This window comes from Vipera ursinii (assembly GCF_947247035.1).
Source record: "Vipera ursinii genome assembly, chromosome: 1".
Taxonomy (NCBI): Eukaryota; Metazoa; Chordata; class Lepidosauria; order Squamata; family Viperidae; genus Vipera; species Vipera ursinii.
Genome location: NC_139512.1, coordinates 52466061 through 52538149, shown reverse-complemented (window position 1 = coordinate 52538149; position 72089 = coordinate 52466061). Strand labels below are relative to the sequence as shown.

General features: G+C 40.1%; 2 protein-coding genes across 4 annotated transcripts in view; one reads left to right on the top strand and one right to left on the bottom strand.

The window, feature by feature from the left end:
• ABCD4 (ATP binding cassette subfamily D member 4) overlaps positions 1-2423 on the bottom strand; it is a 38099-nt gene extending 35676 nt beyond the window's left edge. For all 3 annotated transcript variants that reach the window (XR_014490831.1, XM_083349465.1, XM_083349466.1), the window contains exon 1: positions 2046-2423. Coding sequence is in view for 2 of the 3 variants with exons in the window: in XM_083349465.1 (XP_083205591.1) it covers positions 2046-2080 (35 nt within the window). In the remaining variant the exon portion in view is untranslated. The remainder of the gene's footprint in view (positions 1-2045) is intronic.
• A 30408-nt stretch (positions 2424-32831) lies between these two features.
• On the top strand, positions 32832-52546 carry VRTN (vertebrae development associated; the record flags this gene model as incomplete). Its single annotated transcript, XM_083350851.1, has 2 exons — positions 32832-33067; positions 50521-52546. The coding sequence occupies exons 1-2, from the start codon at positions 32937-32939 to the stop codon at positions 52544-52546; spliced, it is 2157 nt and encodes a 718-aa protein (XP_083206977.1). The 5' UTR covers positions 32832-32936.
• Between the last annotated feature and the right edge of the window lie 19543 nt (positions 52547-72089).

The window sequence follows — 72089 nt, the reverse complement described above, 5'->3', positions numbered from 1 at the left end:
CCTGAAAAAGAACACCACCAACAACTGCTTGTAGAAGAATAACACCAATTTCCACCTGGCAGTGGACTTCCAAATCCACTTCATGTTGATTATTACTTATGAAGGTCTTGATGGCTTGGCCCCTTGTTGTGTTTGAGACTTTCTGCTCCAGGCAGAATCTCCTTTTGCAATTCGTTTTGGACAGAACGGGGCACTCTGTGGATCTCTCCACCTCCCTTACTTAATTTTGGAATATGAAGTGGAAACTGGAAACAGGCATTCTCAGTCACAGCTCTTGGCTTCTGCAATAGCCTGCCTCTCTGCAGGTCAGGCTGACCCTTTCCTATAATCTTTCTGGAACAACAGCTCATGAATGAAGGCTGGTTGTCCAGGCATGAGACGATGTTCCTAATCTGTATTATATTAATTATAGATCACCTATATCAATGATTTTCAAACTTGGCAACTTCTAAGATTCAATTTTCAGAATTCCCCACTTAGCATGCTGGCTGGGGAATTCTGGGAGCTGGAAGTCTGCACATCTTAGAATCACAGGGCTAGAAGGGACCTTGGAGGTCTCCTAGTCCAACCCCCTGCCTCTAGACCCCTCATTATCTTTGTTGCTCTTCTCTGCACTCTTTTGAGAGTCTCAAGGTGCTTTTTGTACATGGCAACCAGAACTGGATACATTATTCCAAGTGTGGCCTCACTAATACATTATAGAGCTGTATTATTACTTTTCATGATCTTGATGCTATTCTTCTGTTGATGCAGCCTAGGACTGCATTGGCAATAATAATAATAATAATAATAATAATAATAATAATAATAATAATAATAATAATAATAATAATAATAATAATAATTTAATTTGTATACCGCCCTTCTCCCGAAGGACTCAGGGCGGTGAACAGGGCGAAATATAATAAAAAGCAAAATACAAAAATTAAAAAGTAATTAAACCATTATGCCCGTAATAATTAATACATATTAAAATTAAAACTAATTATAAAAAACCCAACCCCATCCCATCAGACCAGGCCAGTTTGTTCAAAAAAGAAGGTTTTGAGATCGCGCCGGAAGGAGCAAAGGTCGGGGGCCATCCTGAGCTCAACCGGTAAGCGGTTCCAAAGGTCTGGCGCGCCCACAGAGAACGCTCTGTGACAGCTGCAGCACACTGTTGGCTCCTACTTAAGTGATAGCCCACCATGACACTAAGATTCCTCTCACAGTTACTACAGTTAAGCCATATACTGCCTATCCTATATCTGCACATTTGGTTTTTCCTGCCTAGGTGCAGGACCTGGTTTTTCTCACCACAGAACTGCATCTTGTTAGATAGGACCCAATGCTCGAGTCTTTCAAGATCCTTCTGAATCTTGAGTCTGTGTTCCAAAGTGCTGATTTGCAAATTTGATGGGTTCACCTTCTATCTCCTCATATAGATCATTTATGAAGATGTTGAAGAGAACTGACCCAAGACAAAACTTTGAGGTATCCCACTGCTTACTTTCCCTCCATGTAGATGCAGTTCTGTTGAGAACTGCATGCTGAGTGCAAGCGGTCATACCAACTGCGAATTCATCTGATGGTAATGCTGTCTATCCCACATTGTTTTATCTTACCAAGAAGTAGGCTGTGATCTACTTTTTCAAATGCCTTGGTTTAGTCCAAGTAAACTATATCAATAGCACTTCCCTGATCCACCAATTTAGTCACTTTATCAAAGAAGGCAACTTAAAAGTTGCCAAGTTTGAAAAACACTGAATTATATGAATAGGCAGTTTGTAACAACTTATATATACCTATCACGACATTCAATTTTGAAGTATGTAGTGTTATATGAAACTCAGAAAAAAGAGTACAGTGTTTCTTAAGGCTAACCCTAACCCTACTATTTTCTTTGCTTTTTCTTAACCGTAGTGCCTAGTATTGAAATCCAGCATTGCTTCTTACCCACCCTGCTCGGCCCTGGAAGCCTGACAATAGCCGTCTCCGTTCATAAGGAGTTCCTACACACTGGCTCCCTTTTCCGTACTCGATTGCGGACTATTTAAAGCACTTACCGGATAGTTTTCCTAGTTGTTTTCCCTGGAGCCATGAATGAACTGCCCTTCCTTGAAAAAAGAAAAAGAAAAAAAAAAGCTTCCCAGAGTCCACTCGGGATCGCGCTAGTGGCTCTTGATTCTAGTCCCACCCCAAACAGGGATTTTGATGAATATTCATTATTTCTTTAGAGTATTCATTAGCGAGTCAGAAATAGCGACTATAGAGGGTCCATCATTGAGAAAATGAGTTGTGAGCACGCGGCTACTAACAGCTACAGAAAAAGGCGGCGGCGATGGCCAAGTATCCGAATCCGCGTCATTTTAGTGGGAATAACCAGAGAAACTACAGCATTCTACCGATGCAACTCTCATTTTCTATCTGTATCGCTAAAAGCAACAATTTACGACCGTCTTCATGGATTTAATATATACTTCCGGTCCCGGATTACAGTTGCGAGTTCTCCGAGAGTTGGAGTGGCGGAAATGCTTCAGTTAGCAGTGCTTGAATGGAGAAACACAGTGCTTGAGTGAAGTGTAGCCCACAAAAACCTATGTAAACACAAATATTTCTCTTTTTCTTTTCTTTACTGCAACAGATTAGTACAGTTACTTCCTCCGAAAATTCGCGTCAGGAAAAACTAGAACCGAGTTTTCAAAATAAATGCTCATTAATGAACAAAGAAAGAAAGAAACCATCGTTGCTTTAATTTCGTGATTTTCTTCTCCTTTTCCGCACGATTATGACCAAATGTTCCCAAATCATCCTTAATCCCACTAACCGAAATCAACGAAGAAGCAGATTTTTTGCAGCGGTGTCTTTTTGTTTGTTGTTGTTTGATAAAGGCCAAACTACTATTGATTTTTTTTTACATAAGTTAGAAATTATACAGTTAGAAAAGATATAAATAGCAAACTTTTAGTGTTCTTTCACCTAGTCCAGGGGTAGGCAACCTCGGCTCTTTTATGACTCACGGACTTCAACTCCCAGAATTCATGAGCCAGCCAAGCTGGCTCAGGAATTCTGGGAGTTGAAGTCCATGGTCTCATGTATTTGTACCTCTCTTGCCCCTCATATGGAAGATGTTTTTCATCCTAAAGGGAACCGGAAATTAGACTCCTGCAAGTCATACATACATAGGTCTCTTTTGAGAGGGAAGGAAGATAGAGCTCCTTCTACCGGACTAATTGTGTAAGGACAGTGTAAAATACAAAATCCAAGATCCAACCTTTTTCATTTATTTTGTAGACGTTTAATGGTGTCATGTTTTCTTACATAAGAACTTAATAACCCTGTTGAATAAGATTAAACCCCTGTTCTATGGCTCTTAGTGGCCAGCTAGATTCTTGGACGGGAGGGCAATGCTAACTACTTCCATAGATATAATCAGTGCTTTGTTTGTAAAAGAAAAAGATGCTGGAACTCACACATGTCATACAACCCGCCTTGCCTACGCTACAAGGTTCCATCCAAAAAAGGTGCCGGAACTCCATTCTGAGCGTTCTATAACAAAAAAAGCCCTGGATATAATAACACAATAGATTCAGATGAGTGGAAATTAGCCTAGCTTTAACTTATACCTATGTGAACCCTCCAGTTTGAGGGTCTGGTGGCTTATTAGCTTATTAATTAGAAGCTTTTGTAATTTATGAATTAACTTTAGCCAAAGTTATGAGCTATGCCGTGCAGGGCCACCCAAGACGGACAGGTCATAGCAGAGAGTTCTGATAAAATGTGATCCACTGGAGAAGGAAATGGCAACCCACTCCAGTATCTTTGCCATGAAAACCCCATGGACAGTGCCAAAAGGCAAAAGATCATGGCATCTGGCCCTCTCAATTCCTGGCAAATAGATGGGGAAGAAATGGAGGTAGTGACAGATTTTATTTTCCTGGGCTCCAAGATCACCGCAGATGGGGACTGCAGCCAAGAAATTAAAAGACGCTTGCTCCTGGGGAGGAAAGCTATGGCAAATAGCAACAAAAGTGTGTATAGTCAAGGCTGTGGTTTTCCCAGTTGCAATGTATGGCAGTGAAAGCTGGACCATATGAAAAGCTGAGCGCCAAAGAATTGAGGCCTTTGAACTTTGGTGCTGGAGAAGACTCCTGCGAGTCCCTTGGACTGCAAGGTGATCAAACCGGTCAGTCCCAGAGGAGATCAAACGTGACTGCTCTTTAGAAGGCCAGATCCTGAAGTTGAAACTCAAATACTTTGGCCACCTAATGAGAAGGAAGGACTCACTGGAGAAGAGCCTAATGCTGGGAAAGATTGAGGGCAATAGAAGAAGAGGACGACAGAGAATGAGGTGGCTGGATGGAGTCATTGAAGCAGTAGGCGTGAGCTTAAATGGACTCCAGAACATGGTAGAGGACAGGAAGGCCTGGAGGAACATTGTCCATGGGATCGCAATGGGTCGGATACAACTTCGCAACTAACAACAACAATAAGTTGTGCCTTTACCTGATGGAAGTGATACTTCTTTAAGGAGGGGAGAGGGGGAGGGCACATTGCTAAGCACATTGATTTGTGCTTCTTAGATTGTAAGCTGCCCTGAGTCTTCAGAGAAGGGCGGGATATAAATGGGATTAAAAAAAAAAGCTAGAATGCTTGACTACAAACACTCCACAGGCAGACTACAAACATTTCTTATATAGCCTAGCTAACAGGTTGTGGCTTTGATGCTTGGCTAGGATATCTTGAACTGCCAAGGAAGGTGACATGATATTTAGCTTAAGCAGTAGTTAGGGGTGTCTGGACAAGGGTCTTAGAGGTAAGCAAAGTTTATCATTAACATAGAGCTAATCAATTTATATGATGAAGCAATATTAAATAATGAAGTATTATGGATGGCTTTGTTTTGTGTGCATGTGTAACTATTGTGTAACTTTGTAATTAATCAGCAATTCTCTTCTTTCCTGTAATAAATTGTATAAAAATGATGGTGTCTGATTTCAGTGCTCTACTGGGATATGAAAGCCAGAGGCATCCTCTTCTGTACAGAAATAAAAGTTTTGTCTTTCATTGATCCTGCGTAGACATTGGCTTCCTCAGACTGGGTTCCTGTACTTAGCCAGCTTTCTGGCCAACAATATCAGCTGCTGTTTACGTTATTTAAATCAGTAACTCTAGAGCAGGGGTGTCAAACTCGCCGCATCACATGACGTGTTGCGACATATCATGACTTTTTTCCTCTTGCTGGAGCTGGGGTGAATGCGGCTTCCATGTGATGCATCCGGCCAGCTGGCCAGCAGTTTGACACCCCTGCTCTAGAGGTAGTACTCTAGCCATCAAGACCACAATACAGCCTGAAATAGTTTATCCTTGCTCATATTAGATAAGGATCATTTCACAAGGAGAATAATAGTACCATTAAAGAAAAATGTGCATAGTTGATGTCTGCTTTATTTTCTCTATATAACGTGGAGTATTTTGAAGAGAAAAGGATTATAACAAACCACTACTTACGTATCATTTTACTTTAGTGTCTAGGCCTCCAGCCTTCTCTGCCCCACTACCTCTTCTAGTGTTTAGAAGTAAATTCTCCAAGTGGCTCCAGTGTAACAGCACTAGTGTTTTGTCAAAACAAAAACATGCTCTCTTATATTCTCTGAGAATTGGGTTTTGTATTTAATAGTTATTAGCACATTATGAGTCCATGGCATACTGATAAACACCTACTAAAAGTATTCAGTTGAAAGTAAATTCCTAGCAATACTGTATGCAGGATTGAGTGATTTCCTCACCTCTTGGCACGTTTTCCTCCCTGAGGCTCTGCTGCTCTCACCCTGTCCATACTTCTTTTGACACAACTATGCCAATGAACACTTCTGTTCTTTTCTAATGCAGAGCTGCATACTTTGGGCTACATGCTGTATTGGATCACACAAACAATGAAGGACTTTTCCTGCTGGGGGAAGCTGACATATCTCTATTTATTCCAGCAAACAATCTAAGAATAAAATTGTTAAATACTGTCCATGTATTTAGGCTCTGAAGCTGCATTAGCACATCTGGAACAAGAGGTGTGAAAAGTTGTACTTCAGAATTACAAAAAGTGCAGCCTACCAGCATCATTTGTATGATAACCAGAGTGAAACATTTTTTGTTTGTTTTTGGCTTGTTTTAAATTTTGTTTTGAGTTCTGGAGGCAATTGAGCTTCTTAAAATTCCTGAAACTGTCTAAAACTGAGTTCTGTCTCAGACACTTTTAAAGTATGCCTGTCAAAATAACAAAAAAACCCTTCAGCACACCCAAAGAAATGTAAGTTGCTCATGCCTGTTCTAGTAAATAATACTTAGCACACGTTTAACAAACTAGACTTATTTGTCTTGATCTGAATTGCAAATAATTCTAAAACAGTGAGGCTAGACCAAAAACCTAACCATTGTAGCTCTACAAAATTCCTCTAGTCGTTAAATTTTACTTCAAATTTGCTTATGTTTTTTTAGCTGCGGTTCCCTATTTTAAGTTGTGAGAGATGAGACTATCATCAAAAGATTAGTGCTTAATTATTTTTCAACAATTTTCCTAAAATGGATTTATATAATTAACACATTTATTTATTTATAACACTTCATGCCACCCACAAAAACATTAAGAATAATTTATTTTCTTCACTCGTATCTTAAGAAAAAACTCAATGCTGGGTAGGGCCCCTCCTACACTGGGACAGTCCCCTAAGACCCCAAGATGTTGTGAATTTTGGGAAGCTGAGCTTGGCTTCTGTTTCTGCTCCAAAAGAAATGCCACATTCACCTTTGTTGTGTCTCTTTTGAAGCAACGGGCAGGATGTCTCCTATTCTTGGAACACCTGCCTCCTCCCGGATCCTATCTCTCCTGCCACATAGCAGTGGACTGCAATGCTTCACCATCACATTTTCTAATGCCCTTCACAGTTGCACCCAAGCGTGACTTTGCCGTTTCTCCCACAGAAAGGCCTGTGATGGGTTATGTTTTTCTTTCTTCACTAGAAAAGAAATCATAGTTAGAGAAGAATGAGTGCAAGGCAGTTACTAATTTTGAAACGTGAAATATTTTAAAGGAGAACAATTGTCTTCCATACAGTAACAGTAACTAATTTTCCTAGGACAGCTACTTGAACAATCAGCAAAGAACCAGTTTGGTATAGTGATTAAGACAGACATGTCAAACACAAGGCCCGGGGGCCAGATCCGGCCCATGAAGTGGTTTCATGTGGCCCGCGAAGCCCTCCTGGAAACAGTGAGGGAACGGCCCCCACTGCCTTGGCCCTGGCCCAGAGATCCTCCTTCTGCCAGAGACTCTCAGATCTGTCCCACTCCTGCCCAGGCCCCCATAGGTACCCTTTTTTAAAAATCCCATTTATATCCCGCCCTTCTCCAAAGACTCAGGGCGGCTTACAATCTAAAGCACAATGTGCTTAGCAATAGCCTTCATTCTATGTATATGCCTGCTTATTAGGGCTTTTGGCCCTTGATGCGAACAATGTAGAGCTGGCCATGCCCACCCAGTAGGCCATATGCACTCTAGCCACGCCCATCCAGTAGGCCATGCCCACCCTGGCCATACCCACCCGGCCCCTTGAGGGCAACTGCAATGCTGATGCGGCTCTCAATGAAATTGAGTTTGACACCCCTGGATTAAGGCATCAAGCTAAAAACCAGGAGACTATGAGTTCTAATTCTACTTTGGACATGAAAGCCAGTTGGGTGACACTGGGCCAATCAGTTTCTCTCAGCCCAACTCACTTTGTAGATTTGTGGGGGGAAAATAGGAGGAGGAAGGAGTATGAGGTATGATTACTGCTTTGAGTTACATATAAAAATAGTAAAGATGGGAATAAAAATAAAATCCCAACATAACTAGCTGGCTGGAATTCTGTGTGCTGGGAACAAAACACAATATGAAGTCCTCTCCTTGTGGATAATAGAAAGCAAGAATTTATAGGAATCACATACACTAGACATTAGACTTTTCACATAGATAACATTTCCTTTGCTTCTGCTGCTGCTTACCTGTGCAGGCAGTAAATCTTTTTTTCTCACATGTATAGCCATTTCATCACATCTGATCTCTCTTCTGACCTTGCTCCTTCCATATGCTGTTACTCTACATGTCATCATTTAAGGAACAAATGAATGAACATCCACTTTGGCTTTGGACTATTTCCAGTAATATGACTTTTAATTAGGCAAGTACTGAGGCAAGTAATATTGATGTAATAATTTGTGAGAGCATCCAAAGACAACTATTATCTTTTGCTGCCCATTATCTTGGTAATAAAGCTAAGTGACCCTTAGAAGGTAAAACCAAAGAGCAATTATGGGCTTTTCAGGCTGATGGGAGCATGCCTTCTGTCTTCTTGGTCCCTGGATAGTCTTGTCTGCCACCACTCTGCTATGATCTTGCTAAAAAGCTGGACCCAGTGCCAGAGGTCTCTTGCATTTGTGTTTCATTTAAAGAACAGAATGGTTTCCTGTCACAAGTCCGTGTCTACCTGTATAACAGTAGGATAAAAGGATGGGAACCATTTTACAACCCTCTGCTGATGGATAGTGGCCGATAAATTTAAATAGTGGTCTATCAGAATTGAAGAATAGTGCTAGACTACTCAGCTTGCATACTGTAATCACTTTAATTTACTTGGAGAGCTCAAACTTGAAATCGTACTGTATGGGAATTATGGGACCAAAAATGTCCATCCCTCCCCACTGGAAGGAGGAGGAATTGAAGAATAGTGCTAGACTACTCAGCTGGCAGAGCACATCATGAGAAAGGCAGGGCTAGATGAATCAAAAGTTGGAATTAAGATTGCCGGAAGAAACATCAACAACCTAAGATATGCAGATGATACCACTCTAATGGCAGAAAGTGAAAAGGAACTAAAGAGCCTCTTGTTGCGAGTGAAGAAGGAGAATGCAAAGGTTGGGTTGAAACTAAACATTAAGAAAACCAAGATCATGGCATCTGGCCCTCTCAATTCCTGGCAAATAGATGGGGAAGAAATGGAGGTAGTGACAGATTTTATTTTCCTGGGCTCCAAGATCACTGCAGATGGGGACTGTAGCCAAGAAATTAAAAGACGCTTGCTCCTGGGGAGGAAAGCAATGGCAAATCTAGACAGCACACTAAAAAGCAGAGACATCACCCTGTCAACAAAAGTGCGTATAGTCAAGGCTATGGTCTTCCCAGTTGCAATGTATGGCAGTGAAAGTTGGACCATAAGAAAGGCTGAGCGCCAAAGAATTGAAGCCTTTGAACTCTGGTGCTGGAGAAGACTCCTGCGAGTCCTGCAAGGCGATCAAACCGGTCCGTCCTAGAGGAGATAAACCCTGACTGCTCTTTAGAAGGCCAGATCCTGAAGCTAAAACTCAAATACTTTGGCCACCTAATGAGAAGGAAGGACTCACTGGAGAAGAGCCTAATGCTGGGAAAGATCGAGGGCAATAGAAGAAGGGGACGAGAGAGAATGAGGTGGCTGGATGGAGTCACTGAAGCAGTAGGCGTGAGCTTAAATGGACTCCAGAAGATGGTAGAGGACAGGAAGGCCTGGAGGAACGTTGTCCCTAGGGTCGCGATGGGTTGGACATGACTTCGCAACTAACAACAACAACTCAGCTGGCATACTGTAATCACTTTAATTTACTCGGAAAGCTCAAACTTGAAATTGTACTGTAACTGGAATTATGGGACCAAGAATGTCCATCCTGTTGTGATTCAGGGTCAGCCTGTGGGTTCGGGAGTTGGGTCGGACGACTCAGAGGAGGAGGAGGGGGGTGTTGAAGAGCTTGCTGAGGGGATTGGACAGCTTGATGAGAGCCCCCAGCAAGGCCCCTCTCATCTGGTCACGATGCAGACCCAGCTGTGTGAGCCTGACAGCGTGGATGAAGATGACCCACAGCTGGCCCTGTTCAAGGACGCCCGACGCAGGAGGCAGTCAGTCAGGAGTAAACAGAGGGAGGCAATGGGGCACCTCAGAAGGAGGCACAGAGAGGCCACGCCCTGAATTGTATTTAAGGGGAATGTGTGGGAGGGCTAGTTTGCTGAAGGCAACCGCTTGGATTGTTCCTGCTTCTTAGCTCGTGTTTTATGGTTGGTGTCTTGTCTTGCTCTTGTTTTATGTGAATAAATTTGGCAGGCTTTATTCCAGCCTCTTGCCGTTTGTAAAGGGGTCGTCCCTGCTTTTGCTGCAGGGCCGGTAGCAGGCTGGTACAGAACACATCCCTCCCCACTGGGTACTCTCTCTAGAAGAGAGCACCAAGGAAGTGGGAAGTTGGCATTTGTTGTCTATATCCTGAAAAGAAAGGAAGGAAAGATAAATCCTAATAAATGTGCTGCTTTGTGTTTTTGATCTCTGTCTCTGTGTATGTTGTTTGGTTTTATTTAGTCTGGATTATGATAGAGTGGGATATAGGAAAAAGCACATGAGAAAGAGCTGACAGTTGAGGGGCCGAATCCTTCAGCCAGACCTCTACTATTCTGCTGCTGTGATTAGTGCATCTTTTTCCCACTGGCTGGTGACCTACTAAGAGAGATGGAAAACTCAACTAATAGCTTTGCCTATTGTTGTGTATGTAAATAGTTATTAGAATTGGGATTTAGCTGATTGCAGATTAGCAGGGTTTGAGCGGGAAATCCTGGTGCAATCATTGGTTGCAATAACCTAGGAGCGGGAAAATAAGCTCCATCGATTGGTTACACTTCAAACACTTCCCCTATATAAGGTTGCAACATTTGACAGTTGACAGTTGACTTGTGTATTCAATAAACTCATTCCTTGTTTAACCACTCTGAGTCCTCGTCTATCAGAACCAAACAATTGGCGACGAAGGTGGGATAGACAGAAGACCAGAGAATTGGCCGAATCGTCGCGCAAAGGCGGCAAATTCGAATACGCGTCAAAGTCAACCGAGCGGCCGCGGCAGAATAAAAAAATTCTCCGAATGGCGCAGATTGGGTCATTGAAGGAATTCGACCCAAACTTCCCCGAAGATTGGGAAGAATACGTCGGACAGGTCGAGGGGTTCCTGCTAGTGAACGGAATCACAGACGACCGGAAAAAAGCGGCAGCATTACTGACGATTTGCGGCACACCGGTCTATCGAGTCGCTGTCGGTCTGTGTCAACCGCAACCGGTCTCAAGCGTGCCGTATGCCGATCTCCTAGCCAAACTAAAGGTCCACTTTACACCTAGGAGATCCGAACTATTCTGGAGGCGCATCTTCGAGAAAAGAAACCAGAGGCCGGGAGAATCCATACAAAAATTTGTCGCTGCCGTCAGGGAAGCCGCAGTACGATGTAAATATGATAATCTTGAAATAAGAATTCGCGACCGTGTAGTACTGGGCTTAAGAGACGAGCAGCTACAAAACAGAATAATATCCAAACCCACTGGCACTCTGCAGGAGGTGATCGACGAACTTTTAACGTACGAATCAACCGGGTATCGCGACCCCCCCCGCGGTAGCATGGCAACATCGTCCGAGATCAACCAAGAAGGCTATGTGGACTGTGGGGAGGCGGACCAACAGTGGGAAGAAGATATCGCTGAAGTCTCCAGGCGGTTCGGGAAATTGGCGCCAAGACAACCCAGAAGTGAAGGGCCCGAACCCGGCCGCCGTCAACAACCCGCAAATTCGCAAAGACAAGCGACGGCGACACAACGCCCCTGGCGCGACACCACAACCAGACCGCGCGACATGGACAACCAGAACCGGTGTGGCAGCTGCGGAGGCAACCATCCCCGCGCCTCTTGCCGATTTCGTACCGCGAAGTGCAGGGCATGTGGCAAGACCGGCCACATCCAGGCCATCTGTAGGAGCCGTGTTCGCGACAACCGCCTCCACGAAGTCGATGTGTGGGCCGAGGGTAAGGTAACCCCTAGTTTAAGTGGCAAGGAGACCCCTAAACCCTGGGTAAAAATTCCAAATCTAGGGGAGGTGGCGCGTGTCAGCCGGAGGAGACCGGGAAAAGGGTACAATTTTCCTGGAGGAAAATCTAAAATCACAGTCCACCTGCAAGGGGTCCCTTGCAGAATGGAAATAGACTCTGGGGCTTCAGTGTCAATAATTTCCACTGAAACCCTTGAGAGGATAGAACAAATAAGTGGAAGGAAAATTCCACTTAATTCAACAAATATTCAATTAACAGATTTCCAGAAAAGCCCCATTAAAATAAAAGGAAAGGTCAGCCTTAGTGTTAAATTTAAGGGATTTAAGGGGGTCTTAGAGTTAATAGTCACGGAGGGACATAGGACTAGCTTAATAGGGGTTAACTGGTTCCCTGCCCTGGGTATTTGGATAGGGGGGATAAATTCAGTAATTAAAAATAAGACCCTCGAATCAGTCTGCAATGAATTTGCAGACGTATTCGATGGGTCTTTGGGTAGGTACAAAGGGCCCCCAATTAAATTTAACCTAGACCCCGCTGTAAAACCGATCAGGCTTAAGGCCCGAAGGGTACCTTTCGCCCTAAAGGAAAAAATCGAGGCCGAGCTCGAAAGGCTTGTAGGCCAAGGGGTATTAGAACCCGTTGAGGGTGGCTTGTGGGAAACGCCGATTGTCACACCCCTCAAACCCAATGGGGATGTGAGAATCTGCGCTGACTATAAGGCCACACTCAACATGGGAATGAAAAAGCATGCTTACCCGGTCCCGACGGTGAAGCAGGTCCTCGCCACGATACAGGACGATACAGCCATGTTTGCCAAGCTTGACTTGGCGCATGCGTACTTACAGTTGACTGTTTCTAAAGAGGCTGCAGAGGCACAGACGATAGTTACCCACAAGGGGGCGTTCCGAGTCCATAGGTTGCAATTTGGTATTGCAGCAGCTCCAGGCATCTTTCAAGAAGTGATGGAGAGGACCTTAAAGGGCATACCTGGAGTATGCCCTTACTTTGATGATGTCCTGATAGCTGGAAAAGATGAGGAAATGTTAGTAGAGCGACTGGAACAGGTACTGGGTAGATTTAGGAGGGCTGGTTTGAAACTAAAAAAGGAAAAATGTAGCATAGGGGTTAATTCCACTGATTTTTTGGGGTTTAGAATTGATAAAAAGGGAATCCACCCTACCCCTGACAAAATTAAAGCAATTAAATGTGCCCCAGAACCAAAGAATAAGGCGGAACTGCAGGCCTTCCTTGGACTGGTAAATTTTTACCATACGTTTGTGCCCCACAAGGCTGCCATTGCAGAACCCCTCCACAGACTCTTAGATAAGAAGACTCCTTGGCAATGGCTAGACAAGCACAGAGTAAGTTTCCAAACTTTAAAGGACATATTGTCCAGTAATTCAACTGTAACCCACTTTATAGAAAATAAACCTATTTACCTGGCGTGCGATGCTTCGCCTTATGGTGTAGGGGCTGTAATCAGCCACTTAGACAAACAAGGAATACAAAGACCAATTGCATACTATTCACGCACACTAACCAAAGCAGAGCGAAATTACGCTCAAATAGACAGGGAGGCATTAGCAATAGTGGCAGGAGTTAAAAAGTTCCACGACTACCTTTATGGTCGGAACTTTACCATACTGACTGACCACAAGCCCCTGTTGGGACTGTTTACCACAGATAAACAGACTCCCCAAATAATGTCACCTAGAATGCTGAGGTGGTCCATTTTCCTCTCAGCATACTCATTCTCCCTCCAATATAGACCGGGCAAGGACATGGGGCATGCGGATGCCCTTAGCAGACTGCCCCTAAACATAACAGAGGAAGACCCTGCACCTGCGGGACAAATAATGTCCCTACAGGATATCCCCGATTGGCCACTAACTGCTAAAGACATAGCTGAGGCAACAAATAAGGACCACACTTTAAAGAGAGTAATGGCCTGGGTCCTGAGTGGGTGGCCTAACGCCAACCCTGATGAAAAATACATTCCCTATTTTAGAAGGAAAGATGAACTGTCAGTTCATCTGGGATGCTTACTCTGGGGAAATCGTGTGGTTATTCCAGGAATCCACAAATCAGCCATTTTACTAGAATTACATGAAGGACATCCTGGAATAGTTCGGATGAAAGCGTTGGCTAGGAGTCACTTGTGGTGGCCAGGACTGGACAAGGACATTGAAGAGTGTGTTGCCAATTGCCATCTATGCCAACGCTCTAGGCCGGAACAACAACACATCCGTACGCATAAGTGGGAGTTAGCTAGGAATCCTTGGTCCAGGATCCATATTGACTTCGCTGGACCTTTCCAAGGGTTAACATTTCTGGTAGTGGTTGACAGCTTCTCTAGATGGCTAGAGGTAGTACCAGTCAGTTCAGCAACCTCAGGGAAAACCATACAGGCATTAAGGGGCCTCTTTGCCACTCATGGGTTGCCGGATTTAATCGTGTCTGATAATGGGCCACAATTCACATCTATTGAATTTCAGGATTTCCTCAAGGCCAACTCGATTAAGCACAGGACATCAGCACCCTTCCACCCATCCACCAACGGCTTGGCGGAACAAAATGTGAGGACCACCAAGGACGCCTTAAAAAGAATCATTCGAGGTGACTGGCATCAGAGACTGGCCGAGTTTTTGTTGGCCCAACATTCGACCCCATGTTCTGCTACAGGGAAAAGTCCAGCTGAAATGAGGTGGGGACGGAGACTAACCACCAAATTGGACAGATTACACCCCGACAGACTTCTGCCAAGCGCTGAAGTGGACATTCCTAACAGAACATTTAAAGTGGGGGACTTGATCTGGGCCAGGAACTACGGCCAAGGGGACAAATGGATGCCAGGGGTGGTGACTGAAATTTTAGGACCTCTGTCGTACACTATTGAGGGGGAAGGGAATAGGATCTGTAAGAGACACACAGATCAGCTGAGGAAAAGATCCAGTGGGTGTTTGCCAGCAGAGGGGGGCCAAAGCACTACGGGGGAAGGAAGTACATCCAGGTTCATAAATAACAACAGGCCAGAGAACGGGGTAGAGGAATGGCAAAACATCTCTTTCCCTGCATCCCCTCAACAACAACAACAATCTAGTCAATTAGATTGGGTGGTACCCCTGCGAGGTAGGCCAGTGACTTCTGAGTATCAAACACAAACCAACGCACAAAACAGCAACATGGAAACATCAGAGTCGAGTAACCCAGAGCCTAGGTCCAACACAGACGAGCAGCCAAGCCGTCAATCAGGAAAGGGGGTCCCCAGCAGCCAGGGTAGTAGATACCCTACTAGAGTTCATAGGCCACCAAAATATTTAAGGGACTTTGTAAAAAGTTAACAACAACTGGGGGGTAAGGGGTGTTGTGTATGTAAATAGTTATTAGAATTGGGATTTAGCTGATTGCAGATTAGCAGGGTTTGAGCGGGAAATCCTGGTGCAATCATTGGTTGCAATAACCTAGGAGCGGGAAAATAAGCTCCATCGATTGGTTACACTTCAAACACTTCCCCTATATAAGGTTGCAACATTTGACAGTTGACAGTTGACTTGTGTATTCAATAAACTCATTCCTTGTTTAACCACTCTGAGTCCTCGTCTATCAGAACCAAACACCTATCATGCACTATACATGCATTATCAGGACAGGATCATCCAGCAATGAGTCTGAATGAAGGCCACAGAGGCAAGATAGAGATCACTCAGGAAAATACAGGTAGTCCTTGACTTACAGCAGTTCATTTGGTGACTGTTCAAAGTTACAATGACACTGAAAAAAGTGACTTATGACCGTTTTTCACACTTACAACCATTGCAGCATCCCCATGATCACAATTCAGATGCTTAGCAACTGACTCACATTTATGACGGCTGCAGTGTCCTGGGGTCTTGTGATCTGCTTTTGCAATCTTCTGACAAGCAAAGTCAATGGGAAAGCCATATTCACTTAACAACTAACAACTAACTTAACTGCTGCAATGATTCACCTAACAACAGTGGCAAGAAAAGTCATAAAATGGGGGCAAAACTCACTTAACAAATGCTTCACTTAGCAACAGAAATTTTGGGCTCAGTTGTGGTCATACATTTAGGACTACCTGTATCTAATTTTAGATTAGTATAATTTTCTGTTAACTGAAGAATGGGGGGACAGCTATCTCAGTAATGAGGAAACATCCTTAGATAATTCACTCAGTTTAAAAATCCAATATGGGGTAATATTATTAACTCACTTCCCAATGTTCTTTAGTGCTCCAAACACTTTATTTGGTTACTTAAACAAGCTTTGTCTTGCTCACCAGCTGAAGAAAGGTTTGCAAAACTAGAAAAATGGACTTATAATTTGGAAGATATTAAGTAAAAATGAACTAGAATAGAAAGTAAATACGCTTACAAAACCCTTGCTTTTATATGAAGCATAATTAAATAAATTTGCTTTCTTCAGCCAGGAGTCCATATCCAAAACAATCACTTATCAATTGATTTGTATTCAATCACCACATTCATATTAAAGTGGCAATCTGAAACCAGGAAAGATTTGAAACCTTGTAAGATTTCCTATGATATGCACAATCCAACCAACTTCTTGACTCATTGCAGAAGGTACTGTATATTATGAATGCGTACTGTAGAATAACAATATTGAGGCAGTTCTGTGAGTTGCATTCTGTTGATGGCTCTGGCATTACCCGATGGCAGAATTTCTGTTATTTCTTGTCATTAAATTCCCTTGATTGCACTGACTTCTGCTTAAGCTTCCAAGTCTACTCCAGTTCTTTTGTGTCCTTCATTTCTTTAGGAAACCAGGTTCCTTTGATATGCACAGCCTAGATGTGAAAAAACTGAACTGCTTGGAAGAGGCATCAACTCCTTGGAATGGAGGAGTTTGTCACACACAGTACATGCTGAGCTACAATTGTCCATTCCAAACACTTCCCCACCAGCCTTTTTGTCTTTTTGGTGCCAGATAAAACACCTGCTGTGAGCTCCATTTAGTGTGTAAGTTCCAAAAAATTTCCATGGCCCCTTTTGACGCATCCAGATCCAAGAACAAAGAAAGTGAGCGTTTTCTGGGCCTCTCTATCAGCTTTTCCCCTCCTCCAAGAGTTGGTGTAGGTAGCCCTTTGGAGCCAAACACATTACCAAAACATTTGCATATTTTACAACGGAAATATTCCCACCCACCTCACACTTCACTATCAGTAATGAAAGTGTCCTTTGTAGGACAGCTGCTACAGAGGCAATAATGAAAAAACTCTTTCCATCTTTGAGTGATTTGGTCTGTTGCTTTGGTCCCATATCAGAGCAGTTATTCATATTTATACATTGCTGTGTATTACAATCATGTAACAGCCTCAAAGTATAAACATTTTAATATTTTAATATTTTAACTATTTTTTAATTTGTTTTATAATTTGTAAGCTGCCCAGAGTAACCAGGTAGGGGAAATGAGTGGCATAAACATTTAATAGATAAATATTACTTTAAATGCATTTTATTCATTTAGAGAGGGATTCAGATAATTATATAATTATATAGCAGCATGTTTAAATCTTAACCATTTTGCAAAAGTAACTTAAACATAACGGTAGAAATAAATGTATGGTATTTTTATTTTCAAAGAGACTACTATTGTGTTTTTCTTTTCTTTTTTTTTGATCCAAAATGTCTTGATGCAACCTGATAACTTTTGCACTGACCACAAATGAATCTGTTTATTGAAACACCATCCATTCAAGCCCATAATATAGTCCCAATGTTGTACACTACAGATGGTGGGACATAATATCCCATAATTTACAGCTATCAGAGACTTCATCATAGTGCAACACAGCTGGCTTTCCTACTATGACTTAAACATTAACAGATTTCCTCCTTCAGACTCTGCCATTTTAATGTTTCTCAGCTTCCTTCCTATAGCAATAATTTCTTTGTGAAACAGCTCAGTCTGCTGTTGGCTTTGATATATCCATTTTGTTTTATAAATACTAGATTGTAATTAACCATATTGTGAGGAAAAATATCTTCCATATCCCACTGGAAGAATAAAAAAATGGTTTATACATAAATATATGTCAAATGGTAGATTCCTGTTTAATAGGAAAGCATGTATTAATCTTTTGTTTCAATAGAAAAGAATATTTGTAGCTCAGACTGGAAGAAAATAACAAAACTAAAAGAGCACCAACGACTTCACAGATCAACCCTGAACTACAAATATTCTCTTCTATTGAGACAAAAAAGTACATGCTTTCCTATTTAACAGGAATAGCAGAAAATTGCAGAAAAGACTGCAGAAAACAGGAACATATATTAGTATTCTGAGGAAGCTCATAACCAACCAAAACATGAGTACTGCATTTCAAATGCTTGAGACAACATGAAGAAATGGTAGAAGTACATTGCTGTCTCTGATTATATATGGTGAAAAGCTATGTTTTTTAAAGACATTTGAACTCCTTATCATTGGATTAAAACCTGATTGTTTTGTATTAAAAATAATGATCTTGAACTAGACTTCTTTTCGGCTATACAGAATTATTTCCTTTTTCAATTCTTAAACAAACAAACAAACAAATCCTTGAATTTATTTGTTTTAATTCATCTTCCCCTCACTCCCCGCAGTATATATGGATCCCCTTACAATAATGCTATAGAGCGGGGTCCCCAACCTGTGGGCTGCAGCCCACTACTGGGCCATGGCCTGCTGGCCACTGGGCCGCAGAACAGGATGGCCAGTGTGCGCACACGTGCACACACTCACCCACACTTGCGCTAGTGCCACTGTTACACAAACGGGGCACCATGTATTGAAAACGGGACACTATGTGGTGAAAATGCAGCACCATGTGGCAAAAACAGGGCAGTGCTAGCACCTGCATGGCAAAAATGGGACGGTGCTAGCAAGTATCACACAGGCACTAGCATCACCCTGTTTGCATCATGCGTGCTCGTGGGCCCGTTTGTGTGCTTCCCCCTCCCTTTCCTTCTGGTCCACCAACCAAGAAAGGTTGGAGACCTCTGCTATAGAGAGGCTTGAGAGTAAATAGTCCTATTCTAAGATATTTTACTATATCACCAGGATAAAGAGGTTTCAGATGAGTGTGTATGTGTGTATTTATTTTTATTATAAGTTTAAGCTCCGTCAATGGAAGTTGGTTGACATTTATTCCTGGTTTCAGATGCAGACTAACAGTTATGTAGATTTACCATCCAGGAATTTACTTTGATTTCCAAAACTGATCTGAACTTCTTTTATTTCACCATTATAATTATGGGGAGAAAGGTTTTATTATTGGTATTGTTATACAGTTATGAGGGATTATTATTGATTCACTGCATGCAACCATTTGTTAGAAGGTATATTTATCTTTCGCCCTCTCCTGCTAGACAATGCTACCTGATGTTAGGAAAGGTAAAAAGAATGTACAATTGTCTTGAAAGAGTTTTCCCTAAATACTAAAAATCAAAAATATTAAAACTCAGTGAAAAAGGGCAGGGTCTGAGACAGAAACATTGTGCTTAGGTTTTTCAGTTTGGCAATATGTACAAGTAATTGTGACTTCCAAGTATGGTATTTAAGATCTCTCTGGCAATGAAGTACTGTTGTTATTGGAGATAAAGAAGCCGCACACATAGGAGTCATAGGAGGATAAGGAGCCCAACAACAAAGCTCTATGCATAACTTGGGCTAGATACTATTTGTCAGCCCAATCTATTTATTTATTTATTTATTTATTTATTTATTTATTTATTTATTTATTTATTTATTTATTTATTTAATTTATATACTGCCCTTCTCCCGGAGGACTCAGGGCGGTGAACAGGGCAATACATAAAAACTAGATACAAAAATTAAAAAATATTAAAATGTGATTAAACAATGCCCATAATAAATTAATACAGATTAAAAATTGAAGTCCATTTATAAAAATCCCACCCCGTCCCATCAGGCCAGGCCAGCTTGTTTAAAGAGATGGGTTTTAAGATCGCGCCGGAAGGAGCGGAGGTCGGGCGCCATCCGGAGCTCGACCGGAAGATGGTTTCATAAATCCGGTGCACCCACAGAGAACAAGATTATTTTATTATTTCACAAGATTATTTTATGTGACAGTAAATAAGGACAAATTTCCACATGTATGTTATCTTGAGTTTCTAGTTGGAAGCTCTGTTTACTCCACGTGTTGATGAACTGCAACTCCTTCACTGGCTATCCCAAAGGTGCAACTGGCAACTGGACTTTCTCCTTCAGAGCTGAAGAAGCTTCTTCAAAGAAAAACAAGAAAGTCCAGTTGTCTCTTGAAAAAGCACCTTTGGGACAACCATGATCTGGACGACTGAGAATCTCCATAGACTTCACTGGCTATATTCTTTACACATCATGGGTAGCTTTAGTTTAGTCATACATGGATTGCTACAGGTTATCAACCTTTCTGCAGAGAAAGACAGTCTCCAAACAATATAATAAAAGAAATAAAAAAAACATAATTACTTTATAATGATAAGATTTACTAGGCAAACTCCTATATTCAACAGATGTTTTGATGATACTCTGAGTCCAGTAAAAGAATCTCTTCTATCATTTTGATACCTATCTGATAAATCCATGTTTTCTCAAGTAAGAGCTGTGAGGAAAGAATGTCCCCAGGCTTCTGAAGCACCTTTGAACAGAGTTGTTGATAACACAGGAAAGGCAAAGGAGGAAAATGAGCATCCAGATTATTCCAGAGCTAGGAACCTGCTGAGCATTGTCAACTTTTATAGGCAAGTGGGAGGGCAAAGCAGCAGGACCATTCAGAAGGAAAGCACTTTGATCTTGACTGTGAACTCACCAATTGCTTGTGTTTCCAATATGCTCATAGGACTTTGCCTGCAGTGAAAGAAAAACTGCTAAGATAAGATTTCAGGTGGGCAAAGGCAGAACTGATCCTACCATTTTGCTATTGCTGCTAAGTTCAAAGCAAGCTGCATATTGTAATCATGTACGTTCTGTTGCATTAGCATACAATCAGCTAACAGTTTGGAAAACACTTTCTTCTACTGTACACTTGTGGGGTGTGTTTTTTGCATAATCTTTTATTTTTCAAATTTAATTACAGCCTAAGCTGCCTGACTCAACAACTTTATGTTGATATTCTCAAAACAAGATGCATTGCTTCACCTCTACCTTCTGTATTTGGCTTTGTAACTCTCTTATTAAGCAATATGGTATTTTAATTATGTATTTAAATAGCCTTTTTGCCCATGGTTAACCTAATAATGGTTGGCTAAATTATTTTTTGTGGTTCGCTCAGTACATAAACCAAGTAATTAACCAAGATTGAATCCACACAGCATATTAGGGTAAAGTATGTTCATTAGTTTGTACTTCAGTGTGCCAACTTAATATACTTTGCGGTCTTGCCCACATACTGTTTTAAATCATAATGATTTATGGACCAAACTGGTGAGGTTCATATATTGCAATAGGCCAAAATTAAAGTAACCACATTGTTGTTGAAAGTAAAACCATGCAAGTTTATTTTCAGCATTGTAGATTAATTGCTCTGCAATAGCTTGATCTGCACTGATATCCACTGGAGTGGACAATGATTTGTCTTAACATTTAGACATTTAATTCTCTGGAAGGAAATACTTATTAGTTTTTTGTGTACAATAGATATGGAGGAAGAAATGGGGATGTGAATGTATTGTATGGCAATATTTTTAGCATATTATTTTGCAAAATGTCATGATACAAAGCAAAATACACAGCATGACACTGGAACTATCTCTGAACAGTATGGGAATATTTACCATAGAGGTTGGACTTATAGGAAGCACTATTATCCATAATTTGTTTAATGATTATTGGTTGAATAAATTTTAATTGAACAGCACATTGTATAAACTATAAATTATGATTCACCACTGTATTCATACAAGTTATTAAGCAAAAAACATCACATTGGGATGTGAATGGATACACTAGATTTATTTATTATGATACTTTAAATACCATCTGTTGATGTCCTCAAAATATAGAATATCTGTAACCATAGTTTAAAACCCAAATGTGGAGGCAAATTGTGGTTTAGAATTCATTGTCTGATTCAGTCATTAATCATATTCAACGATCTGGAGGCAGAGCAAGAGCTAGAACTATGGTCCATCAATTATGAACGTCTGAATTTGATTAGTCATGATTTGTTAATTTAGACATAGTGCTGTACCATAATCAATCATGGATTGACAACATGATGAAGCTGAGTCAAACATGAAATGGTGTGCTTCTATGTTCTGGAAAATAGAAAGCGGATGTAATACATGGCGAGTTCATTCGTAGCACTAACTACATTGTAAATCCTTTGATGTTGGCTTATTGCTTATGTAATTAGTATATTATATAAAGCAATCCAATTAGGGCTTATTCAATCAACCATATTTAAGGAAGATATAGCTTAGTGCAGTATATGACCTTATCAGAGGTTTTTGGCTTAAGCCAGCAGCTCTGTGTTCTATACCAAATGTTTCTATTCATAAGAAACACAATATGGCCATCAATAATGGAGATGGCTGAAATGCAGAAGCATTTATTTTAATCAGGGGGCAGGTTGGAAATAATATTTAGAAATAATCATTTTATTTATATATTCAGTTATAATTCCGTGTATTTTCATTCCCATATTTTGTCCTCCTAGCTATCATTGCAGATTTAACTCTCCAGAAAATTCTGATACACAGATTTACAGGTAGTTCTTGACTTATAACAGTTCGTTTAGTGACCATTCAAAGTTACAATGGCACTGAAAAAAGTGACTTATAACCATAGTTCACATTTACGACCATTGCAGCATCCCCATGGTCACTTGATCAATATTCAGACGCTTGGTAACTGGTTCATACTTATGATGGTTGCAGTGTCCCGGGGTCATGTGATCACCTTTTGGGACATTCTGACAAGCAAAGTCAATGAGGAAGTCAAGTTCACTTTACAAATGTGTGATTAACAACTGCAGTGATTCACTTAACAACTGTGGCAATTTCTGCTTATTTGAAAGATCATTCACAGGAAAGATATATTTCAGTTTGGAGGAGATGGATAAATTATATTCAGAACAAATATGGGACTAAAAAGTTCCATTTAGCTTATGAGTAGATTTTAGTGGGATATTGTTATTGGTACTTTGTTTGTAGTTATGTTAAAGGGGAGTTAAAGCACATTAACTCCCTTGGACTACAAGGCGATCAAACCGGTCAGTCCTAGAGGAGATAAATCCTGACTGCTCTTTAGAAGGCCAGATCCTGAAGCTAAAACTCAAATACTTTGGCCACCTAATGAGAGGGAAGGACTCACTGTAGAAGAGCCTAATGCTGGGAAAGATCGAGGGCAATAGAAGAAGGGGACGACAGAGAATGAGGTGGCTGGATGGAGTCACTGAAGCAGTAGGCGTGAGCTTAAATGGACTCCAGAAGATGGTAGAGGACAGGAAGGCCTGGAGGAATGTTGTCCATAGGGTCGCGATGGGTCGGACACGACTTCGCAGCTAACAACAACAACAACAACAAAGCACATTATGAATTTGGTTAATTGTATATTATGCATAATTTTTATTTAGAATATGACTATTGTAACTATAATCCTGTATTTAGCTCTGGGAAGTGGGGGGAAGAAGTGGGCGGGTTTGGGGTGGGGGGGATTTGGGGATATATTGTAAAACTTTGTTTTTGTAAAATTCTTTAATAAAAAAAACAACTGTGGCAAGAAAGGTGGCAAAATGGGGCAAAATTCACTTAACAAATGAACATTTAGCAACAGCAATTCTGGGCTCAGTTCACAGTTGTAAGTCAAGGACTATTAAATCAAGCCAATCATTACCTTTACCTTTTAGTTTACATGCTTCACAGCTTTCACCATTCCACTTTCAAATATTTCTTTGCAATATGAGAACTAGAATTTTAAGAATGGACTATGGAATCCCCAGGATTCCCATATGAGTTTACTTTCAATTCAGAAATAATCTGGTGTGTGGAGTGTGTGTGCAAATGTATTGTTTCACTATAAACACAGTAGAGTTCTGCTGCTAACCCACTGCTTCTCTTAGAATAATCAATCTTTCCAAAACTCAAATTAACTTTGCGGTCAGGAAACGTTTACTGAAATTCAGTTATATTTTTACTTCATTATTATATTTCATAAGATATACATACTTTCCAAGATTTACTCCTTCCAGAAATCACTTTATTCTTCTTTTTTAGTCATCATTTAAGGACAGATAAGCTGGATACACTAATTTAATCTTTAGCCATACATAGCTGGAGCAGTTTAAGCCAGACTTTGACCTCTCCAACTTGTCCATATCTCCTTAGGTAACAATAGATTGGAATAAATAACACTTCCCTACTCTTAGAAAAGCTGCTTTGTTTTTCTTTAACCAAGGGCCACTGCAATTATACATGTTTAAGTCCATAAAATACATATGATACAAAATGTCACTTCCTCCCCCATTTCTCAATCCATTTTTTCCTCCATATAGTAAACAAAAGAAAAATTCTATAGCCTGGCAGAAATTTGCATGCTCAATTTGGCAAGTTATTGAACAGGATCCATATATTATAGGGAATAATTGATCCTTTAATGAGCTAAGTGAAGATGAAAATAAAGAGTTGATATAACTTTTTGTGAAAAATAGGTTATCATGATTTTTAGTCTGCTATGCTATTTTTGCATTTTACCCTGAAAATCTAATAGTACTTTATTCCTACATTCCACTCATTTTACTCATTACCACATAAATGTCATCAATTGGCAATGCAGTTGATATAAGACAACAAATAACATCAATAATACTTATAAAACAATCTGACCAACTTTATAAGTTTCTGGATTCCAGGGCTCTTCCTATTGCAATGCAATACTATACTATGAGGAGTTGGTGTACTATATTTACTCCTCTTTCTAGTGCTTCGGTTTAATTATTGACACAACACTGATGCTTCAATTTGCAAGTATCCATTTGGTGTACCTAGTTCTCTATACACTTCACAACTGAAAAATGTTTATGCTCAGTGAGGGATCCAAAGATACCATAGGTCCAAAATAGATCCTAAACTACAAATAGTTATGAAATGTAGATGCATTACTATCAACAACTTGATAATATTCAGGACCCACTAATCATTCTACAACTTCTACTTAAAATAGCTCAAGAACAATGAAATTAAATTGCACTTTTCTAAAGAATCTGTTCTTTGTATGTTTTCATACAAGATGCAGATAATCTGCCCATAGGCTGAAAGTTATTTTCAGTTGCAAAAGCCTAATATATGAAGATGCTCTCAGCAGATGGTTTATCAGTGATCTGTTAGGAATAGAATGTATAGTTTATAGTTTATCTATCAGCAACCTTCTGCTTCATAAACTGAAAAACTGACTGTCTTGGTAATCTACTTGTTTCTATCATATCAAAGTAAATAATTGACTGATTTAATTGTCCAGACATAAGAAAACAAGGTTGCTTAAACTGGAGCATTAATTCTATTTAAGGCTTGATCTGCTGTATGGATATTGACTAACCCATAATCTACAGTATCTGACATTGAAAGAAAATTATAGTTTCACTGAAATGGATTTCTTTCTCCAAAGACTGTGCTGGAAAATAAGTTTATTATTTGAATTTATGGAGATTGTCCATAAATACATGAAAACATATAGAAAGTAGTATCAGGAAGTGCTTTTATACTATTGATGTGGGAATGAATTTAACTGAGCATCATGAGACTTTACTACTGAGAAACATATATGAGATTGGTGGTGTTTTTCATGGCACCTGAGGCTGTAAAAATTAAAAACTGTTTTGTATGTTCCCCTAACACCCATGTTTTTAGCTTACTATGTTATATGGACCTGAAACAGCCATAATATTGGATGACCAGAAACTGGACTTTGCAATTAATGCAGAACTTGAGTACAAAATCCTGAATCTAAACATCCATAATGTAATCCTTAAAGAACTGCATGTAGTTGGGTGAGAGATTTGAACTGGAGTAATACTACAATGTATTAACATTCATTAGCTGACCTTTACAAATTAACATCTTATACAAAAATAGCTGTCAAGCGATCTTACTTTCAAAAGCTCACTAATGCAGGCTTTGAGTTTTTGTGTGCAAACATTTCAGTTGTAATGTATTCTATTTGGTCTAATGGTTAAGGCATCTGGTTAGAAATCAGGAGACTGTGAATTCTAGTTCTGGTTTAGGCATGAAAGCTGCCTGGGACACTTTGGACCAATCATTGTTTCTCAGCCCAGTTCATCTCACTGGGTTGTTGTGAGAAAATAAGAGGAGAAAAGAGGTATGTTTATAGCTTTGAGTTTTTTATACAAATAATAAAGACAGGATGAAAAATCTAAAATAACAAATAAAAAGTATCATATTTCATATATATGATAGTGATGATTACATTCTTCTGGGCAAAAACACAAAGAGCCTTGCTGTTGCCTTTTCCCATTTTTTAAAAAATCCAGTTCAATTAATCAGTGGATTCCCAACCAAGTGCTGTCAGATATGACCTGCTCCCCTGACTTTCAGAATCAGCCAGGTTCAGCTAGGAACTACCTTCTATCCAATAAAGCAGTATTTTTCAACCTTGTGAACTTTAAGATGTGTGGATCTCAACTCACAGAATTCCCCAGCCAGATATGCTAAATGAATGAACATGACTTGAAGTCCATACATCTTACAGTTCACAAGGTTGAGAAACACTGCAATAAGCAATAGTTTATTAAAGTACACTTTGATTTCCCAAATCATGTTTGATATTACTGCAATGATTTTTTTTTATCTGAAGTTGTTATTAAATATATGTAGTCTGATTAGAAAAGATCTGTCTGTTCAGAAAATACCGTACTTTCAGGGATTCTCTTGGTCAGACCTTGCACTTCAGCAATTGTTTCATTTATATACCTGATCTCAATCATTTCAAGAGAGTGGCCAGAGATGCTGGCAACAGTGTAGGGAAATCATTATGAGACTATGCCTAAGCAGATGTAGATCAGCTTGGTTTCAATGGCTACATAGAAGAGATTAAGTCAGTGATACCTTTCATCTGTGGATGTTTTCAACATATATTGTTGGACCTTCCCAGCTGCCGTACTAAAAAGTACATGCATGACAAAATTATTTAAGTTATTACTGCTGCCAGACAGGTACATCAACATTCGCTGAGAATAATACACAATACTTCATTGCTTGTGTTTAAATTTGTGAATTCAAACATTTTCTAAGACAAAGATGCATTTCTTGATACTCAAGGGTAATGATCTGAAAAAGTAAGTATCCAACACAGGAAAGGAGGAAGATTATATGATTCTTTTTTAAATTTTTTCCTTCTTTGCTGCTTTCTATTGTAATTGGACATTGAGTTGATGCTTCCTTTATCAGTGCCCTGTCAGAAGCCTAAATCTCATTTCCAAAGAATTGAACCTGAATATCAGTACCCAGTATAGCTTAGCTGTTCTCTCCTGCTAGGGTTTCATCCTATAAATGTATAAAGACATGATAGCAAATAAACCCCTGTGGATTTACTTCATTGTTAAGGGAACAGATCAGAGTTTTCTTATAGTGAGAAGTGACCCCTCCCCCAAGAAGGCTATAGTAAAATTTATATTGAAAATATGTAGAATTATAGGCCAATTTCAAACGTTTCTTCTTCAATAAAGGTAATTGAAAATGTGATGTCCTAGACTTCTGGTTTTGCGCCATAGTGCATGACCGCAGGATAGCAAAGCTCCGCACCCTGCAGCCAGTTTTGTCCTGCCAGGGGGACCCTAAATGGGTCTGAAGTTGCCCCAAAGAGGTGACCGTGAAGGAGGGGGGCACTCTGTTAATCACGAAACGATGGAGGTCTTTTCATTCAATCCGGGGGAAACCCTCTGACCCAACAGGAGAAAGGGTAGTGTGGCATCAGCATCTAGCTCAAGCTACCAGCAGCCAAAGTCCAAGAGCACGAACAAGAACATCAGTGAACAGCATGCTTGGAACTGGTGAGAGTATCGATCTTCTGTCTTCTATCTACTAATTGAATGCTTGGGAAAGACCCCCAAAGCAAGAAAACCTCCAAAAGTGAAGGCAGGGGACTGTATCCACATTCCCTCATAGATGGAAGTGGCAAATTAATACTAAGGGGGAAAGAAATAGACTGAAATTAAATTTAAAATACTACAGTCTGGACAAATCTAGAAACTAAAAAAAGACTACACCTAAAAGGGTTTTAATGAAATTATAAAAAATATATAACAATATAATTTTTTTGTCTGAAAAAAAAAACTAGAAAATGAACAACTACTGATACCTAGTGGAGAATCAGAGCACAGAACACTGACAATAAAGACTCAGAAACTGGCAGGATGCCTAGAAACAAAGAATAATCTGTTCCCTTAAATTTTAAAAATCCTTGAAGACAGCTAGGAACAAAGAAAGAACTGGTCCAGCCATAAGATTAAAAAGTGTCTGAAAGAAAAATACCTGGACTGTTAACTAAATTTAAGAATTGTTTACAGAAAAAGAAAAACTAATCTACAGGAAGGACTTAAGGTGGCTTAACATACTGAATTGCAACTTTGACTGATTAATAATTGACCCCTGAATAGAAAAAACCTTACAAAATATTGCCTGTACTAATTATAGAGATTAAAATATTGATGAAAGATTATTTGAAGGGGGGAGACAACATTGATATCGTATACCTATCAAAACATAACAGACCACCACATTCTATAGTTACCTCTGAAGGATTTAGCATGGAACATCAAAGACCTCCAGAAGCAATATTTCAAGGCAAGACAAATACTTTCCAAGAGGAAATGTACACAATGTTATGACAGATACAAATGACAATAGGTTTAAACCACGAGGAAATCAAAACCAACTTTGATGACATAAATAAGCACATTTCTAACCTAAATCTACAATCAAAAAACACCCAGAAAATGATGGCAAAGGAACAAAAAAATCAGATAACACAACACAAATTAGAAGAACATGATCAAATCAATAAAACTACAATAAAACTACAGATGAAAAGAACTACAATTTAATACAAACAGGAAAAAATCTACAAGACTTTGATATAAAATGGAATGGACTATATAGTATTCCCAGGACAATCATCAGACTTTGGGAGACAGAAAGTATATATTTTACCTATTTTATCTTCTTTATTCCCAACAAAAACACAGGAACTGCTGGGCAAGCGGAATATATTAACTTGGAAGACGACTTGACAAAAGAAGAAGGCTAGAGACAGATTCAAGAGACTTAACTCACCCTACCAGTTGGAGTATTGCATGAGTAAACACTTGTTTGAATTTTTTTTTAATCCCATTTATATCCTGCCCTTCTCCAAAGACTCAGGGCGGCTTACAATTTAAAGCACAAATCAATGTGCTTAGCAATATGGTTAAAAGAATAGAGAACTTTGAACATAAAGGGGCCCTATAACAAGAGGGATAAGAGATTTAGGTAGTATAGTATGTTTTACAATATATGAAATGTAAAAATATTGATGATGCACTTTTATAAACATAAGTGAAATATAAGCTGATCAGAAAGAATGTTATACGCAGATGCTATAAGATAGATAAGAAGATAAGTATTTTTAATAACACATGAAATATGAAAATATTGGGATTGTGTACTGAAATGGAAAAATTTGGATATTTAGATGACTAGCATTGAGAAAAATCATGACTGATAAGAATGGATTGAATATAAAGGGGAATATAAACTTAAACAAAAACCACAAAAATAGGATGCATGGTGAACTAATGAGATGATTTTTATAATATACATAGATGTTATCATTATCTGTACAAATATGAAAAAATATCTATATTTAACATTTATACATTGAAAATATTAAGAATTATATTTGTTGAAGGTTGAAGAAGGAGAATACAATTGGGAGAAGGGAAGATCAAAGAAATATATTAATATACTAATTATGGAATTATCAAAATCATTATTGACAGACGTGTCAAACACAAGGTCCGGGGGCCGGATCTGGCCCACGAAGTGGTTTCATGTGGCCCCCGAAGCCATCCTGGAAACAGTGAGGGAACGGCCCCCGCTGCCTTGGCCCTGGCCCAGAGACCCTCCTTCTGCCAGAGACACCCAGATCTGTCCCACTCCTGCCCAGGCCCCCATAGGCACCCTTGATGCCAATGATGTAGAGCTGGCCATGCCCACCCAGTAGGCCATACACACTCCAGCCATGCCCACCCAGTAGGCCACGCCCACCCTGGCCATACCCACCCGGCCCCCCGAGGGCAACCACAATGCTGATGTGGCCCTCAATGAAATTGAGTTTGACACCCCTGATTATTGACAATTATTATTTTTTTCAAATATATAAACCAAGACAACACGCTGTACACCAGGCACTGGAGATTGTTATTGTAAAAAAACAAAAATATTTTTTTTTAAAAAGAGAATGTGATGTCCTTCCAGGTTTAGACACAGATGAAGGATATGAATTATTTGAACAAATTTCAGTCAGGCTTTTGGTCAGAATATAGCACTAAGACTGCTTTGATTATCTTATGGATATTCTCAATCATCCAGGTCATGGTCGTCCCAATGGTGCTTTTTCTAAAAGGCAACTGGACTTTCTTGGCTTATATAAAAAAAACCCAAGAAAATCCAGTTGCTTTTTGGAAAAGCACCTTTGGGATTCTGTGACAGACAGGGAGGCTGATGATTTTCCTAGAGTTCCTGGTGGGTTTCAGTTGACACCATTCACACTACCTTTCTGCACAATCTCATGGAACTAGGTCCTGAGAATTTTGGCAACTGTCTGGCTGTGCCTAGAAGACAATGTTTGGGTACTGTTGTGTAACTAGTTCATTATTTATTGTGCTCCCAAGAGTTCTGCCTTGTCCTTGTGAGGAATAAAAAAATTCAACTCCAAGATGTTGGAAAACAAAACAAGTTTTATTAAAGCTTTTGCAAAAGCGGTGGAACTCTTGTAATGGCAAATCCCAGAGTCCACACCTGAAGCAATTTTTGCATAGGTTTTTATACCCTGCCCCGTACATCATGCCACATCCTTCCAAAGTGAGTCCAGTTGATAGGCCCACCTGGTCACATGCTTTCCAACCGCCTAGCAACCATTACAATTACCAAACCCTCCAATTATTAGATCAAATGCCCTTTTGTTTCTATCTTATCTTCACTCCCTTTTCTGTAACATCCTGCTAACTTGGGGTATAGCCTTGTCTACAAGGTGAACTGTTACCCAAGCTGGATAATTGCAATTATAAAAGATTTATGTCTTCCCTTGTTTTTCTATAAGAATGCCTGCTTTGTATCTGGAAGCTATGTGTGTAACAGAGTTCATGCTTCGGTTAAACATGGCTGCACTTTGGTTCTTAGTTATACTTTAAGATACTAACTCTAAGCAGTTTTTATAAAGAATAAGCCTTATATAAAATGAATTCATAAGCTATATGTTATTCTACAATAGTGTGCACTATTCTAAAAGTATCCTTTAAGTCAGTATATATATTTCTCTATTTCTTCATCTTATTATATGTCCTTTCCTAAATGTAGCTTAGGTAAGTGCCTCTATATGCCTATTCCTTTAACAGAATTGGAAAATTACAACATGTACATTTCTCACATCCTCATTCAACGTCCATGTGAAATCTCTAGAGTGGATCCTCCAGAGTTTTGGAATTAGTTGCCATCAAAATAATCACGATACACAATTCTACTGTTCCTTACCTTCTTACCCCAAGAAATCAATCATATTCTTGAATGATGTTGAATGTTCAACAATGTTTTCAACACTCATCTTATTTATGGAGAACAAACAAATCAAATCCAGACAAGTAGAGGGAATTGGGAAACAAGACTTGGAGGTTAAGGTTGAAATGCAGATGCATTCCCCTGAAAGAGCACCCTGCAGTTTAGGAGTGCTCTTTGAAGCTCAGCTTTCATTGGATTTACAGTGGCACAGAGTGGCTTTTGCACAATTAAAGCTACTATGCCAGCTGCAAATCTTCTGAGCCAGTCAGATTTGGCAGTAGTTATCGAAGCTCTGATTACATCCTATCTTGATACTTACAATGGGCTCTATTTAGGCCAACACTGAAAACTGTCCAGAAACTGCAATCAGTGCAAAAAGCAACAGCACTAGACTAATATCTTGTAGGAGGAATAGGGACTCTATGATGCCTGTACTGAAAGATATACTCCAGTTGCCAATTGTTTACCAGGCATAATTTAAGCTACTGATACTGATCTTTATAAGGCAAAACATTGGGGTGGTGGTGGTGTAAAAGTGATCTTCTCCCACTATTAATCAGGTCACCTCTTTAGCACAAAAATATCTCCTGCATTGCTGCCAAAGTTATGGAATGCAGTTCTTCAAGTTACATTTGCTCCCCATTTTCTTTCTATGTAAAAAATCTGCAAACATGCACCTTTTTAATTGATTAATTGATTTAAATTTTTGATTAATTGAATGCCACTAATTTTTCCTTATGTAGTTCAAAATAAAGTTTTAGCATTTGTGTTTGTTCAGCATTTCTAGTACCTATGTGGGCTAAACTAAAATTCATAGAGAAGGATTCTAGTTATTTGGTTTTTTTTCTTTTTCTAGGCAATTATAGAAACCATATCAAGTCTTCATCAATTTGCCTCTAAATGATTCCTCCAACTGCCATAATTCATTTTTATCTGAGTTAATTTCCTGCTGTATATTTTGGCTTTCTCCCCCTAACCTTACTGTTTTCTTAATCAAGTTCCGAAAGTATGATAATTCTTTGACATTAAAGGTGCTTGTCTCTTTAAGAAGAGAGTCTTAGACAACAGCAATGATCACTTTAGCTTTGGAAATGACCCCAGAATTTGCCCTGCTCCTTTCATGTTGGATGCAAGAGTACTTGGGAATGAACTATTTCCTTGGGGGAGGGGGTGGAGCCGAGCCCTTTTTACACACCTAAAGCAGCTACTCCAATTGGTTCACTCCAGATCTGAAACCAGTTCCAGTCTGGATGTGGGACACAGCTGTGAAAGTGGAGATTGCTGTGCTTCCTGATTCAGAATTTAAATGTCCAGGAAACAGCCTTGCAGCGAGACCAAGGCAAAGAGGGAGCGGTTTAGAACTGGTTGGTTTGCCCAACAAGTAAAGGTGAGTTGGAAGAAACTTCTAACATTTACAAACCAATTTCTTGAGGGAATGTGGCTTAAACCCCTATAAAAACTGAGTTGAGTTGAGGACTCTACAACTAGACCAGTACAAACTCAAGCCAAAGCCAAGGAAAATGGGGAAAAAATGGGGATTATGTGGTTTCAAGTTGCAACTCTATGCTCGTTAGTAAAGCAAGTAGTAGAGTTGTAACTTGAAGTCCTTGGGATTTAGTTGAGTAAAAAGATTGTGCATTGCCACATTAATTGGAAAGGAAAGCCACACCAAGGAAGCTTTCCTTCAAATTGGCCTCCATGGGGTTGGTTTTCTAGTCCAGCCGTCATTTTTTTTTTCCTTTTTAAGTTCTCCCTCCATGTGCAGCAGCAGTCTTTGTTTCAAGAGAATGTCTTAAAGCAATTTCATGGGGCTTCTGGCTGCCCTCTTGTGGGATGGAGTTAGCCTGCTTCGCTGTCTCTTGAACGAGGCCCCTTTTCGTAAGAACGTTGAGCAATTAATTCATTTCCATGGGCGTTTTGTAATTTTGGAAAAGGCGCTGGTTTCAAGCGTGGAGGATCCCTTCCCTTCCCTTCCCCTCCCCACCACCTCTGTTTTAGATTGGGCTGATCAGGAGCTCATCAAATTCATTCTCAGGTTAGTTTCTGTTACTCCCCCTCCATCTTTTTTTAAAAGATCCCGCTTCGGGTTTCCCCGCCTTGCTCTAAATCGGAGCGAGGGAGCATTGCCGGCAGAGGGAACCCGGCTTTATTTCATACCTGGGCCGTCGTTCGTGACATTTAAGCGTTGCTCTTGGACTGCGAGGAGGGCGGCATAGAAAGTGCCATTTCCAAGGCCTTGGCTGGGATTTGTTTTTTGTGGCTTTGTGGTGTTGGCGGAATGTTTTCTCTTACTTTCAATTCCAAACCTGGCCTCACAGCAACGCGAAAAAAACCTTATAATTCGACTGACTCCGGGATAACGCCCCCCTCCGAGACAACTTTTTATTTTCTGCACTTGATTGGTCTGCAAGCAAGTTTGATGTAGTAATTTCAAAGTTTGAGAAAACATATGAATGCAGTATTGTAGTTATAATTTTTTTTAAGCAAAGTTGGTGCTACACAGTACTGTGGTCCTTTTATACTAATAATGAAACTAGTGTGTTGAGTTTAGGATTGAAATACAAGACATGGATATTTTAGGAAAAGTATATATCCACATCCATATCCTATAAAGTACTGCCGCCATGTACGAAGTATTATATGCATAAACACTTATTGAAAACAATAAAATAGTTTGTCCATGGCGGTAGTGCTTCATAGGATATGGGTGTGGATATATAGTTTTCCTAAAGACTATCCATGTCCTGTATTTCAATGAAGTATTATAGAATTAATAATATAGAATTTCTAAGAAATGTTTTTAGGGTATCTTGAAAAATTAGGTAATATAAATAGAAAGTTGCTTTATTCCATAATTCAATATTGACTGATGCTGGATGCCATTTCACTAGTAATTAGCACAAGCCTGAATGTTTGTATAATATATATAAGATTAATCTGCAAAAAATAGCCTATATAGAGTTTTCAAGTATATAACTTTTGTCAGGTATTCTAGAACAGTCATTTATCTGTAGCATTAATACTTAGACAATAAGTTAAATGGTTTACATTTAGAAAGATGATAATTATTACAAGTTAAGATGTACTTTATTCAAACTATTCTCCTTGGTCTTTATTTCACAATACCACTATCTAATTTGTCTTCAGGCTAAGGAACAAAAGCTATTCAAATGCAATGAAGAGCTTACTTGTAACTTTAAGACTTATAAAGTTATTATGATAAACTTTTCCATGCTTCCGGATGTTTTGTTTCTTTGCAGCAAGTGATATTGCTGCCATCACACTAGAAATTATTTAAAAAATAAAACAACTTGAGCTGATTGAAACTTCATTGCATACTTAACTATTATTGCACTATAGTATCCATGTCTGGTCAATAGATCACAGTTCCAATCCAAACTCAGAATAGCCACAATAATGTTAATATACTTTAAATAATATCATTATTTTTCAAGCAAAGGGGTTTCCTTTACTATATAGTCAAGATATATGGATCCTTTTCATAGAATCATAAGGCTGGAAGGGACATTGGCTCCAACCTTCTGCTGAAGATAGGAACCTTACACCTTACCAGTCAAGTGATTGTCCAGTCTGTTTTTGAAAACCTCCAGTGATGGAGCATCCATAATCCCAGAATGCAAGCTCAGGTTGCATTGATTCTCACAATCAGATAATTTCTCCTTAATTCTAGGTTGGATCTTTCTTCAATAAGCTTCCATCCATTATTTCTTGTTCTGTCCTTTGGTGCCTTAAAGAATAAGTCAATCTCCTCTTCTTTACGACAGCCCCTCAAGAACTGGAAGATAATTATCATGTCCCCCCAATCCTTCCCTTCAGTAGACATACCTGGCTTCCTCAATCGTTCATCATACAATTTAGTTTTCAGACACTTTTATCATCTTTATTGCTTTTCTCTGCACACTTTACAGGTCTCAATATCTTTTTTTTTAATTGAAGTGATCAGAACTGGATGCAGTATTCTATGTGTGGTCTCACAGTGCAGTGTAAAGCAATACATTACTTCTCGTCTTGATGCCATCTGTTGATGGAACATAGGAGTGCATTGGCTTTTTTGGCAGCTGCAGCACATTGCTGGCTCATGCTTAAGTGGTGTTCCACTAGGATACCTTGATCTCTCTCTCAGAGTTAATATTGTTGAGCCTGGTGCCATCTATTCCAGTGAAGGCGAACCTTTTAGAGACTGAGTGCCCAATCTGCAATCCAAGCCCCACTTATTTATCGTCCGGTGCTGGGTGGGTGTGGCACACTGGATGGATGTGGCTGCAGTGGTCATGGCAGACTGGGTGGATGTGGCTGGGGTGGGTGTGGCCACCTTGATGTTGCTCGTGGTGAGGGACACCTGTGGGGGCTGGGCAGAGTTGGAGATCCAGGGAGTCTCTGGTGGGTGGGATGGTGGGCAGGAGGCTCGTCCTGCGGGGTGAGGTGAGTCAAGGCAGGGGGCAGGGCAGGGGTGCCATTGCCGCAGGGCAAGGCAAGGCGAGGCAGAGGCTGGGGTGGCAGCTGCCTGACACTATTAGCCCCTGCACACAGCGAGCGCATGGGGGTCAGCTGTGTCCATCAGCAGCCACAGCCTGCTGGTCCCTTGATCAGTGCACTCGGGCTCCGCAGCCTGCTGCGAATATTGGGCCAGCCCTCCAGCAGCAGGCAGAGTAGGGAAGGAGGGGAATTCGGTATTCGCAGTGAATCAATTCCAACTTCACGATCTTTCACGAGAAGTTGGAACTGATTGATTGACTTTCCCCCCCCCAAAAAAAACTTCCTTTGTTTCCTTGCATGCGGGAACGGTGGATAGCAAACGAGAAATGGCACGGGCTGGGAGTCAGGTAAGAAAAGAAAGGCAATTTTGGGGGGGGAGTGAAGATTTCTTGTTCTGAGGCTGCTTTCTGCTCAACCGCATTGCTCTTGCCAATGACCGCGTTGCTCTTGCCAGTGGCCGCTCAACTGCATTGCTTTTGCCAATGACCACTTCAGCACCCTCCCTTCCCGAGCCTCCAGTGCTCCATCTGCTGCTTTGGTTGGCCTGCCAGTCCCCACCTCAACACCCTGCCCACTGCTGCCCAGCATGGCCACCCTGGGGCTGCAGGGGCTGGCCTGGCATGGGAAGGGCATGCGCCCCACCCTCCTGCCACCATGCAGAATAAGGTTGCTGTGCCCGCCCCCACCCCCTCACGGAGCACCTTGCTCCTGCCGCTCTCCCCCGCCTCCACGTGGCACCTTTCCAGCTCCCAATGCATCACTTTCTCCGCCACTGGGATTAAAAATAAAGCTCAATCAATTCCAATTTTGCGAGATCTTTTTTTCCCCCGCGAGAATTTGTAATTGGTTGATTGACCTTTTTTGTTTTTGCACACGGCGGTGGAGGCCTAAAGCAAAAAGGTTTTATAAACCCAGCTTAAAAAGCCACTTGCCCAGGGAGATTTTGATGCAGGTTGCTCATGGATGGGACTGAAGGGCTAGGACTGGGGCGACAGTGTATGTGCCCACAGAGAGGGCTCTGAGTGCCACCTGTGGCACGAGTGCCATAAGTCCATCTATTCTGTACTCATGCATTAGTTTTTTTGTGCCTAAGTGCAGGACCTTACTTTTTTCACCACTGAATTGCATCCTAATACTTGGGGCCCAGTGTCAAGGGCAAGGTCTTTCTGGATCTTGAGCCTATCTTTCAAAATGTTAGCAATTCTCCTCAGCTTGGTGATCTTAGTATATGGAACTAGAAACATAGTTGTGCTTTTGAGAAATATGGTAGCACTTTTAATTACAGAAGGATAGTTTAGATAAAGTTTCTGCCTTCGCTAAAAGGTACGCTTGCCTAAGTTCCCAAAGATGAAACATTCACAACGTAACATTTATCTCTGGAAGACAACTATTTATTTTATTATGCTACTATATAAATTAAAATGACACTCATTGGAAAGAAGACTCGATAATTGAAATACAATTTTAAATTCTGCGATGGGAATGGTGTTTAACATGGCTGAGAAGGAAAAAGAAATTGTAAACAGACTCGAAAGTTTTGACTGGCTGGAAAAAGAATGGGTCGTTTATGTTATAGAGGTTTTTGAATATTCCACAATTGGCAAGTTTCACACATTGTATCAGGTCAAAACAAACCACATTATGATTTAGTGCAAAGTGTGAGCAAACTGAACCTTGAACAAGTAACTTGTTCTTTTCTGTGATGGAAAATTTGAGGGATTCATTGACAATACATAAACCTGTAAGCTTAACTCACCTCAAGCTGTCTGTGTGTCCTACAGAGACAATACTTAGACTGAATGCAAAATAGCTGTGGATGCACATCCATGTGGACGCAGCTGGGAACACAGTTTAAAGCAGCCATGTAAGCTTGGCATAGGACATGGCTACATTCCTACTTGAGGGAAGGATGACTCATTTACACTTCTATGCTTTGTGAAGCATCTCTTTTGAATATTTTGCAGCACCCTGTTTTCCAGTACCACATGGTGAAGTTAGGAATGGTGTTAGATTTCACTGTGCCTTTTGTTCTGAAGTCAACTTCATCTCCCATCAACTGGAGCAAACACTGGTATTAGTATCAACCTTTAAAGCCTACATTGTTTAGACTAAGCCCAAAGATGCTTTTCCATTATTAACTCACAAAATGGATTGTATAAACTATATTCCCAAAATTATGAAGACACCATATTGTCTATGTCTATCTCACAGTTTGTTTTCACAAGATTTTTTCCCTTTGAGCTAAATATTTGCCAACGTTTTTGAGAAGGGTTCTGTCACTGTGTTAGTGATGGTCTTGGACATCCTAAAATAAAGTTCTTAGTACTTTCCTGAAGAAGAAAACAGAAGCTATGGAATCTTAGTGTTCTTCTGTTCTTCTTTATTTTTTATCTCTACAGTAAGGCTTAACATATAATGTTATACAAATGATTGGAATGGCAAAATATAGCAGGTTAAGACTTGCACTTTTTGTGAAAAGTCAGGAAAATGTATGTCAATACTAAGATCCCTTTTTTTGACTTTTCTAATCAGATCAGCAGTTTTTAAGATCAGCAATTTTTAAGGTCTACTGGAGGATTAAGTTATTAGAAAACGAATGGTGAAGCTCAGCTAAATACTACTACTATTACACAAAAGGTCTGTACAATGTGCAAAGTGTACAGTAATAAAATATACCATGTAAAACAATTTTCAAAGAAGCATTTTTGGATAAATATAATTAGAACTTTGGGAGACTAGATGTGGAAAGCTGAATTTCATACACGGGAAAGGAGACAGAACTGAATAAGATATGACAGGTTCTTTTCTACTCAGAAGAGCTTCCCTGACAGATTTGCAACCATTTATGCCTTTTAAAATTGGTATTTAAGGGAGAGAACGTGTTTCTGTTCTCCATCCTCACATTAAGCTATTCCTGTTTGCTCACTTACAGGGATATGAATAGAAAAACAAGTCCTGTGACAAGAATGGTAAAGGACATATATTACATTGAATATGAGGCATACTATGCCTTTTTAAAAACATATATTTTACTGTCTTTTTAATAATCTCCAGTGCCTTGTGTATAGCATGTTGTTTTGGTTTATATATTTGAGAAAAACCCCCAATAATAATTAACAGTGAATAATGATTAAATTAGATAATTCCATAATTAGAATATTAATTAATAATATATTTCTTTGATCTCCCCTTCTCCCATTTGTATTCTCCTTTTTCAACCTTAAATATAATTCTAATATTTTCAATATATAAATGATTAAATATATACATTTTTTCATATTTATGCAGATAGTGATAACATCTATGTATAACATTTTTTATCAGCTTATATTATTCTTATAACCATCATCTCTTTAGTTCACCACGCATCCTATTTTCGTAATTTTTGTTTAAGCTTAATTTCCCCTTTTATTCAATCCATTCTTATCAGCCATGATTTTCTCAGTGTTAGTCATCTAGATATACAAATTTTTCCAGTTAGGTACACCATCCCAATATTTTCATATTTCATGTATTATAAAAATACTGTGCTTCTTATCTATCTTATAACATCTGGGTATAACATCTTTTCTGATCAGCTTATATTTCACTTATATTTATAAAAGTTACATCATTCCCAATATTTTTACATTTCATATATTGTAAAACATACTATATTACTTAAATCTCTTATCCCTCTTGTTATAGGGCCCCTTTATGTTCAAAGTTTTCTATTCTTTTGACCATATTCAAACAAGTGTTTACTCATGTAATACTCCATCTGGTAGGGTGAATCAAATCTCTTAAATCTGTCTCTAGCCTCCTTTTGTCGAGTTGCTTTCCAGGTTGATATATTCTGCTTACCCATCAGTTCCTGTGTTTTTGCAAGTATTGTTGATAATATATAAGATAGATGATTCTCCTGGAAATTCTATAGTCCATTCCATTTTTATTGTTATATCAAAGTCTTGTAGATTTTTTTCCTGTTTCTGTTGGATTGTAATTCTTTTCATTTGTAGCTTTGTCGATAAGATCATGTTCTTCTAATTTGTGTTCTGTTATCTGATTTTTTTGTTCCTTTACCATCATTTTCTGGGTGTTTTTTGATTGTAGATTTAGATTGGAGATGTTCTGGATTTCCTCATAGTTTAAATCTATTGACATTTGTATCTGTTGTAACCAGTGCTTTTTATCTAAAAAAAAAAAGGTGCCGGAATACTCATCTTGGGGGGCGCAGGAGGCGGGGGGTTGGGCCGGCGGCACTGCTGTGGTCACGGGTATGAGGGGTGTTGGTGGTGGGCTGCCCCCCAGGGCCGGAGCCAGCGCGGCTGGTGCTGTGGGAGCAGCGGGGCCCGCTCTATATGGTGGGGCTGCGCGGGGCAGGCGGCAGAGGTGGTGCGGGCCAGGCGATGCAGGGCGGCCACTTAGGCATGCAGGGCGAGGTGACAGTGGCACAGGTCCAGCAACAGGTAGGCCACCAGCCTGGCTGACACAGGTGAGCACAAGGAAGGAGTGCACATGGACTCCGCAGAACCCACCTCCCACTCCTTGTCCTCTCTTACTTACCTAGTTGAGATGGTGTAGTTGGGCAGCAGGGAGGGATGCAAAGTTCCTGCCAACTCGCCTTCACTGCAGACAACTTGCCGGTGCAACGTTTGCCGGCCAGGTCTTTTGGCATGCTCAGCAGCAATTCCTAATAGAGGGAGTAGCATAGTTTGTGCAAAAGCTTTTGTGTGTGTGTGTGTATGTGTGCAAAAAAGGGTGCTGGAACGCCATTCTGAGCATTCTATTAGAAAAAAGCCCTGCTTTTATGTTTTAATCTTATGATTTTAAGAATACTGTAAGTTGCCCCAAACCTCGTCATGTGGATTGCATACAAATATTATATAATCGGTAAATAAAGGTAGAACATATGTTAAATATACATCAAATGATAATATGCTTCCCTACAAAGTCAATTCTTGCTCAATGACAGACCAAGGAGTTAGCTCGGAAAGGCAAGGGGAAAATCTAGAAGAGATCTGTGCAACTTATAGAAGGGAAAGGCCCACACTGATTAATTAAAAATCTTTGTGGTCTGCAAAGGAATGCTGGTGGGCAACATGACTTGCAGGGCAGTGGTGGTGATTTTATTACTTTTTTTTAAAAGTGCTCTGTCCAAGGGTGCTTGGTAGGCTGCATGTACAGGCCTGATCTAGAATTTATTTTGGAGCATTCAACTATCTAGAGCAGGCACGTCAAACTCATTTTGTTTGAGGAAACTTCTTATAAAAGAATTGCCATTAATTTAAACCAATTTTTCACTTGATTTCAAATTAAATGAATTATAAAAGGTAAAGGTTCCCCCGCACATGCGTGCTAGTCGTTTCTGACTCTAGGGGCCGATGCTCATCTCCGTTTCAAAGCCGAAGAGCCAGCGCTTGTCCGAGGACGTCTCTGTGGTCATGTGGCTGGCATGACTAGACGCCAAAGGCGCATGAAACGCTGTTACCTTCCCACCGTAGGGGTCCCTATTTTTCTACTTGCATTTTTATGTGCTTTCGAACTGCTAGGTTGGCAGAAGCTGGGATGAGTAACAGGCTGTTACACAGCACTCGGGATTTGACCCGCCAAACTGCCGACCTTCTGATTGACAAGCTCAGCGTCATAACCCACTGAGCCACCGTGTCCTTAAAAATTAATTATAGTGGTTGACAATGCATTTTTTTAGTACAATTGCCAAATGCAATAAACTGGTTTTAGGTATATGTGTGCACTAATTATTTCAACACCAATACATTTTAACAACATATTCTATTTGTAAATGAATGCAAATGCAAATTATACATTTTTTTGTGCAAAAATAAAACAAAATAACATTAGTTATCCTTAGATAAAAAATAATTCTATCATCCAAAACGTTGTTATACCGTATTTAACAAACAGATGCTTTGGGATTAAAAAAAAAAAGACTGACTACATTTGATTGTGTATCACCATGGCATTAAAACAAAATTCGAACAGTGTATGAAAAATAAAGGTTCCCTAAACGTCTGCTGGCTATATCTGTACATTTTCCTTGATAGCACTCTATTGCCTTCTTTTTAGCCTTTTTTTCAACTTCCCAGCTTAAAAAAGGCAAGGCACCAGGAGCTGAAATTTAAAGAGACTGTTTAAGCAGGTTGCTAAGCAACCTGTTCACACTTGGTCCTTCTTACCCTCCCACTTTTAAATTAGCCTGCACGGATCACATTGTTGTGATTCAGGGTCAGCCTGTGGGTTCGGCAGTTGGGTCGGACGATTCAGAGGAGGAGGGGGGTGTTGGAGAGCTTGCTGAGGGTGTTGGAGAGCTTGCTGATGAGAGCCCTCAGCCAGGCCCCTCCCACCTGGTTACGACGCAGACCCAGCTGTGTGAGCCTGACAGCGTGGATGAAGATGACCCACAGCTGGCCCTGTTCAAGGATGCCCGACGCAGGAGGCAGTCAATCAGGAGTAAACAGAGGAAGGCAATGGGGCACCTCGGAAGGAGGCAGAGAGAAGCCACGCCCTGAACTGTTTAAAAGGGGAATGCGTGGGAGGGCTGGTTTGCTGAAGGCAACCGTCTGAATAGCTCCTGTTTCATGGTTCGTGTCTTGTTTTTGCTCTGTTTGCTTTTGTGTCCATAAATTTGGCAGGCTTAGTTCCAGCCTCTTGCCTTCTTGTAAAGGGGTTGTCCCTACCTTATCTGCAGGGCCAGTAGTAGGCTGGTACAGAACAGTTTGCCTTCAGCCTCCCACCCCTTACTATTATTCTGGAGCAGCTACGTGCTGAGAATGCCCAGCTCGCCCAGCAACTCACTTTGTTGGCAGCTCAGGTGGCTCAATTGTAAGCTCAGGTCCATGCTGCACCCCCACCATCACCCCCACCCAGGAGAAAATGCCAAGTTGCGATGCCGGATAAATTTACTGGCAATCCAGAACTGTTTCCTGCTTTCCTGGGACAATGCCAGCTCTTTATCAGCGTGAGAGCAGCTGATTTCTCAACTGACCGGGATAAGGTGGGGTTTGTGTTAAGCCTTCTTTCGGGTGATGCAGCTCGTTGGGGCACGCCTCTGCTGGCTCAACCTGGTCCATTGTTGGACAACTTTGTGGGGTTTTGTGATCATATGCGTCTGATGTATGAGGACCCTATAAAGATGCAGACTGCTACTCGACGCCTGAAAGCTCTGAGGCCAGGGTCAACGCCCACTACAGGGCTATATCAGCGATTTTCGGCTGCTTAGCCAGGATTCCGCCTGGAATGAGGCTGTGCTTGTGGATGCCTTCCAGGATGGATTGTTGGAGGAGATGTTGGATGAGCTGGCCCGTGTGGATATTCCCTCAGACCTGAATGGGCTGATCCATCTCTGCCTGCAGATCGATGCTCGGTTGCAGCAGCGAAGGAGTCGCCGTGCCACCCCACAGACCCCTGCAGCCCATGTTGTGCGTGAGACCCCAGTTCAAAGGGAGGAGCCAATGGAGCTGGGTGCCGCCAGGTCTCGTCTATCGGTGACTGAAATGAACAGACGATCGGGGGTGTGTGTTTTTACTGCAGGGACCTGGGCATTTGGCTGCTTTTTGCCCAAAGAAGTGACAGTGGGCATCAGTGACCGAGTCTGCCGTGAGAAAGTCCCCTACTTTTCTGTCGGGAAACACCCCGAGCCCAATCTAGATGGTGTGATAGATCGGGCGTCCCACAACAACACCGCCCAGCGGTACCCTCTTCCCTTGCGTGTACCATTCACGAAAAGTGAACCCTTCGGAGCGCAATTATACAATCTGGGAGAAGGAGCTGCTGGCCATCAAAGTGGCGTTCGAGGCCTGGAGGCATCTGGAGGGAGCGCGGCATCAAATCAAGGTCCGGACGGACCATAAGAATTTGGAAAGCCTGCAGACCGCTCGGAATTTGAACCAACACCAGATCCGGTGGTCTCTTTTCTTTGCGAGGTTCAACTTCCGAGTTCGGTACATATCTAGCGGGCACAATCAAAGAGCAGATGCTCTTTCCAGGAAGCCCGAATATTCCCGTGTGGAAGACAAGCTTCTGCCCAGGACAGTGATCCCCGTTGAGTCTTTTGCTGTGGTGTGGGAGCCGGTTGATATACGGGCTCGGATCTGGGAGGCACAGCAGCAGGAGGTGTGGGTGGCTCAGCGGAAGGAGGAGGTGGGGCCAGATTCTCCTTGGACGGTCATGGATGGACTCTTGTATTATCGTGACCAGCTCTATGTTCCGGGAGGGCCACTCAGGGGACTCATCCTCAGCCAGTGTCACGATAACCCAGCGGCAGGGCATTTTGGCCTGTTCAAGACCCTGAACCTGGTCTCCCGTACCTTCTGGTGGCCCCGAGTCCGACACGACGTCCAGTCCTATGTCACCTCCTGCATCCCATGCAGGCAGGCCAAGTCAGCGACAGGGGCCCTGCCTGGATTACTGCAGCCCTTGCTGACACCCAAAAGACCCTGGGGGGCTGTGTCCATGGACTTCTTGATGGATTTACCCCCATCCTCTGGTTTTACGACAGTGTATGTGATGGTGGACATGCTGACCAAGATGGCGCACTTCATCCCCTATCGTGGCTTACCGTTAGCCCGCGCCACTAGTCATATGTTCATTCAGCAGGTGTTTTGGCTGCATGGCCTCCCTGATAGAGTCGTCTCTGATAGGGGGGCCCAGTTTACAGCCCGCTTCTGGCAGGAGTTGATGCATGCATTGGATATCAAGATTTGCTTCTTGTCCGCGCATCATCCTCAAACTGACGGGGGAACCGAGAAGGTCATCGGTATCCTGGAACAATATCTGCGCTGCTACGTCAATCTGCAGCAAAACAATTGGGTGGACTATCTGGCCATAGCTGAGTTCGCATTTAACAATTCGCAGCACACCTCCACACAGATGACACCGTTCTTGGCCAATGTGGGATATCACCCCCGGTTTTTCCCCCTTTCTCCCGTGGACTCACCGGAGCCGGCAGCAAACGACTTCATGGCAGACTTACAGGCGATCCATCGATTGGTGCGCCGTCAGTTAGAGAAGGCCAAGGCCGATTACCAAAGGTTTGCTGACCGGTCAAGGCAGGATACGCCTCCACTATCGGTGGGAGATCGGGTCTGGTTGTCCACCAGGAACCTACTGTCAACACGGCCGGTGAGAAAGTTAGATCCCCGATATTTAGGACCGTTCCCAGTCGAGGCTGTCGTCAATCCGGTTGCCTATCGCTTAACTCTGCCACGTTCCCTGCGCGTATACCCAATTTTTCATCAGTCTCTGTTGGTCCCCCGAGCAACCGGCCTGTCCATTCCGCTGAGCGGAACCTCCCCCATCAGGACCTCATGATGGAGACAGTACGAGGTCGCCAGCATCAGGGACTCCCGTTGGCTGAAAGGTCGTTTCCAGTACCTGATTGAATGGAAAGGCTAGGGACCAGAGGAGTTTACCTGGGAAGACGTGACCGCCGTTCATGCCCCTGCTTTGGTGACCGCTTTTCATGAACAATTTCCATCCCGACCGCATCCGGATCGGCAGACCCGGGGGAAGGGCCCTGCTGTGGGGGATAGTGTTGTGATTCAGGGTCAGCCTGTGGGTTCGGCAGTTGGGTCGGATGATTCAGAGGAGGAGGAGGGGGGTGTTGGAGAGGTTGCTGAGGGTGTTGGAGAGCTTGCTGATGAGAGCCCTCAGCCAGGCCCCTCCCACCTGGTTACGACGCAGACCCAGCTGTGTGAGCCTGACAGCGTGGATGAAGATGACCCACAGCTGGCCCTGTTCAAGGACGCCCGACGCAGGAGGCAGTCAATCAGGAGTAAACAGAGGAAGGCAATGGGGCACCTCGGAAGGAGGCAGAGAGAAGCCACGCCCTGAACTGTTTAAAAGGGGAATGTGTGGGAGGGCTGGTTTGCTGAAGGTAACCGTCTGAATAGCTCCTGTTTCATGGTTCGTGTCTTGTTTTTGCTCTGTTTGCTTTTGTGTCCATAAATTTGCCTTCTTGTAAAGGGGTTGTCCCTACCTTATCTGCAGGGCCGGTAGTAGGCTGGTACAGAACACACATTTCCTTCAATTTGAGCCATCTGAAGGCCTGTTGCTGCAATGCATTTTGCTGCTCTGCAACCTGGCTGCATGAGAAGAATTTGGCTCTCCGGAACAGTTTCCTTCAGCTTTTTTTAAATTTGTGCAAAAAAAGGTGCTGGAACACTGTTCTGAGTGTTCTATGGTGAAAAAAGCCCTAGATATATCACATATAATTGAAGATTGTAATTAGTTGCATGTGCACGTTCAGCAAGTGTGATATATTTGTGCTGGCATTTCTAGGCCTCTTTCCAACCACATCCAGAAAAATTTGTAACAAACATTGGAATTCTTAAAGCCATGTTTGGTATTTCCCAGCAATCTGTTACTGGAAGGAAAAAGCAAAATCTGCTGAGTTACTGATCCCAGAGAAGCATTTGCATGTATGCAGATATCCTTAGGGTGCCATAGTTATGGATGAGAAATATTGGTTGCAAAGGTGGCATTTCTGGATGTAATACAGATATTTTGGACTTATTTTGTTTCTTTGCATGTTTGATATTTTTAAAAAGGCATATGCTACTGACTATGCTCATGCACATATGTAACATCTTTTGCTAAAATACAGGACCACTGCTTTTCCAGAATGTGAAAAGTGAAAGATTGTGACTAAACAAAATTTTAATGTACAGATAATACCACTAGAAATGATTTTAGCCTTTTTAATAAATGTTGTTTTTGATGTTAAGCTCATCATGGAAAACATCATATATTGTTATGTATATACTAGGTTAATTATTTAAAGACTGAAGTGAAACATAACTAGATTCTAAATAATCCTATTTTTCAAAACACACAATAGTCCAAACAGTAAAAGTAAAGTCCAAATTAAGAATATTTCATTCTTAAGAATTGTTTAATTTAAAGTGGTTTAGTTGTAATAGATGGTTAGATTCAAAATAGTTTTCAAGAGTATGTACAAAAGATACTATTTTTTTCTAGCATCAGCTAAATTAGACATATTACATTGAGAAAAATGTTTCTCATTTCTTTCCTGTTACCTTTATTGATTTCATTGCAGAGATGTTAACATAGGAAATAGATTATTTTGTTATCTAATTTTACCTTCCAAAAGACAGAAGCAGATGAAAAATGTGAGGTTCTTTCCTATTGGCTTTTTTGAATTAGCTTGTTTAGATTCTAAAAGTTTAGTTCCTAAAGAAGTAACCCTGTAAATAATTCTAATGTCCTCCTCTAGTGCAGGCTCTTTTATGACTCAAGGACTTCAACTGCCAGAATTCCTGAGCCAGCATGGCTCAGCTTGGAAACCTCTCCCTTTCCCCTCAGCATGTCTGGCTCAGGATTTCTGGGAGTTGAAGTTCACGAATCATAAAAAAGGGCCAAGATTGCCTAGCCCTGCAATAGGCTTTCAGAGGAAGCTTTTTTTTTTTTTTTGCAAAAAAAAAGTGCCGGAACGCCGTTCTGAACGTTCTATGAGGAAAAAAACAAACCCTGGTTGTAACATTGCATACATTTTCTCTTGGAAAGTATTTGTCTTGCCTTGAAATATTGCTTCTGAGGGTCTTTGTCTCTCTTTAAATAGTCTTTCATCAATATTTTAGTTCAGGGGTTAATTATCAATCAGTCAAAATTGCAATTCAGTATGTTAAGCCACCTTAAGTCCTTCCTGTAGATTCTCCTGTAAAAGATTAGCAAAGAACCAAATTTTTTCTTTTTATGTAAACAATTCTTAAATTTAGTTGACAGTCCAGGTATTTTTCTTTCAGACACTTTTTAATCTTATGGCTGGACCAGTTCTTTCTTTGTTCCTAGCTGTCTTCAAGGTTATTTAAAATTTAAGGGAACAGATTATTCTTTGTTTTTAGGCATCCTGCCAGTTGTTCATTATCTAGTTTTTTTCAGACAAAAATTATATTGTTATATATTTTTTATAATTTCATTAAAACCCTTTTAGGTGTAGTCTTTTTTTAGTTTCTAGATTTGTCCAGACTGTAGTATTTTAAATTTAATTTCAGTCTATTTCTTTCCCCCTTAGTATTAATTTGCCACTTCCATCTATGAGGGAATGTGGATACAGTCCCCGCCCTTCACTTTTGGAGGTTTTCTTGCTTTGGGGGTCTTTCCCAAGCATTCAATTAGTAGATAGAAGACAGAAGATCGATACTCTCACCAGTTCCAAGCATGCTGTTCACCGATGTTCTTGTTCGTGCTCTTGGACTTTGGCTGCTGGTAGCTTGAGCTAGATGCTGATGCCACACTAGCCTTTCTCCTGTTGGGTCGGAGGATTTTCCCCGGATCAAACGAAATGACCTCCATCATTTCGTGATTAACAAGAGTGCCTCCCTCCTTCATGGTCACCTCTTTGGGGCAACTTCAGACCCATTTGGGAGGCCGGTGTGTGGTGTAGTTGGTTCACATAGTGTGGTGGGATGGAGGGTTTGTTGTCACTGTGTGTTGGGGGGAGAGAGCACGGGGGGAGGCTCAGCTAATCTCAATGTACTCATGTTGTACTTTGACAATAAAGATTTATTATTTATTTATTTATTTATTTATTTATTTATTTATTTATTTATTTATTTATTTATTTATTTATTTAGGGTCCCCATGGCAGGATGAAACTGGCTGCGGGGAGCGGAGCTTTGCTTATCCCACACCTGTGTGCTACAGCGCAAAACTGGAAGTCTGAGGCATACTATACCTTATGACTCTGTGCTACATTCTGTAAACTTTATGAGAAAAGTCATATTATAATTTGCAGTGCTTATGAAGAATGGTATTTGTTTTCAGAACTGAAAATACAAGTGCTGTATTTTGCAAGCAATGTTATATGACCCCGTGGTGGCTCTGAATGAAACCATGTTGTTATTGTTTCAGATTATTGCAAAATACTGTTAATTTCTTGTGTGGATTCTTTTTTTAATCCTATCTCAGCTAGAAAAAAACAAGCACAATTTTACTTCATATTCCTATCTTCAGTTTGCTGAGCTTTCAATGAAACCCTCCTCCTTGGTGAAAGGGAATATTTATTTCCTAATTTTGCAAGGTGTTTGTGATATCCACAATGTTCTCATCTTGCTGTGTATTTATTTATTCTTTACTTTATAAACTACTTCGTGAAGTATCTAAATGCCAGTATAGATATGCAATGTTGCCTAATCACCAGAAGAGGTCTCTTAAGTTTTGTATTATAGTGCCTTTTTTTTTTGACTTTGCAAAGCCAACCAAATTGTACAACAGCTAGTTCTCATAGTCCAGGTACTGTTACATTTGGAAAATAAATCTGTAAAATGTAAACACAAGTGAACTATTGTGCTGAATTATTTATGACAAAGCAAAACAACTTGTTACTGCATTAATTCAGCTTTCCTCAGTCTTTTAGATATGGGCACTTGAATCAGCAGTTGCAATGCTTGCTCTGCATTTGGGTGGCTGGAAGGAATAAAAACTACAGTAGTCCAACAGAGATTTTTTTTAAAAAAAACCTGATTCTTTTTTTAAAGGACATAGGCAAATATTTGACAAATGAAAAAAATAGACAAATAGAGGATGAGAGATTTTGTTGGATAGACTAGAGTACAGTGTATTCTCCTTTATTAGTACAACGTATGAAAAAGCTGTCCTTTAAATAGCAAAGGTTACTGAAGGGCAGCATTAAATTATGAAAAGTAAACTTCAGTGTGAGTATATCTTCATTTAGAAAGCATTGCTGTGCTCTTCAGTGAATTTTAGCAAGTTACACTGATCATATTTTCAAGTGTTAATCCTTCTGTTTAATAGCAAAATCTGCTAAGCAGGTTCAGGTGGATAGTACTAGATCTTAATTTAGTATACGTTAACAATGGGTAAGACAATGGGGACTGGGATAATCTACATACTTCATTAAATTTGATTTTATAAATTGTGCAGTCTAATGCAAAATTAACCATTGTGCAGTCTTATGAGTATTTACTAGAGAATAAGCTCTAATTCAGTATTCTAACCCAGAGGATTGTGTACCAGTTTCCACAAAAACAGCTCTTAGCTTGGACTTTGTTCTTTAATTGTATATGGATCCTTGTTTTTGATATGCTCTAGAGCAGGGGTAGGCAACCTCGGCTCTCTTATGGCTCATGGACTTCAACTCCCAGAATTCCTGAGTCAGCTATGCTGACTCAGGAATTCTGGGAGTTGAAGTCCATGACTTATAAAAGAGCCGAGGTTGCCTACCCCTGCTCTAGAAGTACAGTTATTTGCCAAGATAAAACAGCACAACTGTGCCTCTCTAAGTAATTCACAAAGCCATGAAGAGAAAATCTGTGCAAAACATGACATTCTAATTCTTCAAACTTTTCTATATTTCAGAATGATCCAGCGCCACCAACTAGTGCAGTCCGTGCTCCAGGAGCTACAGGAGGCAACTGAATGCTTTGGGCTAGAGGGATTAACTAGTGCAGCTTTGGAATCTGAGAGGACGTTGTCCTCTTTTTCACTACCCAGCTATTGTGGGAGGCAGTTCCAGGAAGAGCTGGAAGTTGACCGTGTGGCAAAAAGTCTCTACCCAGAAGATGCCCCTCGTAATATGTTACCTTTAGTTTGTAAAGGTGATGGGAACCACTTGTTTGAGGCAGCAAGTGTGTTGTTGTGGGGTAACACTAGCTTAAATCTGGAGTTACAGGTCCGCACAGCTGTGGAGATGTTGCTTCACAAGCAGTACTATTTCAATGGCATGATTGATTCTAAGGTGATGCTGCAAGCTGCTCGCTATTCTCTTTGTACAGAGGAATCTCCTGAGATGACTAATTTACCTTTGGCTATCCTAGAGGCTATCTTTGATGCTGACATTAAAGCCACTTGCTTTCCTGGCACCTATGCCAACATGTGGCATGTGTACGCTCTGGCATCTGTACTACAATGCAACATTTATTCCATCTATCCAATGAGCAACCTTAAGATACGGCCATACTTCAACCGACTCATCCGACCTAGAAAGTGTAACCTGCAGACCTCCACACTTCACATCATGTGGTCGGGTCAACAGCTTTCTTCCCAGGTTTTCAAAGCTCAATACTTTGTACCTGTCATGGGTCTGGAAGAGCTGGAACCCACAACATCCATTCCAGAACCTCAGGCTCAGCCTGTGAAGACACTGGAGTTGCTGAACAAGGATCCCCAGGTGACTTACTCGAACCTGCGTGAAAGATACAGCATTACCAAAAGCACCTTCTATCGATGGAAGCGCCAGTCACGAGAGCACAGGCTGAAAGCAGCTGCCAGATTTGCAGCCAAGCATTTCTTGCAGTCCTGTTTTCAAGAAGGTACCACTGTTCCTCTTCAACACTTCCGACAGTTGTTCCCAGAAATTTCTCGCTCCACCTACTATGCCTGGAAGCATGAGATGCAAAATGTGATCAACCGTGAGGTTTCTTCCTCTTCTGATGTTGCCATGTCTAAGGATCCTCATATCCTCAAGCTTCACACTAATCCAGATGTTGCAGCAAAATCTGAAGGAGGCCAGAGCTCAAAAAATCTCTTGAATCACTCCAAAAATGGAACTTCCATGCAAGGAGCCAAGTCTTATCTAGAAAAATGCATTTCCATGAATAGTCCTGTGCCATACAGAAACTTTAAACGTAGTTTTCCTGGAATCTCCAGATCAACGTATTATAACTGGAGAAGAAAAGCCATCAAAGGGAATCCAAATTTCAAGCCTCCACAACCTCTTTATGTAACCCAGAAACCGACCAGGAATCTGTATCTGTCACTAAAGTCAGGAAAATTGCCTAACATGAAAATGGTCAATGGGCAACATCCAGAGCCCCGAATTCTCATGCGTATTAAGCAATCTCTATACAGTTGGCAAAAGCAAGTTCGTGAGTTGGCCAGGAAACGTGTTTGCCAATGGAAAATGCCTTTCTGTAAGTTTCGCTTGCGTTATCCTAGTATTTCTTCTACAACATATTGGTTTTGGAGGAAAAAAAGTATCAGGGAGGCCAAAAAGCATTGCCTTCCGTCAACAATGGCATCTCAAAATTTGCAACAGACTTCTACATGTTCTGAGATTAATAGAAAGGCAGAACCTAAATTCGATTCCACTCAGCCAAAAGAGTTTGCTCCAGTGCTTGTGGACAAGCAGATACCAAAACCCTATAGCACTACAATTCCAGGTTATCAAATGTCTGAAAAAGTTAACAGTAGCATGTTTGTGATGGATGTGATTGCCACAGGTCAGTTCAAAGCCCAGGCCAAGCTGTTTCTCCAGCAACGTTTTGAATCAAAGACCTTTCCAACATACAAGGAGTTCAGAGCCCACTTTCCTTTAACGGCACGCTCCACTTATTACATGTGGAAACGTGCACTTCATGATGGACTTACTCTAGTGGATGCCTAGGGATAGTTAAGATATGCTACCTCATCAATGAAACATTCTACAAGCGACTATTTTGGTCTTTGTGGATTTGTTACTTTAGTTTCCAGAGGTGTACACCCATTTTTTCCTAAGCTTAGGGAAATATAGAAATATATTCCCAAGAAAGAATACTGGGAATTAGATATTCTTTTTGTATCATAAAGAAATACAGCTTTTTGTTTAAAGTTTTTTTAAACTGAATAGACTGACAAGTTATATATGAAGAATTCTTGGGTCTGTTCTTAAGTTTGTATTCTGCTGCTCAACTTTTCACTGAATTTGAACTATGTTTTATTTGATATGAAATTCTTTGGATACTGTATGTATTCTTTTCACAAGACAAATTATTAGTTTTACTGACCCAACTGATATGTACATATAATACATATTGTGGCTTCTTCCAGTATATATATAATATGCGTTGTGTAAATGCATGTTATAGAAAGAGAGATGCATTAAAAACAAATGAAAAATAGAATTAAGTTGTCTTAAATGTTTTCTGAAAGAAAGTGGAGGTACCTTCAAGACCAAAACTGTGAAGGAGAGATTATAACTTTTCTTTGAGTCTTGAGAGGGAGCTGATAGAGAGGAGACAGAAAATATTACTATCTTTTTCAGAAGATATTTGAGAAAACTTTCTGTGATACAATCTAGTATACTATAGGGAATACTATTCAGTGGACACCATCATCCAGATAAGCATTTTCCTCTTGGCCTACTTTTTGAGCTTGGTTTAAAATGATGGAAGAAAGACTAACCCAGCTTAGCTCAACTTGAAAAGAGAGGTACACAGATATTTCCCTTGGGCAGTTCTCATATTCTACTCCAAAATTATATGTGGAATCCTGCACTATCTTTGTACAAAGTTCTTGAACACATTGGCAACACAGAAATTCATTTCCGCTCCAAAAAAGGCACTTTTTAGAAGTTAAGACTAAGCCCCACAGTCTAATAATGAAATAATAACAGCAATATATATCAAGCTAAGACTGTAGGTCACAAAGTCTAATAATGAAATAACAGCAATATATATCATAATTTATTACTCTAAATAAAATAGATATCCCTCATGTTGGTCACATTTTCAAAATCTGTTTGATGTTATATTATACCCCCAAATGTTTTGTTCATTTAATCATACAATATTTAATATATTCACCTTCCTGATAACAATTTATACACTTTAGCAATAAGATGATTGGTACATACATCCTTTTCAAAATCAGCAAAATTTGGTACAAACATCCTTTTCAAAATCTGTAAAAGTGGAGTTATTCTTGTCCAATTTAAAATTTTCAAACAGTTGGTCATATGTAACCATTGACAGGTAAAACCCTCCTCCAAGTTTTCACTTGTTTTTAAGATAGATTCTCTTTCAACAAATGTTAATAACTCAGTATACTATAGGTCAACCAGTATATTGAACTGTCATTTCTCTTCTGAAAAAGGCTTTCTGTGATGACTTTCAGAGACAATTTTGCTTTATATTTATCAAACTCAAGATGGCATATCTAACAAAATGACTCTTAAAATCTACATTACCCTTAACCTTTATAATTTATAGATACGATAAGAATGAATGGATAACTGATAAGCTTATGTATCATTTAGATATTCTTGAAATATGTAATTTCCATATGGTACCTATATTTGATTACCTATTTGCAGTATGGAAAGATAGATTACATTTCCTATATTGTCAGAGTCAGAATAAAAGTGTGATTTTACAAACTGACAGACTCAGCAGGTGGCAATCTTGTATTGTGAAATTGAGAAATGGTAGCACATATATATACGCACATATACATGCATCTGTTATTTCCATTCTCTACATAAAATGCTAAGAAATAATAAACCAAATAACTATTTCCACAGAAAGGGATAAATAGTTAGCCAAATAGCTTTAAAAATGAGGTAGAGGAGGATATACACCAATCTATTTACATTAAAGCTGTACTGCATGTGTGGTCTACAGCCAAAATCATGTTTTAGAACTGATGTGGGCATGTTGTTTAATTAAAACATGTATTTTCCTAGGATTGCATGGCTATTGTATGTGCCTGAGAAAAGATGAAGCTTCTTTAAAGAGGGGCTGCTCTGACGAAGAACTTTTGGATCTGAAATGCTGTACACTCCCAGTTTACATCACCACCGTTCACCATTCACTATACTGTACTTCTCTAACTTTCGGTCCTTACCATTCTTGCTTCTTCAAAAGACATACACTATCTTTTTTTTTCTTATCTCATTCTGAGGATTTCATCAACTGCATCCACCTGTAACTTTCCTAGTTTTCTTCTTGACCCATTCATATTGTGTTTTGTAATTCACTTCTCATTTATTCTTTATAAACTGCCTCAGCTTATTTCTTCTGTACTAGACTGCCAGCCCTTTAGATAGGCACTCCACAAGGACTATTGTAACTATTATTGCAGGGTATAACAACAGAATTTTGAAAGTCAGAACATTTTTTCCTCTCTTCTCTTACACTAAGAGAATGAAAAGGGAGCAATCTTAACTTTCATTCTCTTTCCCTCCTTCCAGGGCTAAACCATGAAGTAAGATGGGCTTAATGGTGGTTAAGGGTGGTTGAAAACCTTTTTCAAGACTAACTCCACACTTCTGAACAGAGACTTATTCTCATATTGAGATCAAATTCCTCAGCACTCATTCTTTTACTACATTGTTTACCGAACAACTTCTTAAGTATCTCATTTTTGCTATATTTAGCTTTATTTGCATGTTTTAAAATTCATCCATCCAGTTTCCTATCTTTAATAAATATATCAAGGAACATAGATTCATTTACTAGCTCTAGTTTTTCACCATTTCTGTTTGTTGAGACCAATTGCCAGTTGGAGTTCGATACCTAGATTTTTAGATTCATAACTCTTAACGTTGCATTATGCAATCTTATATTTCTTGCAAATAATTTGTGTTTTCAAACAACATGGCATCATTTGATTAAAAACCCCTGTGTATTCATGTCCTTGATATACATCATCATAAGCTTTTCTTATATATTAATCCATAAATATATTAAAGAATTAAGTGGATATCACATATCTTTGTCTTAGTGCCTGCTCAGTATTGAACCATTTACTAAGCATTCTGCTTGTTTCCAAACATGCATTACTTCCATTATATACAGGGTTTTTTTGCATTCAGCAACCATTCATCAAATCCATAATCACACAAAACATTCCATTATGGATTTCTTGGAATAAAGATAGCTCAGGTTTGCTATACAGTCATGGCCGAAATTGTTGGCACCCCAGAAATTTTTCCAGAAAATCAAGTATTTCTCACAGAAAAGTATTGCAGGAACACATGTTTTGCTATACACAGGTTTATTCCCTTTGTGTGTATTGGAACACAACAAAAAAAGGAAGGAAAAAAAGCAAATTGGACATAATGTCAAACAAAACTCCAAAAATGGGCCGGACAAAATTATTGGCACCCTTTCAAAATTGTGGATAAATAAGATTGTTTCAAGCATGTGATGCTCCTTTAAACTCACCTGGGGCAAGTAACAGGTGTGGGCAATATAAAAATCACACTTGAAAGCAGATAAAAAGGAGAGAAGTTCACTTAGTCTTTGCATTGTGTGTCTGTGTTTGCCACGCTAAGCATGGACAACAGAAAGAGAAGAGAACTGTCTGAGGACTTGAGAACCAAAATTGTGGACAAATATCAACAATCTCAAGGTTACAAGTCCATCTCCAGAGATCTAGATTTGCCTTTGTCCACAGTGCGCAACATTATCAAGAACTTTGCAACCCATGGCACTGTAGCGAATCTCCCTGGTCGTGGACAGAAGAGAAAAATTGATGAAAGGTTGCAACGCAGGATAGTCCGGATGGTGGATAAGCAGCCCCAAACAAGTTCCAAAAGAATGCAAGCTGTCCTGCAGGCTCAGGGAGCATCAGTGTCAGTGCAAACTATCCGTCAACATTTAAATGAAATGAAACGCTATGGCAGGAGACCCAGGAGGACCCCACTGCTGACACAGAGACATAAAAAAGCAAAATTACAGTTTGCCAAAATGTACTTGAGTAAGCCAAAGTCCTTCTGGGAAAATGTCTTGTGGACAGATGAGACCAAGATAGAGCTTTTTGGTAAAGCACATCATTCTACTGTTTACCGAAAATGAAATGAGGCCTACAAAGAAAAGAACACAGTACCTACAGTGAAATATGATGGAGGTTCAATGATGTTTTGGGGTTGTTTTGCTGCCTCTGGCACTGGGTGCCTTGAATGTGTGCAAGGCATCATGAAATCTGAGGATTACCAAAGGATTTTGGGTCGCACTGTAGAGCCCAGTGTCAGAAAGCTGGGTTTGCGTCCGAGATCTTGGGTCTTCCAGCAGGACAATGACCCCAAACTTACATCAAAAAGCACCCAGAAATGGATGGCAAGAAAGCGCTGGAGAGTTCTGAAGTGGCCAGCAATGAGTCCAGATCTGAATCCCATTGAACACCTGTGGAGAGATCTTAAAATTGCTGTTGGGAAAAGGTGCCCTTCCAATAAGAGAGACCTGGAGCAGTTTGCAAAGGAAGAGTGGTCCAAAATTCCGGGTGAGAGGTGTAAGAAGCTTATTGATGGTTATAGGAAGTGACTGATTTCAGTTATTTTTTCCAAAGGGTGTGCAACCAAATATTAAGTTAAGGGTGCCAATAATTTTGTCCGGCCCATTTTTGGAGTTTTGTTTGACATTATGTCCAATTTGCTTTTTTTCCTCCCTTTTTTGTTGTGTTCCAATACACACAAAGGGAATAAACCTGTGTATAGCAAAACATGTGTTCCTGCAATACTTTTCTGTGAGAAATACTTGATTTTCTGGAAAATTTTCTGGGGTGCCAACAATTTCGGCCATGACTGTACATGTTTAGTACTTGGGTTCTACATGCTTTATGAAAATCTATAATTCCACAATTCAAGCCTAATAATTTTATCATAGTTTCTTAAATCTCATTTTATTTTTCAATAACCTCCTAAAGAGTAAAAATATAGTCCATGCACACTCTGACTAGTCTATAGATGAACCAAATGTATCAAATTTTGTTTATTGATTTTTATTACACTCTTTAAATCAGAATTCTGTCAAAACATTTTCTAAGATGTAGTCAAATAGTTTTTGCATTAAACCCTGCTTCTTTCCCTTTAATGTATGGGAACAATAGCAGCACTATTTCAATAATTAGGAAAATAGCCTTCACACATATGTTAAATCACACAGCCACTCAGTTTTTAAATATTTCTCTGCTTACCCCATCTATGCATGTAATCTCTTTTTCAACATTCTTATAACTTTTATGATTTGCTTTTTGTCAACATTTTCTAACATTTTTAATCTTAAAAGTATTAATACATTTTCATGCAAATTCCTAAAAGCGTATTACCACTTTTATTTTTAATTTCATTCAGAGGTTTCTTGTTTAGTCCTCTTCACCCACTTACAAAACAGGATTTTTATTTCTACCAAAATTGCATTTTCTTTGTCTCTTCATCTTTACTATTCCTTGTTCTCTTTGTCTACATTCTTTGCATTTCACTGTCTTACATACATTTTTCTCTCATTTACAATCTCTTTCATAATTTAATTAAATGTACTTTTCATACTTCACATTAAGGTAACTTAATGGCACTTTGTAACATAAGTGTTTTCACTTTGTTCTAAGCTATTTCCAGATTCTCTTTCCTCACATCCTTTTTCCATTCATTCTGTTGGGAGAACAATTTCCTTCTAATGTTTTGCCACATGATTCATACTTTCTCTTATTGCAGATGTTTCTGCATTTAGCAGAACTTTTTCTAAGCAATTGGTTCAGTAAACAATCATTAGTCTCATTCACTTTGGGGTTTTCAAATAGCCCAGACACTTTCACTTCATTCCCTCAATTTATATATACATGACATGTAAGTAAATATTTATTCTCCTGAAACTCGTTCATTGGGGATGTAGCACAATATTTCCTATTATTGCCAGTCAATGGAACATAAATTGCAAATGTCACCAACTTGAGCATTCATAGCTTCATAAGCAGCCACAGCAAACGTCAGTTTATATTTCTTCTATACATTTTGATCTTTGATTCAAAGCACTTAATTTTAATGCATGTATATATTACTTTCACTCCACAAGATGATATAAATTCATTCAGATTTATTGCATTCTTCTTGGATTCAGGTACTTTCCCATAGTTTATTAATTATTATAGTTTACTACATTTATATTCCAATTTGCAATGTTCCGTTTGCTATAGGCAATTAAGTAGCCCCATAGATATTCAATTTCTCCAGCCATTATGAGTTTGATCAACTGAGGCTCATACAATGGTTTATTATGAAGAGAAGGTGTAGACTAGGCTATCAGGTGTAGTTGCACCAATGCCTCATCTTTACCTGCCAATAGCAAAAGGCATTTCTAGCCAATTTTGCTAGGCTCTGTAATCTAGAGATTATTTTATTTATCAACTTATTGTTAGCCACATCCCATAAACGAGGTGTATGAAGTATAATGACATGTTACAGCAACTTTTCTCAACATTTTTACCCTTGAAATAATTTTTAGGTCTCAGGCAATCCCTCGCACAGCTGTGACCAGAAATGCCTTTGCTGGCTTCATCTGGTGCAGATGTTTCCTAGATTATGGGCATTTCAGACAGCCACTCATGTCCTGGTCACCTCACGGCTTGTCTACTGCAATGTGCTTTATGTGGGGTTGCCTTTGCACACCATCCAGAAAGTTCAGCTGGTTCAGAATGCAGTGGCATGGGCAAGTGACAGACATACCTTGGTAAGCCAACGTAACAGCTTTCGAAGTTGCACTAGTTGTCAGTTTGCTTCTGGTGCAATTAAAGGTGCTGGTTGCTACCTATGAAGCCCTACATGGCATAGGGCCTGATTATTCTATTTATTTTTACTTTATTTATTTTTATCCCACATTTTTATTATTTTTACAAATAAGGCAAGGCTGCAAACATATCCAACACTACTTGCTCTTTTTTACCCCACAACAACAATCCTGTGAGATGAGTTGGGCTGAGAGAGAGTGACTGACCTAAGGTTACTGAAGGGACTGCCAATCTCTCATATTATTAGCCTAGCTAATTCTGTCTGGCAGGTTTGGTGCCCTCCAGGCTCCATCGATTAAACAACGCACCTATGGAAATACTGAAAGCATGTTTTCTCTGTAGCAGCTCTTGCCTTGTGGAATGAGGCTACGCCAAAGATTTGAATGGCCTCCACCTACTAGTATTCCAAAGGGACCTGAAGATGTAGCTTTTTGCCCTGGGCTTTGCCCAAAAGACAGACGACAGCCCTTCGTTCCTTTTCCTTGTTCTTATTTGGGTTTGTTTTCTCTGCCACCTCTGTTCATTTTGTGTTGCTTTTGTATTGTTCCTTATATTTATTTATTTGAAATCTAAACCATTCCAAATTGCCATGAATCAGGCAGCATACTGTCTAAATTTAATAAATAATAATATTAACCAAGAGGCAGGCTGGCAGCTGAGTCAAGGTGCACAGGAATTCCCATTAGTGCAAGTGCTGTCATTGCACAGCACAGAGGGCAAAGTTAAAAAAAAAGTTTGTGTTAATTAAGAACACATCTCCAAGCAACCCGTCATGAAAGCCAAGTTGAGAAAGGCTGTGCTAGCATATGGCATATTTGGATATGAAGGGAGCAAAGGTGCTTCAGATCAAGTATGCACAGCTTCACTCTTCCTGCTGGCTGCTTCTTTAAAAAGTGTGCCTTTTCCTAAGGTTACAGAGTAGCTTTGCAGTCTCAGGAAAATATATTTTTGACACTCAGGATGCCAAAAAAGAAAAAAAAGAAAACAATGGTAGCAGTTGGCTTTTTCCTGTTTCCAACAATCCCTGTTGTTGTTGTTAGCTGTGAAGTCGTGTCCGACCCATCGCGACCCTATGGACAATGTTCCTCCAGGCCTTCCTGTCCTCTACCATCTTCTCGAGTCCATTTAAGCTCACGCCTACTGCTTCAGTGACTCCATCCAGCCACCTCATTCTCTGTCATCCCCTTCTTCTATTGCCCTCAATCTTTCCCAGCATTAGGCTCTTCTCCAGTGAGTCCTTTCTTCTCATTAGGTGGCCAAAGTATTTGAGTTTCAGCTTCAGGATCTGGCCTTCTAAAGAGCAGTCAGGGTTGATCTCCTCTAGGACTGACTGGTTTGATCGCCTGGCAGTCCAAGGGACTCGCAGGAGTCTTCTCCAGCACCATAGTTCAAAGGCCTCAATTCTTTGGCGCTCAGCCTTTTTTATGGTCCAACTTTCACTGCCATACATTGCAACTGGGAAGACCATAGCCTTGACTATACGCACTTTTGTTGACAGGGTGATGTCTCTGCTTTTTAGTGTGCTGTCTAGATTTGTCATGGCTTTCCTCCCGAGAAGCAAGCGTCTTTTAATTTCTTGGCTACAGTCCCCATCTGCAGTGATCTGGGAGCCCAGGAAAATAAAATCTGTCACTACCTCCATTTCTTCCCCATCTATTTGCCAGAAATTGAGAGGGCCGGATGCCATGATCTTGGTTTTCTTACTAATCCCTACCAGTCTTATTTCCATTTCCAGAAGACAATGTTCATAAGAAAAAGATACTGGACATCTCAAACTTTATCTCTCTAGAGATTTCCAAGTGGCTGTCAATCCTGCATTTAGCACTTCTCACACCCGCATTCCATATCAGCAGTGATCTCTACTGCTTTTCCACAATGAATAGGGGGTTGTGCTATATAGGCTATGTTGTGCAATCCACATAGCTAGTTTCTCTTAGTAGCTTGGTTATTGTTCTTCTGGAAAGGATCTCTTATTTGTCACCCTTGCCCTAATCCAGTATATTCTTCATGATTATTGTTTTATTGGAACTCATAGAGTGCAGGAAGCTGCTACTTTCCTGCATTCTGTAAAATAAATAAATAAATAAATAAATAAATAAATAAATAAATAAATAAATAAATAAATAAATAAATAAATAAATAACATCCTTTAGGAGCCAGATCATGGTCCGTCCATTAAACCTTGTATGTCCAAGAGAAATCAAATATCACAGAAATTATATCAGACAAAGAAAGAATCTTGTAAGACATATGATTAGGTCTATGACATTATTTTTTATTGTGTTTTCTTTGCCCGAGTGCTGCATCAAGGGAGTGTTTATTCATTCAGTGTACATGGCTGTTCATCTCACATTTGTTATAAGGGCAGCTAACAACAATTGAAAACACTATAACAATAAAAATATACATAATGGCAGCCATAGTAAAAAAACAAAACAGCTACAGTACAGGCTATGACACACAATCAGATCTCTTGTGACAGTTATGCCTTAAAGGGCATCAGGGTTAGAGTCACTCTAATCAAATCATGCAAGAAATGTGCCTAAGATTCAGCTTAATTCAGTGACTTCCCCCAAAAAATGCTATAACATTTAAGGAATTTTGATATTTTTGACTATGCTCTGAACCAGCTGGAATCAAGTGGTATAGAAATGTTGATAGCAAATATATGGCTTTTCCTATTTCTTACGAAAAAGAGAAAAGAAAAAACCCCCACTTTGGCCTCCTCCTTTGATCACTTTTCTCTTTAGTTCCTAGCTTGGTTTGAGGCCGTCAGCCTGAACAAAAACTGAGTTTCTCAGAGGGCTGGATTTTTTGGAAATACATACAACTTTTAAAAACGATTTCTGGGATAAGGATAAGACTCTTGGTAGCAGGTCAATTACTTATATTCCCAAGTGGCAACAACTCTTGAAGTCTAAGTTCCACTTCCATAAAATTTGGCAACAGATAGGAGAAGTTTATAGTTCTTAACAGGTCTTGATTTTTAGTAGTCAGAGTGCTAGCTGTCTCCTTGCTGATAAGCTGGCTTGTGTAGTCTACATTCAAAAGTCTTTCCAGCCTTTTCTTCACAAGAGTGGTTGTATTCTAGAAATCTCTTCATTATATTTTAATGGTTGAAAAATATCAGTAGTTCTGTGTTTGCCTGTGTCTTGAATACTCTACTTGACTGGAAAATTGTAAGCAGTATGATGTACATGAAAGCTATTGAGACATGTTAAAGGTATCTTGTAAGACTACTATAGACACAGTGCAGTGTGAGACACAGTAGGTTAGATAAAATGATTAAAGCTGCCATTCTAAACACAAGCTCTGAGGAAGGCTAAAACATATTTCTAAGAAGACCTACTGTATATAGGATTTTGCTGTAAACTAAGGAAATGCTCATTTCAAAATTTAAAATGAATCTTATTAGGACTAGGACCTAAATACAAATATATATGAAACATGTTCTTTTGAAAAACATGCATTTCTTGTTCTTAAGATACATATTATTCTGCAGGCTAGAAATTTGAAAACAGAAAAATTTTGTCACAGTATAAATTTAAGAAAGGATTCACTCTTTATCTGGTGAAAGCTTGAATACGCGTTTTGGCAAAACTTCAGAGAACAAATGTCTATGGAGATTCTCAGTCATCCAGGTCATAGTTGTCCCAAAGATGTTTTTTCAAGAGGCAACTGGACTTTCTTTTTGTTCTCGGAAGACATTTTGCTTCTCATCCAAGAAAGCTTCTTCAGCTGAAGAAGCTTCTTGGATGAGAAGCGAAACGTCTTCAAAGAAAAACAAGAAAGTCCAGTTGCCTCTTGAAAAAGCATATTTGATTCAGAGTAGAGTTATTTATGAAAATGGGGGACATTTAGTATTATTTTTCACATCTGTATGTACTGTATCTGTTTTAGTTTTCCTACATTTATCCTTACTAGTCTAGCACATGCAATTTCTTCCTTCAGCAGTTTGTTAGAAATTCCATTACCTTTCTAAATACGTTGTTTTCAACATCATTTACTTAACTAACTGAAAGCTAAGCTTCTTTTCATAATTCTTGTGGAAAAGAGAAAGGCAGAAGACAAAACCCGGAGTAGAGATACTTCCATGTCAATGTAGGTGGCATTAATGGAAGAGATGGCAAAATGCAAGTGAACTGGAAAAGCTTGAAAAAATGCAAGAGGGGAGGGGAGGGGAGTTGACTTCATCTCCTATCAAGCCCTGCTGCTTGCTTGGTTGCTGTTTCTGCTGGCTGCAAGTATCAAGAGAGTAATTGGAGTAATTAGCTCCCAGTGATTTCTCAAAGGTGAAATCCTCCGAGGGAGCAAGCTGGTAATTACTCTAGAATGATTATCCACGCCTGTGAACTTTGTGCCTGAGGCTTTTTAAGTTCATCTGTTTGCTACAGCGGCAGAATAGCTACTATAAAATTGACATCTGGATTCCTTAGGGGATACCTCCCTCTCTTTCTCACTGCATTTTTTATTGATAAAAGTACAGAAGCAAAACATGAGAGGTTGAGTAACCTGAACTTTTTCAAACAATTGCATTCATATTAGCCTCAAACCTTTGCTTTTTAAAAGTCATTCACATGCTACTTTTTAAAAACTTGAGATATAGTATATATAATTGTAAGGTTGGAAGCATAAGGTTTCCCTGGGAAAATGCCTTTGCTGGGCTGGCTTCCAGACTTCTTTGTCTTCCCCAGAAAGCAGATGTATTGCAAACAGTAGCTCTGCCTTTTGGGGGTTAACTCTCTTAGGTTATCCTGTAATTTATTAAGAATTGAGGTTGCTAAGGTCACAATAAGGGACGTGGTGGCTCAGTGGGTTAGGATGCTGAGCCTGTCGATCAGAAGGTCAGCAGTTTGGCGGGACAAATCCCAAGTGCCACGTAACAGAGTGAGCGCCTGTTACTCGTCCCAGCTTCTTCCAACCTAACAGTTCGAAAGCATGTAAAAATGCAAGTAGAAAAATAGGGACCACTACGGTGGGAAGAGCATTCCATGCGCCTTTGGCATATAGTCATGCTGGCCACATGACCACGGAGTCGTCCTTGGACAAGTGCTGGCTCTTCGGCTTTGAAACGGAGATGAGCACCGGCCCCTATAGTCGGAAACGACTAGCACGCATGTGCAGGGGAACCTTTACCTTTACCTTAAGGTCACAGTGCTCTTTCCTTCAGTAGCTATAGTTCAACCATCTGATGAGTGTCATCAAAATATTTGTGTTAGGGATTTGTGGCCTGATCTGCTCACTTGTCTATTAATTAAACTTCAGCTATGTTTTGTGATCATTGTTACACCTCTGATAGTATTTGCCAGAAAGTATGGAGCCACTTTCATGCTAAAATGGTCAACAGATAGCTTCATTGTGTGTTCAGGAAATGGCTGCATCTACACCTAAAAAGTATTGAAATTCTTCTTGCTGCATTGCAGAATGATATAGTTGAGGAAGCTATGAGAGAGACAGCTCTCCATGGAGTACTTTGGTCACTTCAAGTGGCTGAAATGTGTAACTCATGATATATTTAAAAAGTTAGTTAATTAAGTGTCATTGAGTCAAGCGCAACTCTTGGTATTCTTGTCTGGACACTTTTTTAAACCTCCCATTCCCTTTTTAATGTGCTGTGATTGAAAAGAACACGGTGAAGCACTTTTCTCTGTCTTTGCACTTTTATGCAGGAAGTCAACTAGTATAGCTAGGACTATCATTCATTCATCCTTCTGCAGATACTTCTTAAATGCTATATCTCCAAGTTTCTGACATGGGGATTCTGCCATGCTCCAGAAATGTAGAGGAGTCAGTTACTGCTGCTGGAGCCATTGTCACCAACTGGCTGTACCCATGCCTCTAGGGCTTTTTGCTGGATTGTGGGTTGCACCTCCTGCATCTTCTGCTACAAGCCATATAGGTCTGAGTGCACCTGGTAGAGTTTTGTCATTAACTTTGAATCTCACTAAACTCTTGCAGTGCCTACCTGGGTTGGTTTCCCCATCATCACTGTTTGTCATGCTGTGAATGCTATTCAAGGTGTTCAGAGGAAAAGTTGTTGGATGGATCAAGAGATGGTATACATGTGAGTTTCCCAAAGGAAAATTTATTTATTTATTTATTTATTTATTTATTTATTTATTTATTTATTTATTATGGGACTTATATGCCGCCCTATCTCCCAGAGGACTCAGGGCGGCTAACAACAATAAAAAACCAACAGTACAAAAGTTAAGAAAAAATTAAATAACAGCCCCAAATATTAATTACACAGTTAAAAATTAAAACTTTTAAAAACCCATCATCAATCAAGGTCAGTCTGATGCAAAAGGAACGTTTTGAGGTCGCGGCGAAAGGACCGGAGGTCCGGGGCCATCCGAAGCTCAAGGGGGAGTTTATTCCAAAGGGCTGGCGCTCCCACAGAGAAGGCCCTCCCCCTGGGGGTCACCAGCTGACATTGTCTGGCCGACGGCACCCTGAGGAGGCCCTCTCTGTGTGACCGCACTGGGCGATGGGAAGTCGTCCCCGGCAGCAGACGGTCCTACAGATATCCCGGGCCTAAGCCATGTAGGGCTTTAAAGGTAAGTACCAGCACCTTAAATCTCGCCCGGAAGACAACCGGTAGCCAATGCAGCTCACGCAGGATGGGTGTAATATGGGAGTATCGGGATGCTCCCATCACTACCCGCGCGGCCGCATTCTGCACCAGCTGGAGCCTCCGGGTGGTCTTCAAGGGCAGCCCCATGTAGAGAGCATTGCAGTAATCTATCCGAGAGGTAACGAATGCATGAGTGACCGTACGTAGGGCATCTCGGTCCAGATAGGGGCGCAACTGGCGCACCAGGCGAACCTGGGCGAATGCCCTCCTGGCCATGACTCCAATATGATCGTCAAAACTGAGTCCTGAATCCAGGAGGATGCCTAAATTGCGCGCCCTATCAATGGGAGGTAACACCTCTCCCCCCATAACCAAAGATGGAACCTCTTGGACAAGACGAGATGCTGGTACGTAAAGCCACTCAGTCTTGGCCGACTTGAGCTGGAGCCTGTTCTTCCCCATCCAAATCCGTACCGCTTCCAGGCAACGGGACATCACATCGAGGGCATCACTGGCTTGGTTCGGGGTGGAGATAAAGAGCTGGGTAACATAGGCATATTGATGATACCTCACCCCAAAACCACGGATGATCTCACCCAGCGGCTTCATATAGATGTTGAAGATTAAAGATGGAAGGTTAGAGGTGGAAGGATTTTTACTGACAGGGAAGTCCTTCAGTGGAAATAGTAAAAAAAAAAGGACAGCTGCATATATAATGGAATTGACCCTCTCCTACATTAGAGCAGCTTGGCCCGAGTAAACAGCCCTTCTCCTTCCTTCAGGCTGCCAGCTGCAGGGATACAGTCCTATAAAGCAGTAAATATCCTGGGATCTTGTCTACCCTTCATGTCAAGAAAATCCCTGCACTGCCATTAAGTTTCAGAAATGGTATAGAGGAGTTTGGGTTTGAGAAGAAAGAAAAGTAACACATACTTCCTCTGAAAATAATACTGAAATGAAAAAAGATGTAAGGATGGCTTTCAACTTCCAGTCAATTCTGTGCAGAAAACAATTCCTTGGATGCCAAATTCTTAAATTTTGAAGGAGAACTTGCACAACACTCTAGTGGACTCAGATGGAGTCAGGTTATTGTTTCAGCACATTGTGAGAACCAAGCCATTTCCCCATTAGTGGCTTATGTTATTTTCCTAGTATCACCCAGCCATCATCAAAGCAACATGAAGCATGTCCTTGTTACTACTAGTTGGACAATTTTAGAAGATGCTATAAATTGTTTGGGGAAAATTAACTTAGCATGCTGTTTGATTATTCAGCCATTTGTTTGGGCATAACATAATATAACCAGGCACTTGTTTTGCTAACCTGCATTTAAGAGTTAGCTAAAACATCCTATGTGAATCAAGTCAAAAGAGTCCTATGGGTAGTTCTCACTCATTTTATGATGTATGTTTGATTTGGATTTATGAATTAATGATGTTAGGACTTTTTTGTTGTGTCTATCCCTTTAGGCTTAAATGATAGGGAACAGGAGCAAAAATAAAAACTTATATATTATGTTCAGTACTGTACTTGGTAAAATAACTTTCTATAATATGCTCTCTCTTATGAAAGTTGAGGTATTGTAACTGTAGGTATAGAAAAAGGATTGTGCAAATCCTTAGAGCCTTACTGGGTTTAACTATTTCAAGTGCAAACTGGAAATATGAAAACATAATGGCATATTTGCCACGTAGTCTCCCTCTTCGTGGCCTGGTATTCAGAGAATGTTACAAGAAACCCCATGAGGGATAATTACAGAACATCTTGGTTGAAAGCAGAGTATGTGCATGTGTGTGCATAGAATGACCAAGCATCACAAGATTTAATTGTATATTCTCCCATGCAAGCCCACAGAATTACTTATAGCTCCCACCAATGCTTTTTTCATTGCTTGGGATTATTTATTTCACTGGTATATTCTGCCTTTTTTCCACCAGGTTCTAAGGTTTTGTATTATATATGTTTCTTATTTAGTCACTGACCAAATTCTGATCTGTTTAGTTTCATGACAACACAGTACAATAATGTCTCTATGCTATAATGATTCCCCCTTCTCTATTCAAGAGTAAGCACCAGTAAATTAAATGGGTTTTACTCCCCAGATAATTCTACAGTACATTTTATACATTTATCTAAAAGAACTTTTATTTCTGCTTTGAATTGCTGCATAATTTAGAACTGATATACCCCTATCCTTTTTTATGGTTTACAACAGCTCTCTGAGTGTACAGTAATGGACACCTAGGGCTGGGCTGTAAAATTGTGGCTATACTGGAACTTGAACTAGGCCTAGATTTGTTTGTTCTTTTGTTTTTCTTCATTCTTTATGGTTTCTAACATAGGAGAAGGGATTTAGAGTAAACTGTTCCATGAAGACTTTAGCTTATTTTGATTTGGGGGCTTCTTCTACCTGGAGCTGAACAAAAACTCCTCCTTTGGAGGCAGTGGCGTAGCGTGGGTTGTCAGCACCCGGGGCAAGGCAACCGGAAGCGGAAATAGAGGGGCGGGCGGGCGGTGACGTCACGGCACTGCTGAAAAGACGCGCCCCGCAGCGGCGTAGTCTTTCCAAGAATAGTCGCGCGCATGCGGGATGCTTCCGGGTCCCTCTCGAGGGCGGCTGGGCGGGGCTCCGACCTGCAAGAGCCGCTGCATTCAAGCTTGCACGTGAGCCCCGCTAAATAAAGCCACGCATGCGCACGAAGCTAGGCCGGCCGGCCAGCGGGTCCGTCTTCGCTCGGCCAAACCTGCCAGGGCGCCTGCGGGGCGCTTGCAGTTGGCCTGAGCCTGGGTGGAGAGTTGGCCGCTTCTATTTATTTTATTCAGTTTATGTGGCCGCCCATCTCACCTGCCGGACTCATTTCGCTTTGCAAGAAAGAGCAGCTCGAGGGCGGAGCCAAGCCAACTCTGTGCAGCCCTTGGGGCTCCCTGAGCAGCTCAGTGCGAGCGCGCCCCCCAGATGTTGCACCCGGTGCGGCCGGCCCCCCCTGCACCCCCCACGCTACGCCACTGTTTGGAGGAGTTTGGTAATCATAGCTGCAAGAGACACTCTGTTTTACTTCTTTCTAGGACTGATGAAATTTATTTATCCCAGCCTGTTATTTAAAGAGACTGGTTACATATTTTAACAAAAAAAGAGTAACTCTTGTATGTGTTAGGATTTTAACCAAATCTATTTATATGTACAAATGTGTATTATAAAAATAACTATTATAACAATTAGAAATACACTATTTCTCACTATAATAGCTAGATCATAAATATGATCTAGATATGTTTGAACTGAGGATAGACCTCTGGTGCCCCTTTTGTAATGAAATCTTATGGCCACTGCATTAATCTTCTTTTATTTGTGAGTGTTAGGGGAAGTGTCAGGTAAGTTATTTGTATAACAAAGTTCAACAGTATAAGCAAGATAAACTTTATAGACAGGACTTAGAGATAAATTTGTGTTTTATTTCAGGAGAATAACTGCAACCAAGATCATAAATGGTAAAACTATTTTACAAAATAGACACATATTTGGGGAACAACCAGATCCCTGCGGCGCTAATTTTTTTAGATGCTGAAAAAGCTTTTGATCAATTGGATTGGCAATTTCTGATGAAAGTTTTAGATAAAATGAATTTTGGGGATAAATTTTTACAACCAATTAGGGCATTATATCAAAAACAAACTGCCCGAATAATAGTTAACAATAGTCTGACTGAAGTATGCAATATTGAGAAGGGCACAAGACAAGGGTGTCTGTTATCACCTTTATTATTTGTTTTAACATTGGAGATATTATTGATAAAAATACGGAACTCAGAAAAAATTAAGGGTATTCAAATTAGAGATCAGGATTATAGATTGAGGGCGTTTGCAGACTATCTGGTTGTTACGGTGACTCAGCCAGAAAACTCTGTTGTGGACCTGATGGAGATAATAATGCAATATGGGAAGGTTTCTGGATTTAAGGTTAATGTACAAAAAACAAAAATTCTGGCCAAAAATATGACAACACCGCAAAAGGCCCTTTTAGAAGGATTAACTGGATTTGAGATTGTTAAAAGGGTTAAATATTTGGGGGTGTATTTGTCACCCTCAAATGCAAAGTTATATAAAAATAATTATGAAAAGTTATGGGGAAAAATTCAAAAAGAATTGGAGAGTTGGGAAAAATTGCAATTGTCTTTACTGGGAAGAATTGCAGCAGTGAAAATGAATGTCCTGCCTAAATTTTTATTTTTATTCCAAATGATACCGATTCTTAAAAAAGACTCTAATCTGGAAGAATGGCAACGGGGTATCAATAAATTTGTGTGGGCAGGGAAAAGGCCATTAGTTAAACTTAAGATTATGCAGGATACTCGTGAAAGAGGTGGTCTTAAAATGCCTAATCTTAAATTATATTATGAAGCTGCTGCGTTGTCAGGAATAAGTGATTGGATTAATTTGACACAAGGGAGATTATTAAATCTTGAGGGCTACGACTTGTTATTTGGCTGGCATGGATATTTGTTGTATGATAAGAAGGTAGCTAATGTATTTAAAGTGCATATTTTAAGACAGGCATTGTTGAGAGTTTGGAAGAAGTATAGACATAAGTTAGACTGCAAGATGCCGTTGTGGGCAATCCCGAAACATGCAATAGAAAACATAAATGTAGGCTTCAAACATGATGTGACTACGTATAAGGAGATCTTAAGTTTGGAAAGGAACGTCTGGTGTTTGAAGCCGTACAATCTCTTGTGAGATGAGAAGATCGTTCAAACTTGGTTCCAATATACTCAATTACGTGCCAGGTGGAAAGAAGACCAGAAAATTGGTTTCTCAATGACTGATGAAAATTTGATAAAGCAAATTAGAAATCAGGGTCCAGCACATATTAAACGGATTTATCTTGCATTGATAGATATTGACTCAGAAACAGAACTTGTTAAAGACTGTATGATAAAATGGGCCCAGAATATACAAGAAGTTATTACAATGGATACTTGGGAAAAGATCTGGGTGAGGAACGTAAAATTCACACAAGCCCAAAACCTAAGAGAGAACTTTTATAAAATATTTTATAGATGGCATTTAGATCCTAAAAAGCTTGCAAGTATGTATCCGAATTATCAACCTAAATGTTGGAGATGTGGTGATGAAGATGCAACGTATTTTCATATATGGTGGACCTGCAAAAAGGTTAAGGCTTTTTGGATAAAAATTTGGTGGAATATGCAGAAGATCTTTAAGCAAAGGATAAAGTTTTGTCCGCAATTGTTTTTGCTGGGCATAATTACAGATGCTACTGTTGTGGACATTAAGTTGATGTTGAATTTAATTACAGCAGCAAGACTCTTAATAGGTCAATATTTGAAAAAGGAGGAATTGCCGACTATAGAAGAATGGACTCTAAAGGTTTCTGACCTGGCGGAAATGGCTAAGATTTCGGCTTACTTGAAAGATCATTCGCAAGAACGTTATATTATGGAGTGGAAAAAGTGGATTGATTATATTCAGAACAAATATGGGACTAAAAAGTTTCATTTAGCGTTTGAATAAGTTTTCTTTTCTTTTTTCTTTTTTTTTCTTTTTATATGTAACATTAGTATTGCTTGTAGTCATTTTATATGAGCTAGAGGGCGATAGAATTAATAGTTTATTGTTTTTAGCATATGGATGTTTATGATTGTTCTTTGTTTTTATACCTTGTACTTAGCTCTGGGAAGTCGGGGGGGGGGAAGGGGGAAGGGGGAAGGGGGGGAGGGATAGGGAGGGTTAGGTAGGGGTGGGGGGAGGGGGGATTGTTAAAGATAAAATGTACTGTAAAACTTTTCAATAAAAAAAATAGACACATATTTGGGTGGACTAGCCAAGCATTTGTGTGCCTGATCTGGATGAAACTCTGACCATTCCTATTAGAGGTTTTATTTCTTGTTTATTTTTAGCAGTGAGTAATTATGCATTTATTCATTTAGATTTCTTGATATTACTATATTCTGTTAAGAAAACAAAGCTCTTAGCACTGTTTTATGACTATAATTCAGCAACAATGAACTCTTAGGCTTCCTGTCAGTTTCTTTATTCCATTAAAATTGTCTCCAAGATCTGTTTTGGAGCA